Here is a 72089-nt window from a genome sequence, read left to right as displayed (position 1 = left end):
TTAATTTTAAAAATATTATCATACCTGCAAAAAAAATAATTTAAATTTTTGTTTAAAATATTCACTAGAATGGATAACATGTTTATATATTTCTACACACGTAATAAGCAGAATGCTTACACATCAATTTATAAATAGCATAATTATCAAACTACACTTGTTTTTATTGTACCTAGACGCAAGCTTTAAACCATATAACCCATTTTTCTCTATAATTTGAGGATCAATTTACAGTTTTGACTAAAGTCGCCCCTACATCTGAATCCCTATTTTAAGAAAAAGTTTAGAGCATGAACAATGGTTTTCCAAATATAAGGAATTACTATTCATCCTCTAAATCATCTTTTATCAATATTTTATTTTAATAAATAAAATAAATTATTCTTCCTATCATCTACACTCTCTCTCATACTCATATTTATTATAGTTTTAAATAATAATTTTTAAAAAATTTAAATTATTTACTAAAATATAAAAAAATTAATTTTAAAAATATTATCATACCCGTAAAAAAATAATTTAAATTTTTGTTTAAAATATTCACTAGAGTAATAGTTCGAAATATAATAAAAAAATATTGAGTAGTTAAGTTTGCAAATGGAAATGAGAGAAAAAAGTAACAAAGAAAGAATAGAGAAATATTATTTTAATAAAATAGAGAAATAATAGGGAATGAGCGAGATGTAAGATATTTTTGAAAGATGAGTAAAATTTAGGAAACAATTTTAGAGAATGTGGTTTTTAACTAAATTATAGGAAATTTTATAGGGAATGAGATGAAAATGCTCTAATTAAATATTTTCCTACTCTTTTACATGATAATCCTTTCAAAATATTCATGTTTATTTTTTAATGCCACTGTGTTAATCCATACACAATGTTGAGCATCCAATGCAAGCGAGCTATGTTTTGATGTCATGCTAAGCCATTTATTACTTCGGAAAATTAAAATAATAAAGTATTTAAATTTAATAATTTATTTAATACTCCAACCTTTTATGTTTCAAGTTAGAGAAACTATATTTATCAGTTTTTTTTTATACATTAAACACATTAATTGTTACACTTCAGTACTTAATAAAAAAAAAAATTATTTTTTTAAGATTTTTTTGAACTTATAATTCTCAAATTATACTTGTCTTTATTATACTTGGACACAAGCTTTAAACCATATGTGCATAATCTGTAGCTGTTGATCTTTTTCCTTCCACCTCTTCTATCATGATTAATAGTTTTTCCATCTCCTTTCTAGTCTATAATTTTCAGTAGCTTCGGTTAGGACACAAAGCTACCATTAGTGAAAGAATTTGAGAGGCAATAAAAATTGGAAGGGAAATGGGAAGATTAGGACACAAAGTTATGCATTATCTTCAAGTCATCATTTTTCATCTCTTAGGCATTCTATTATTATCATGTTATATTGATGTGATTTTATCAATCAATTAATTAATTTTTTTAAGAATTAATTTAATCATTGATCGATACCGTCACATGATGAACAGAATATGCTCAAAGTGAGATAAGTGTGTAATATATTATATGAGTGATCAAATCAAATCATAACATATGACATATTTGAAATTGGACAGATGTTTTGGAGTTATTCATTATTAGCAACATTTGGCCAAAATAATTATACATCCTCTCACTTTAAATAAAGTAAAAACGCATGTATGCCTACTTTGACCCACATGCCAAAGAATTTCTTTGGATTTGCATTCTATGTCCATCTTCACAGTTAAATTTAAAAGAATCACAAAAAATAGTTCGAATGAATGGTCTAAAAGGATGGTAGGTTTTTTTTTTATTATTATATAAAAGGATATTTTTATTGCTACAAAAGTCTTTCAACATCTCAAGAGATACAGTCGATTGAATACATGTGGGAATGTCTTCCATTCCTAAAATATCCTCTTGTAGAGATAAAGCTTCCCGAGCAGGAATGTGTGTAGGTTGATTTGCTTCTCTTCTTATATGGATAACTGGCCATGAGGCATAAGAATTGAGCAATGTCTTTGTATCCTCTATTAACTAACTAGCCTAGCTCCAATCTAAGCTCTCTTCTGAAAAATTATTCACCATCTGGAGAGCATCACCTTCCAATATGAGTGATCAAATACCCATCTCTTTGCAAAATTTTGCTGCAACCATCACAACATAAGATTTTGCAATAGGTGGGCTAAATTTAGATTTCTGACAGCTCTAAGAGATCCTATGATTAGGCCTTTTCCGTCTCAAATAATAACACCTATGCCAATTTTCCCCCTCTCCTTATCAAGGGAAGCATCCTATTTGGCCTTGTAAGACTAGTCAGGAGGTTTATTCCTTATTGAATATGTCCAAAATTATTCTTTTGAGGTCTGTTGTGCACTATAACATTTTTATAAACCTGTCATTCTTTCCTTGCTTTGTTGATAATAGAGTTAGGGTGTTTGAATTCTTTGTCATGAATAAATTCATTTCTCCCCTTCCAAATCATCCTTGCTACTATTGCACATTCCTCGAGTTCCTCTTGCTGAAGTTTATTGCATAGCCTGCTCCAAATGTCCAAGAAAGAGTTACTGTGAAAGGCCTTTATTTGAGTTTTCTTGCTTCCTTGGCACCAAGCATCTCTAGAAGCAGTACAATTAGGGTTGAGCAAAAATCTAAAAATCCGACTCTGAATTCAACTCCGCTCTGACAAATCAGAAGAATTTGAGAGGCAATAAAAAATGGAAGTGTAAATGATGTGTTTCACACCACCAACTACTCGGATGAGCTAAAACAGATGAGAAGGCGGCACTGGTCACCCAAGAAAGCTCCAATGCCTAAGTCAGAGGAACGTGATCTCAATATATGTATATAAGCAAAAGTTGGGATTTAGTATTACATTTATGTGTTATTTATAGGGGTGTCGAACACATAGATAAGGACTAGTAATTCTGTAATAAGTGAATGAGATAACTAATCCTGACCTACCGGAGTTATCATATCACACGGTTAAGCCTGTGGGTCACATGGGCTCTTGAACAATGCATCCCCCAGTCTTGGGCCCATGGGCTAAACCCGTCCACTAGTCGTGAGCTTATCACCAAGGGACCTAAATATCCATTCTAGTTATCCCGTTAATTTCCTATGTGCTAGCTCAAAGAGAATTAATTAATTTCATATTTTCTTGTTTCGCGTGAAGGCACCTTACCCCGTTAGCTTGGGGTAAGTGGACGGCGAATAGGTAAGTGGCCCATCAAACTTCCTTTCATTCTACCCCGCTAAGAACCCACATAACTAAGGTGTGGGTTCGGACTTATTGTCGTAACCCAAAAAATGTGGTTCGTGTGCTTCTTCCCTTTGAAAAGAATGGTAACTGTCGGTGTTGTCACCCGTTTGGCTTCCCAAATAACATCTGTAGTTTCCCGTCAATTCACAGCATTTGGCGGCATTTGAGCCCCGCCACTCTAATGACAAACAATGGCAAAGAAAATTTTTCTTTGTCTCTAGTGGAGGCTGGGAATTTCCCGCCTCCGAAAGGCACATTCAAGATTTTCTTGTTCATGCGAATTGGGGTAAAGTCCCTGACGACAATAGCCTGTTGTTAGAGCTGATTGATAAAGAGTGCTTTTGTGTTGATATAGTCCTTAATTGGGCTAAAGAAAACGATGGTGGTCTAGGGATTGAGCAACTCCTGACCGTAGCTTCCTAGTGGTGCTTGATCGCGCCCACGTCAGGGGGCGTAAACTTAAGGCCGTGACACGTTTGGCAAAAAGGCATGCTCTTTCGTTTAGTGAGCATCCCCAAAAAGAGCCTCATCGTAGTGAAGGCGGCGAGGGTGAAACTACGGATCCCGCCTTGGAGGTGGAAGTGGAATCAGAAGAGGCTGCGGCTTTTGGTTCCAACGTTGCAGCTGGGAGCGAGGCACCCAAAGCCTCCCTTGTGAGGGTGTCGCCGCCCACATCATCGGGTCTTCATGACCTCAATGGGCTCATGGGGAAAGCCTTTGTTGACTTGGCAACAACCTTCGATTTTGACTTGCCTTCGAATGAGTCAGGTTCAGTAGGTACTCCCCCCTTCGAGTTCCCTTCCCTTCTCTCCCCAGCTTAAATTTCTAGTGTCAGCAAGATTTCTGCAGATATTTTTGATGTCTTCTCCATGGGCGTGTCTGGGGTGGCCACGCCTGAAGCTATTGAAGCCTACAGTGGGCAAGATTCCATGCCCAGTTCCCTCCCAACAAACATCTCGGGGGGCGAGACCCCGCCCAAGGATATCGAGATGGTCTCTATTATCTCCCCTTCCCCTTCCTCTTTTGGCGGTGATGGGGACTCTTCAACTCCCTGGAGGGGGGTGACTCATCCTTGGAAGAGGAGAAATGAGGGGACGATGGTGTCGGTCCAATTGGAGTTAGAGTGGGACCAAAGTGAAGGTTAGAGTGTGTTTGTGTCTAAGCCAGAAATTCCAACCGCCCCTCTCGCACCTTTAGTGTATTCCTTCTTGGAGGGAACTCAAGCCGCGACTGGAGCAAGTGGGGCCAAGGGGGTGGAGCCCAGTTGTCCCCTCTTCCTCCGGGCCCGTGGCGGAGATGTCTCAACATTTGAAGGGTTTCTTGTCCCCGGTATTATCTCTATTTGTAAATGTTCTTCTTCTTTGGTTGTTGTATTTGGTTGTGTTTGGCCTTTGTATTTGGTTGTTGGATGTTCTAGTTTGTAATGGCTACCTTGTTTGGCCTTCATATTTGGTTGCTGGATGTAATGGCTACCTTGGTTGGCCTTTGTATTTGGTTTCTGGATTGTAGAGGCTACCTTGTTTGGCCTTTGTATTTGGTTGCTGGATTGTAATGGCTACCTTGTTTGGCCTTTGTATTGTGCAAGGAGTGGATGACTTAGCGGCTTGGATTGTGAATGTAACGACCTGATCCAATATTTAGGGATAACTTATGGATAATTTTATTGGATCTAAATTAGGCTAATGGGCTAAGTGAGAATTGGCGCGAAAAAAATTTATAAGACAGGTTGTATTATTTTTAGAGGTTGAGTCGAGGTCTATAACCCGAGACCCACACCCATTTACTTTAAACCGTGAAAACTAACTCAGTTTATGATTAGTTTCTCCACCCCGCACGTCTCCCCTCCCACGCACATGCACGTCTCTATTCCTCAAGGTTTCCTTTTGATTCACAATCACCTATATATATATATATATATATATATTACGCTTATCCCTTCTGCATGGAAAGGAAACTCCAAGCCGCAAACCTCCCTTGAAGCCTTTCCTGCCATGTATGATGCTCCCCGTTTAGAGCACCATGTGCTGACTTGCATGCCGAGAACCACCGTAGGAGGACCCATACACGTAAAAACCGATACCCCCACAACCTATTGTGCCGCAAACCACCATCACCCACATTCCCTCGTAGCGACTCCACACTACCCAGACTTGTGTGAGCCCAGTTGTTGAAAAATCACCAATGAAATACTCTATTTTACTGAACAGAAATAGAGGAAGTATTCTTCCCCACCGTGAGCCACAAGCCAGCCACCCATGTTGCCAGCTCGTCCACGCCATTGCCACCTGCACAAAGATCACCGTCGGACCACCTCCTGGCCACCAAAGAAAGCGTTGACCAGCCTACGACAATGCAATTCAATTTCAGGGTGGATGTGCAAGCCACAGACTCAAGCGTGGTCCACCATAGTATGCCAGAATACTATCAGTGGCTCCCCTCCCAGCCGCGGGACGTGGGGCCTGTGCACAACCTCGCACACAGGGTTAAGTATGTTGGCCAGTCAGTTAAGTCAGATTAGTCAATTAATGCAGATAAATCAGTCATGCATAACATAAATATCTGTATGAACAGTCAAGATTTTTAAGCTTTCAGCATTAAACTTTTATGAAAACCTTATGTTTATTATGTTTACGTTGTGATGGATTTGTTGCTGAGTTTTCGACTCATTTTAGTTTGTTTTCATGTTTTTAACCACCCAGGTGAGGATGATGAAAACGAGTAGGCAGGCCAGAATTAGAAGGAGCAGTTGATTTAGTTTCAGACTTTCTAGAATAAAATTGATTTTATGTCATAAATTTATTCAGTTTATTCTTTTAATGTTTTTGGAAGACATTTTATTAGACAAATCTTTTTCATGAAATAAATTCTAATTTCATTTATTAAATATGAGATCTCTTGCCAAGTTTATTTTATGAAAAACATGTGACTTTTCTAACCTATAGGAAGGAGGTGTTACAGTGAATGATCGTGCCCACTTGGAAAACGAAAGGCAGATTCAAGGGTTCTTCACCAAAAAAGAGAGGGAGCATCTTTTGGCTAAGAAGATTGAGGTTGAGTGCTATTTGGATCAAGCTGATGGGCACATTCGTGCCTTAGAAGTCGACCTCGAGTCTCTCCATGAAGAGTTGTATGAACTGAGGGGAGAATTGCTTCGTGCACAGTCCCTCCAAGCCCGTGATCGTTTTGCTCTATAGTTGGCTGAGTCAAAATGGGCGACAGCCAGAGCCGAAGTATCCCACCTGAGTGAGGCACTAACCACTCTCGAAAGTCGTAGGCAGAGGCTGAGCAGCACTCCTGGGAATCTGCCTAAGTATTGTCTTCCTCTGAGGAGGACCACAAAAAGTTCGCCCACAAGCTGTCAGAGGTGAAAGTATCACATTTAGAGGAGCGTAGGCAGCTCAACCTCCAATTGTCTAAGGCACAAAGGAACTACAAAACGTTGGAGGTATGGTTTGCCGCCTATAAGAAAACCCGAGTTGGAGAAGACGAACACAACCATTATGTGCTTGGACTCCACAAACAAGGAGTAGAAGGCAAAGATAAAGGAGTTGGAGTCTCAATTGGCTTCTACCAATTGCGGGCTGGTTCGCCTACATCCTAAGGTGGCCACCACTAGGATTGTTAGAAACCGGGCCTTCAAGTTTGACTACAGGGCTGGGTTGGCTCGTTTACCCGCCCATTTGTTGGTAAACCCTCGGGCCAACCTGGGGAGGCTGGATTTGAATGCTTTCCAACCTAATGTGGTGTTGCACCAATTTGGGATGCCTTAAGGTGCAATACCATGCCCAACGCCTTTCCTGGCTCTGCCTCTTCTTCCAAACAGAATAGGACTCCACCATCGTAGAAGTAGCATCTGGCTACTTACATCATGGTTGATAATGTTGGCCCTTGGGTTGGCCCTTTCTGTAACTGATAACTTTGTCCTTTGGTTTTGTAAATAGAACATTTGATGTGTTGACCTTTTCGCCCGTTGATTGCACCACGAGCCTTTAAACTTGAAACTTCTAACCAGAGTCGTGGGGTCTGGTGACCTCCACGCTTGTTGGTTTGCACCGCAACTATTGACTCGATGCTGGTGGCTAACTATTGGGGTCGAGGGGTCTTATGACCTCCACGCCCTTTGATTTGCACTGCGAGTACTGACTTGACACTGGTGGCTAATTTTTTATTTGCACCGCGAGTATTGACTCAACACTGGTGGCTAATTTTTGGGGTCGTGGAGTCTTTTGACCTTCATGCCCTTTGATTTGCATTGCGATTTTTGACTTAACACTAATGGCTAACTTTTGGGATCGTAGGGTGGTGTGACATCTACACCCGTTGATTTGCTTCGCAAGTACTGACTTGCCACTGGGGGCTAATTATTGGTCGGTCGTAGTGTCTTTTAACCTCCATGCCCGTTTACTTGCACCACGAGTTAGACTCGATACTGGTGGCTAACTGTTGGTGGGTCATGAGGTCTTTTGACCTCCATGCCTATTTGCTTGCACCGCGATTTAGACTCGACATTGGTGGCTAACTGTTGGTCAATCGTGGGGTCTTTTGACCTTTATGCCTGTTTACTTGCACCACGAGTTAGACTCGACACTGGTGGCTAATTGTTGGTGGGTCTCAACACTGGGCTCTTTTAACCTCCACGCCCGTTTGCTTGCGTCGTGAGATAGACTCGACATTGGTGGCTAACTTGAACCTCAATCTGCTTTATTGATTGGTCTCTTATTGAAAACGTACATCCAGGAAAGAAAAATAAATGCTTAGAAGTAACTTCTTAGGGATCAAACATCTTAAGTGCTTAGCGTTCTATGGGTGCTACAACTCCTTTCCCTAATTGTCCTTGAGATGGTAGGAACCTGGCTGGTTGCTGGCTACGACTATGTAAGGGCCTTCCCATCGTGGGTCGAGCTTTTCTTCACCTTGGGTTGTCACGCCTGTCTCCCTAAGCACTAAGTTGCCAACCATGAAAGACATGGGCTTGACTCGTTGGTTGAAATAGCATTTGGCCTTCCTTTTGTTGAGGAAGTTCTGGACTTCCACTTCTTCCATCATCTCTTTTAATAGGTCGAGATGCTCTTCAAGCGTTTCCTTGTTGTCGGTTGGGTTGAAATGGCTAGTTCGGTATGTGGGCAAGCCAACTTCTACAGGGGCGACTACTTCACTCTCAAATGCCAAAGTGAATGGCGTTTTGCCCGTTGGGGTCTTCATTGTCGTTTTGTAGGCCCATAAGACCCTTATGAGTTCTTCTGCCCACTCTCATTTCTTGTTGCCGAGTTTCTTCTTTAATATCCCCAGCAAGGATTTGTTTGTTGATTCTGCTTGTTCGGTTGATTGTGGGTGCCCTGGTGATAAGTACTTTACTTGGATGCCCAACTCTCGGCACCATTCTCTATAATGGTCTAATTCGAATTGATTCCCGTTGTCGGAGAATATGCTATTAGGGATGTCGAATCTACACATGATATTCTTCCATAGAAACCTAGTCACAACCATTGTTGTGATGGGCGTGAGGGGCTTTGTTTCTGCCCATTTTGTGAAATAATCCACTACCACGATTATGTGTTTTACCCTGCCTTTCCCAAACGGAAAGGGGCCAACCAAGTCGACTTCCCATTGGGCGAACGACCATGGGGTAGTGATAGAGAGTAGTTTCTTTGGCGAACAATGTGGGATCGAGGTGTAGACCTGGCATTAAGTACACTTATTTGCAAAAATTTTAGCATCCCTTAAAGCGTTGGGCCAATAGTATCCTGCCCTGAGAGCTTTTCTTGCTAAGGCCTTCCTGCCAGAGTGGTTGCGGCAGATGCCCTCGTGTATCCTTGCCAAGACATATTGTGCTTCCGTAGGTGAGATGCACCTTAGCAAGGGAGCCACGAAACCCTTCTTATACAAAACTCCATCAATTCTGATGAACTGCATCGTATTCATTCTCACTTTCCTTGCTGCCTCTTTCCCTTGCAGAAGCATGCCGCCTTCTATGTACTCAAATATCTCTTTGGCCCACTTTGGCCCTAAGGGACCTACATGATTCACCTAGTTCCCAATTGCTGGAATTTCAATCACCTTCTTCTATACTTCCCAAGGCAACTCCATGTGATCCCTTGTGGAGGCGACCTGTAACACCCTGCCTAAAAAGCTTCTTAGGCCATGACCTTAGTAGCCTTAATCCTAGTTAATTAGGAGTTGAGCTATTCTAGAATAAGAACAATTTTGGATACTTGAGTTAGTAAAAACGTCGTATACTTTAGGTTTAGAATAATTATTAGAAGATTCTAATGCAATATTTATTTTTGAGGAAAAATGAAATTTTTTGAGCTTGATTGGTTAGTATATTATTTTGGAAAATTTTTAGTGCTTTATTTTGAGGAAAAGTGCCAAGAGGCCAATGTTAGAATGACAAGTGCCATATTGGAGATTTTGCCACCTTAATGGACTAATTAATTTGGGTGAAGTATTTGATGAATTTGGAGAAGGCCGAAACAGTGGTTTATTAAGGGCTCAAGTTTTTTGAATATAAAGGCTTAGGAGAGTCACTAAGGCATTAGGCCCAACTTGATGGACACTAGGCTTTACTTAATGAACATAAGACTTTAGGCCTCTAATTCTCTAAGGATGTGATGATGGGCTAAGAATAAGATGTTAAAAAGCCTTAGGCCCAACTTGGAAGATATAAAGTTTTAGGCCTTTCATGTAGAACCTTAGAAGTTAAGCCAAGGCATAGAAGGCTTGAAGCCTTTGGGGGGCTAACTTGGTGAGAGTGAAGGCCTTTAGCCCAACCTTAGAAAGACTTGTATTTTGGACCCAAACTTGGTAGGCCTTTGACGCCTTAGATGGGCTCTCAAATCTGGACATAAGGTCCATTCAATAACTCACAACCAAGCCCACCTACAAGCCTCATAGGAGTGCAAGACTTGGTAGGCTAGCTTTGGCCCAAGTTTGAGGAAAGCATAAGGCGTTTGGGCCAAGCTTGGTATAGATTTGACCTATGGCCCAATTATGTCAAGGTAATCTTTTCAAACCCCATCTTTGTGGATTTTGAGACCACTTTCAATCCCTCAAAATCTGGAAACAAGGACCCCATTCACTCAAACCCAAAAGCCCTTGGACCATTAACCCACACACTCATGGCCCTTTTAAGCCCACAAGGCCCAAAGTCTTGTTTTGTTCTATTTCACTCTTCGAATTAGAAGCCCAATATACCATTCCATGGGTTTTCTCAAGCCCATGTCATGCTCTAAGTACCCAAATTATGTTTTAAAATTAGGTTAAGACCATTAATCAACTTACCCATGATTAGTGATCTTTAAGCCATGTTTTAGAGTTTAATATTCTTTATTAATCTTTTTAGCCTTTTTGAAATGAAATTTTCTTGTTTCATTATTCAATTATATAATTTATAGATCATATTAGGACCCTAAATAAACCTCTGCACATGTCATTAGAATAAATGACATATCAAACCCCAAACTACACCAATCGGCACACATGTGTGCACTTTGTATGCAATGGACAGTTTTGCCCTTAAACCCAATCTTTTGGTGCCTTTTTCTCAAGGGCACTATGGTCCTTAAATACCTCATGTAATCCCTTTAAATCCAGACCAAACCTTGGATGAAATTTGGTTTAAAAAACAAAGCCAAAAACAAAAACTGATTGCACCCAAAAGACTAGTTGAGTTGGAACTGAATTGGTAGAGTTTCAACCACCCATCTGCCCATGGCTGAGACACCAGCCCACACAACCTCCAGCACCACCCCATCCCCAAGAGTCCCTCATGGACATCATGAGTCTTTGACCAGGTTTTTCCACCCAAAGAAGGCACTAAAATCGGCTTTTGTGCACAACTCCATTTCAGCAACCACCCTCATTTGCATCATTTTCTCTGTGCTGCACCTTCATGATCACATGGAAGCCAGCCCTCCACCTTCTATCACCTGAAAAAGTCTTCAAGAAGTGACCTTGTACCTGCACAAATAAGCCATGATGATGAGTCAGGAAGATGAGTAAAGAGAATGATCAAATCTGCCCAAAGAAAACCACTTTGAATCCGTCAGCCCTATGGTTGGTTTTTGTTGGTGTTTCTTCTATTTCTTTTGTACCACAACTTGACCAGCACCCTTAGGTTCAATGTAGCACCTGTATTGATTAAATCATGGTCATTTAGGGCACTATTTTGTTCTACACAAGTGACACAAGGTAATGTAATGCAATCTGAAAATTCAACCCCTTACACCACCAACCATCTCATCCAATCACCATGGACTTAGGCCAACGTCTCCACCCCCTTGGCCACCTATAAAAAGCTCTTCCACCCCTTATTTCCTCCACAACTCATCTCCAATTCCCACTTGAGTATTGAGAGCCATCTTCCTCCTTAGTTTTGAGAGAAACCGAAAGGTATGTCTGCTTGAGTGTTCTTGGAGTTATTGTGAGTTCTTGTGCTAGGAGTTTGAGTGGGCTACGAAATTTGTAAGTATTCATGCCCTAGATCTTAGTTTAGATTCCAAGTTGTGACTTTAAGTGTTGGAGTGATTTTTTGATGAATTTAGAAAAATGTTACCATGCTTGATTCAAAATCGGGTTCATTAAGAATGATTTAAGTGTTTAAATTGTTTTCAGTGGAAATTTTAGTTATGGCATATCTTAGCATATTTTTATATGATTTATTGATGTCTTAGAATGATCATGAAAGGTTTGATTTTTTATTAGAAGCATGCCATGATAGGTTTTAATTCTATCTTATTTTGATCATCAAAGCATGCATGGTTTTAAGTTTGAGATTAAGGCATAAAGTTTTATTATTCCACCTAGGCTTGATGATTAAGCATTTAGAAACCTTCTGATTGGGATAAGAACGAAAATACATATTTTGGGTGAATTTTGAAAGCATGCCTTTGTGATTTCACTAGGAACACTAAGCTTGATAATGAAGGACTAATGAAGATTTAAGGTTTTTAGTCATGATTAAGTGTTGGGATGAACTTGCTCACTAAAGAATTTGCCTTTACCATATATTTAAGGATTATAGTGATTGTTTGTGATTAAAGAAAATTGTGTAAGCATGCATTCATAGAGATCAATAGTTGAAATCATACTTAAGCATCGACTAGAGTGCATGCCATGGGTTGGAATTATTTGACCTAGTTCCACTTTGAGTTTTACAATTCTAAGTGTATAGATGGTTTTAGAATATCAAAAATATGAGGTTCGTGATGTTTGGTTAAATTTGAGGACTGTTTACAAATAGTGAAGACTTAGAGCGTTGGTGGCGATTTTTGTAAGTTTAGAGGTATTTTTGTAAATACCCATTTTTGAACCCTTTGATTATGAACATCTTCCTTAGAGGTTTAAATCCTAGCTTAGTATGAATTTGATTTCAGAAGCTACGATTTTTTCAAACTTAGAAAGTTTATAAGTTGGACTCTGACATACACATTGATAAGTTATTTATGATTTATTGATAAATGTCACATTCATGTTTCAATTGTCATTTTGACCATAAAAATATCATGCTATATGACACATTGAATGCATACTTACATGATATGTAATATTTTTACCATTTTAGCATATTGCATCTATAAATATAAACTTCATTTTCACATGGAAAGCTTGCTACATATGCACATGTCATGAAATACATTTTTCAACATAGCATGAAAAATAATTTTCTCACGACCCCAAAGGCTAGGATGGGGAATTATCCTAGTGGAACTTCTTTTTTCACTCTGAAGTGGTAACCCCTGGGTTGACGAAGAACAGTCAACGGGTTTAGAATGGGATCTTTTTAAAAGACGCCGGAGCAAAGTTAAATGTTATGACACCTAATACTGGTGCGTGCACATGTTATATAATGTTATGATGTATGTAGGGGTGTAACCGGTCCAGTTCGGTCCGGTTTTGGATAAAATTTAGGACTGAACCGGTATGTACCGATTTTGTATTTTTCAAAACCGATTACGCACCGGTTACCCTCCTAAACCAGTACTTCCAATTTTACCGATTTCCAGTCCGGTCCGGTTTTCCTGTTTTTTTTAAATGTAAGTTTCACAAATTGTCATTAAAATTTTGTTTATAAAAAAAAAATTGATTTAAAAAAAAACTGTTTTATAGTTTTATTAATATATTAGACTATATAATAGTATTAATATTATACTATTGGTATAGTTATAAGTTATATATTAGTATTAGTTATAAACTTTTAGTGATTTAGTATTAATATTTTATGTAATAATTTATAAATTATAATAAGAAATTATTTCATATATGAATATATATTATATATAAAATTTCAGATAAAAATTTATAATTATACATTATATATAAAACTTATATATATTAATATTTAATATATATAAAATATTTTGTAAAAAACTTATATATAAAAATATTATTTTTTATTTTTTTTAATCGACCGGTCCGGTCCGGGCCAAAAAAATCCCGAAACCGGAACTCCGGACTGGAACCGGCCGGTTTTTACATTTTAAAAACCGGTTCCGGACCGAACCGGTTCAAAACTGGTAAAATCGGTCCGGTCTGGATCGGTTTTTCGGTTTGAGTTTACACCCCTAGATGTATGTTATATTACCAATGCATTGAGAACGAGTCTGTAGACAACGTAGTTTCAATGTGAGTTGTACTACGGTCACCAACAGGTACTCGCAGTACACATGGAGAACTGTGACGATACCACACGTTATGATGTTACAATTAAATATGAATTGCTAATAATGATGAAATGTTATGATGAAATTATGTTTTTGCCAGTAAAGTGAAAATGTTCTCTGAAAGAAAAAATGTGTCTCAATTTTTCTGAAAATGTTAAGGAATCAAGATGAAAGACACACAGATTTTTCTGCAATTCATATTTATCATTCTTCATGCATAATTTATCTTTGTGCATGTTGGTTATTTAACTTACTAAGATTTCAAATAAATCTTACCCCTTGTGGACCCACTATCATTCCACTCGGAATGATAGAAGCTATGTCAGGATTGGAGGATGACGGACTAGATGGAGGGCTGGATCTGACTGATTGAAGAGGAGCCAGACCTCAAGAAAAGACTGGACTTGATCCTTATGTTTATAGCACTAGTCCTTCATGCTCTAGAACGCATGAAGCGATTGATTTAACTTTGGAGACTTTTATGTTTAGCTTATGCTATTACTTAGTTTTGAACCTATGATGGTCATTAATGCATTGGGATGTTTTTAGTTATTCTAGCATAACTCATATTTTCACCATTAATCCGCTGCGAATATTGCATTTTGTTAGTTGCACTTATAGGATGCATTGCATACTAACTGTCATATACGGGGGTATGTAACCTTGTGTTACATGTCCTGATGCTCTAAGTCTATGGTCCATCCCAAGCGGAGGTTGGGGGGAACACAGGGTGGTATCAGAGTAATTACGTCTCTAGGTAAACCCACATGTCCTTAAGAATACTATGCCAGAGTATAAGATTTAATCTATAGACTTGATAGGCTTGAAATCTTGCAACAGGAACTGGATCAGATACACATGCCTCATAGGATTTGGAGAACTAAAGCAGCATGGCATGTGAAAGAAGGGAAAGAAACCCTGAAGGATCCAATACCCGACAGGATCAAGATTGATGTTTGGTTGGAGGACGTGTCTTGGCGAATGCAATTTGTCAAATGACGGAAACCATTAAACAACAACAAGAGATAATCCTGAGGCAAAACCAAGAACGCCCATAGGTTGAAAGGCAAGGGAATCGAGGGTGTTCGTATGAGAAATTTTTGATATACAAATACCCTAATTTCATGGAAACTAAAGGACCCATTGAGACTAACAAGTGGCTACTAGATCTGGGCAAGACCTTCGAGATCAGCCGGTACCTGGTGGGATACCAAGAGGCAGCTTTTAATAAGGAAATTGGGCAATATCACTACTTTGAGCTGGGATAGGTTCAAAGAAGAATTCAATAATTAATTCTTCCCTAATCGATGAAGACCCAAAAGGCTCAAGAATTTGCCACTTTGGTGGAAGGCAATCACTTAGTTGAACAATATGCTACGAAATTCATGGAGTTGAGAATCCTTGCTCCACATCTGATCGCCACTGAAAGAATGCAGACTTAGAAGTTCCAAGGAGGACTGCAAGTCCGAATCCACAGTTACGTAGCTGGGTTTCACATCAATAATTTCTAGGAATTGGTTAACATGGCTGCAATAACAAAAGCAAAACAATGATGTGTATCAACCCAGATTAACCTTGAGCGAAATAGGACTTCTTCCTTCTCTGTAGATGTTCTCTATAGAAGGGAATAATGCTAAAAGAAGGATTATACACGGAGCCAGTAAGAGTAAAGCCATTATGATGGCTCCACCTGCTACCTGTAAGAAGTGTGGAAAGAATCATGGTGGAGAATGTCAAATAGGTTTAGGAGTTTGTTTCTGATGTGGTCAGTCAGGACACATGATCTGGGAGTGCCCTTAGAATGCACAAGGTGGAAGGAACACTCCAAACAAATAGCCTAATCAGAGGCCACCTGTTCAAGCTCGTGTGTACGCCATCACCCCTGGAGAGATGAATGAGGAGTTTCCCGAAGATAAAGAGGCGGGGGTCATCACTAGTATTTTCCCTTAGTACCACTCTTTTTTATAGAAACTATCCCTTTTAATTTAGCTGCTAGGTAAATGGTAGTTCATCATTACGTTCTAGGTAATATCACGCTATATGGATATACGACAACGAGGTCTTTTGTGTTAGTGACGTTTGCATGAATGTATAACTTGCCGACATAATCATTTCCTCAGCCGATAGTAGTTATGATTCCCAGTGGAAGTATACTCAAGTGTACACGAGTCCTTAGAGTTTTCCCTTTAAGTTTAGATGGAAGGATTATGGAGGAGATCTGATTATCTTCAGTCAATTGGGGTTTGATTTGATATTAGGATTTGGCAGGTTATCCAAATTATATGCCAAGTTAGACTGTCGGAGGAAAGAGATTGTGTTTGACTCACTTGAAGTTGGTAGGAGAAGAGGAACTACAAAGGCTATTCTCTCTTTAGTTAGAAACTGCATCGCTAACGTTGTTGTAACCTATCTAGATTTGATAATTGAAGACTCTAGTAGGGATAAGGAGATGCATGGAATGCCTGTAGTTGAGAGTTTTTTGAGGTTTTCACAAATGACTTACCAGGATTATCCCCCAACAGGAAAATAGAGTCTGTTATAGATTTAGAACCTGCTACAAATAGAACACCATACCGTATGCCCCGTTAGAATTAAAGAAGTTGAAGGTTCAAATAGAGGAACATAGGCAACATCTTAGCTTAGCGTTGGAGAGATTGAAGGAGCATAGGTTGTATGCCAAGTTCAGCAAGTGTGGATTTTTGGAAGTGAAGTTTTTAGGGCATGTGATTTCGAGTAATAGAGTAGTGGTTGATCCTAGTAACTTCGAAGAGGTAGTATTTGCAGCATCCTACCAATGTATGCGAGGTCTGAAGTTTCTTAGGATTAGCCATTATTACCAAAGGTTCGTAGGGAGTTTCTCTAGACTATCCAGACTTGGATGCGTGCCGAACGTGTCGTCGCTTACGCTTCTCGACAGCTTAGGAGCCAAGAGCAGAATTATCCCACCCATGACTTAGAGTTGGCCATCGTAATTTCTGCCCTGAAGATCTGGAGTACATTTTGTTACAACTCAATCTGGCAAACGAGGAAGTTTCTATTTAGATTATGGATTGGAAAGCAAAGGAACTTGGGAATTGGAAAATTCTTTTGATGAAAGTTCTTTGGCGAAATCAAAACGTTAAAGAAACCACATGGAGAAAGAGGATGAAGCAAAAACCAATAATCGTTGTATCTAGTTATCTCTTTCATGGATACCTCAGAGTCACTGACCCCTCTTTTCGTTGCATATGATACCGTGAAGAGGGATCACCATAGATCAAAGATGCATCAACTAAACAATAGAGGAAAATGGAAGAACGAGTTAACGTGTACTATGACTCGAAGGAAGATAGATTCTTCTACCACACTTAAGAGGAGATATCAGATGATGATGATGATAATGATGATGTTGCTGAGGATTCCTCATCTAGTTCGGGACTTTAAAATCTTAGGTAAGTATATAGTATATGTGTGTTGCATGCTTTATTCATCCACATCCATACCCCGATTTCGAGGACGAAATCTTCTTTTAAGGGGGGGAGGATGTAACACCCCACCTAAAAAGCTCCTTAGGCCTTGACCTTAGTAGCCTTAATCATAATTAATTAGGAGTTGAGCTATTCTAGAATAAGAACAATTCTGGATACTTGAGTTAGCAAAAAGGCAGTATACTTTGGGTTTAGAAGAATTATTAGAAGATTTAATTGCAATATTGATTTTTGAGGAAAAATGAAATTTTTGAAGCTTGATTAGTTAGTAATATTATTTTAAAGAATTTTTAGTGCCTTATTTTGAAGAAAAGTGCCAAGAGGCCAATGTTAGAATGACAAGTGCCATATTGGAGATTTTGCCACCTTAATGGGCTAAGTAATTTGGGTTAAGTATTTGATAAATTTGGAGAAGGCCCAAAGAGTGGTTTATTAAGGTCCTAGCTTTTTGGGTATAAAGGCTTGGGAGAGTCACTAAGGCCTTAGGCCCAACTTGATGGACACTAGGCTTTACTTGATGAACATAAGACTTTAGGCCTCTAATTCTCTAAGGATGTGATGGGCAAATAATAAGATGTTATAAAGCCTTAGACCCAACTTGGAAGATATAAAGTTTTAGGCCTTTCTTGTAGAACCTTAGAAGTTAAGCCCTAGGTGTAGAAGGCTTGAAGCATTTGGGGCTAACTTGGTGAGAGTGAAGGCCTTTGGGTTAAGCTTAGAAAGACTTGTATTTTGGATCCAAACTTAGTAGGCCTTTGACGCCTTGGATGAGCCATCAAATATGGACATAAGGACCATTCAATAACCCACAACCAAGCCCACCTCCAAGCCTTGTAGGAGTGCAAGACTTGGTAGGATAGTTTTGGCCCAAGTTTGAGGAATGCATAAGACCTTTGGGCCAACCTTGGTATAAATTTGACCCATGGCCCAATTATGTCAAGGTAAGCCTTTCAAGACCCATCTTTGTGGATTTTGAGGCCTCTTTTAGAGCTTAATTTTCTTTCTTAATCTTTTTAGCCTTTTTTATATGAAATTTTCTTATTTCATTATTCAATTACATCATTTTTAGATCATATCAGGACCTTAGAAAAACCTCCACATATGTCATTAGAAGAAATGACGTATCAAACCCTAAACTACACCAATCGGCACACTTGTGTGCCCTTTGTGTGCAATGGACGGTTTTGCCCTTAAGCCCAATCTTTTTGTGCCTTTTTCTCAAGGGTACTATGGTACTTAAACACCTCATGTGATCCCTTTAAATCCAGACCAAGCCTTGGATGAAATTTGGTTTCAAAAACCAAACCAAAACCGATTGCACCCAAAAGACTAGTTGAGTAGCAACCGAATTGGTTGAGTTTCAACCACCCATCTGCCCATGGTTGAGCCACCACCCAACACCACCTCCAACACCACCCAATCCCCAAGAGGCTTTCATGGACATCATGAGCCTTTGGCCAAGTTTTTCTACCCAAAAAAAGGCACCAAAACTTAATGGCTTTTGTGCACAACTCCATTTTAGCAACCACCCTCCCTTGCATCATCTTCATTGTATTGTGCTGCACCTTCATGATCACGTGACAGCCAACTCTCTACCTTCTACCAATTGAAAAAGTACCAATTGAAAAAGCCTTCAAGAAGTGACCTTCCACTTGCACAAATCAACCATGATAATGAGTCAAGAAGATAAGTCAAGACAATGAACAAATCTGTCCAAAGAAAGCCACTTTGAACCGTTAACCCTTAGGTTCAATGTAGCACTTGTAGTGATGAAGTCATGGTGGTTTAGGGCATTATTTCATTCTGCACAAGTGACACAAGGTAATGGAATGTAATATGAAAATTCAGCCCCTTACACCACCACCCATCTTATCCAATCACCATGGACTTAGGCCAACGTCTCCACCCCCTTGGCCACCTATAAAAGGCCCCTCCACCCCGTCATTTCCTCCACACCTCATATCCAGCTCTCCCTAGAGCATTGAGAGCCATCTTCCTCCTTAGTTTTTAGAGAAACCAAAAAGTGTTTATGCTTGAGTGTTCTTGGAGTTATTGTGAGTTCTTGTGCTAGGAGCATGTGTGGGCTACGAAATTTGTAAGTATTCTTATCCTAGAACTTAGTTTACATTCCAAGTTATGATTTTAAGTGTTGGAGTGATTTTTGGATGAATTTAGAAAAAGGTTACTATTAGCATAGAACCTTCTATTCCAAAATAGCCCTTGTACATTCTAGAATGTAGGTTTACCTTTTGGTTATTTTTATTCTTTATTCTCTTGTAACAGAATGATTCTCTTTGTAAAGTGTATAAATATACAGTGACTCTCACTATCAATAAAAACTTGGAAATTCAGAAAAACTGTGGCTCTAACATGGAATCAGAGCTGCTCGACTAGCAGTCTCGTGATCCATGGCTATGCCTCATTCCTCCATGCTTTCTTCATTTTCTCATGTTGTCACTACCAAACTTACCATAGAAAATTACCTACTCTGGAGTGTCCAAATCTCTGCATATCTTCGAGATCAAGACTTCTATGGATACATTGATGGGACTTCTCAGTGTCCTGTGCAACTTCTATCTGCTAGTGACAATGCCATACCTAAAATCAATCCAGAATATCTTGCTTGGATGAAGACAGATCAGCTGGTTCTCAGTGTTCTATTTTCATCCCTCTTTGACTCTGTTCTTGGACAGGTCCTCTCCTCTGGAACATCACGAGAGCTTTAGCTCTCTTTGAAATCCATGCTTGTCTCTCATTCACAGGCAAAGGAATTCCAAGTAAGATTTCAACTTACAAACCTTTCCCGTGATGATCTATCGATCTCAGACTACTTTGGAAAGGTTAGAAAACTTGCTTATATGCTAGCTGCGACTGGCAATCCTCTTCCAGACAAGGAATTTTTCACTTATCTTCTCACTGGTCTTGGACCAGTCTATGAGTCATTTGTGACCTCTGTTACTACAAGATCTGATCCTTTCTCCTCTTTTGAACTTTATCAAATGCTTCTGATTCATGAAAGCAGACTTTCTCATGCTGCTAACACTACTAAATCTGTTATTGAGCCTTCTGTCAATTACAGCAGTCGTGATCAAAGAGGACGAGGTCATTTCCGTGGTGGTCGACAAGGTAGAGGACGTGGTGGTGGAAGATCTCAGAATCGTGGTGGTAGCTCATTCAGTCCCTCAGGAACCTTTACACAAACACCTAATGGCCAAAGACCCACTTGCCAAGTTTGCAACAAACAAAGGCATATCGCCCTTCAGTGCCGATACAGATTTGACCATTCTTACCAAATGGATCCACCTCAATCCTTCTCGGCAAACCACACTTCATCTACCTCCTTCTCTGATCAAAATTGGTACCCTGATTCAGGAGCCACTCACCACATTACCCATGACCTCACTAACCTGAATCTTCACAGTGTACCATACTCTGGTGCAGATGCAATCCGCGTAGGTGATGGATCGTGCCTCCCCATCCAACACACTGGTGACAACTCTTTTACTTCAAACTCCGTCTCTTTTTCTCTTAAAAATCTTTTGCATGTTCCGAACATTTCAAAAAATCTCATTTCTGTCTTACAATTTTGCATTCATAATTCTTGCTTTTTTGAGTTTCATGCAACTCACTTCTCTGTGAAGGATTCTCGGATGGGGATAACCCTCCTCACAGGACCCACCCATAATGGTCTCTACCAATTTCCTTCAATAAAAACTGTCGCCTCCACTCAGCTTGGTGAACGGACCACTCTTCCAACTTGGCACCAAAGATTGGGTCATCCATCTCTCCAACTTGTCTCCAAGATTGTGCACACCAACTGCTTGCCTCTTTCTCCCAGTAGCTCGTCTTTCAAATGCCCTCTTGCAAAGAGTTGCCAGCTTCCTTATGGGCCAAGTCAGTCCACTTACACAAGGCCCTTGCAACTACTCAGCGCAGATCTCTGGGGCCCATCTCCAGTTACTTCAAAATGTGGCTTCCGCTATTATGTTTCTTTCATAGATCAATTTACTCGCTATACTTGGATTTTTCCTTTAAAAATGAAATTTGATGTTCAGACCATCTTCTCTCAATTCTTACCTTACATTGAAAGACTTTTTAATTGTAAATTGATTACTCTACAAACTGATGGTGGAACGGAATTTAAACCAATTACATCTCTATGTTCCCGACTTGGTATTTCTCATCGACTCTCTTGTCCATATGCCCATCAACAAAATGGGCTAGTAGAGCGTAAGCATCGTCACATTGTCGAAACTGGGCTTGCTCTTCTAGCCCATTCCTCTCTACCCACCACTTATTGGGTTGAGGCTTTTGAAACTTCAGTCCACTTGATTAATATGCTTCCGTCCAAAATACTCAAAAATAAATCCCCTCATTTCATGGTTTATAAAAAGGATCCTAATTATCCTTCCTTAGAAGTGTTTGGGTGTGAATGTTATCCCAATTTAAGGCCCTATAATAAACATAAACTTAACTTCCGTTCTGTTTCCTGTGTATTTTTGGGCTACTGCACTTCCTATAAAGGCTATAAATGTCTTGAGCCCAACACAAATAGGATTTACATCTCTTGGGATGTAACCTTTGATGAAGGCTCTTTTCCCTTTTCAAAACAAAAGCCCAGTTCTATTCTACCCACTCCATCTTCCCTGACACAAACACAAGTTTCTCTTCCACTCTTTACAAAAGTCTATTCTCGGTCTAGGCCCATCTCATGTCTCTACCTCTTCCCCTTTGAATATCCCGATCTCTGCTATTCCCAATCAAAGTAACCCTAACCCTCTTTCTTCTTCTAATTTCTCATCCTCTGATATGTACTCCTCGAATCACTCCTCTCCTGCTTTTAATCCGTGCAACTCTTCATCTGTCCCAAACAGATCTTCTTCGTCTCTTCTTATCCCTCCTCGATCACTCATCATCACACGAAGTCAAACCAATTCATCTCGTCCACGGACTCTCATGGATGGCACGATCCAGTACCGCAACGGACTTGTCTCCACACCACGGTGGCCGTTCCAGATGAACCACTCAGTTTCTCTGCTGCCTTTAAGTTTCCTGAATATAATGCTTTGATTCAAACTAATACTTGGACATTGGTACCCTCCCTTCCCACTATGAATATTCTAGGTTGTCGTTGGGTTTATAGAACCAAATTAAACTCTGATGGTTCTTTTGCTTGTAGAAAGGCTCGGTTGGTAGCCAAGGGCTACCACCAACAGTCGGGTCTGGACTATAACGAAACGTTTAGTCCTGTTGTTAAATCCACCACCATCCGTCTGATTTTATCTCTAGCTGTCAATCAAGGATGGCCTCTGCATCAAATTGATATTTAGAATGCTTTTTTACATGGATCATTGACTGACACAGTTTATATGTAGCAACCTCAGGGATTTATCAACTCTGTTTATCTTAACTATGTCTGTAAATTGAATAAGGCTATCTATGGCCTTAAGCAGACCCCTCGTGCCTGGTTTGCTCAGCTCAGTAATTGGTTGATTGAATATGGCTTTTCTGCTTCTAAAGCAGACCCATCATTATTTATTCTCAAGAATGGTGATCTGAGTATTTACTTGTTTATCTACGTTGATGATATGGTTATCACCTCTTCACAACCACATGCTATTGCTCCACTTATTTCTGCCTTGGCCACTGTTTTTCCTGTCAAGGATCTGGGAAAACTTTCTTATTTCCTTGGACTTGAGATTGATTACTATGATGTTGGTTTATTCTTGTCACAACGGAAATATATCAAGGATCTGTTGGCTAGAAGTAATATGCTTTCTGCCAAACCAATAACTTCACCTATGGCAGCCTCTCTTAAGTTGTCTCAATATGATTCACCTGAATTTGATGATTGCACTATGTTCAGAAGTATTGTAGGAGGGTTACAGTACCTATCCTTGACTAGACCTGACATAGCTTTTGCTGTAAACAAAGTATGTCAATTTATGCACTGTCCTAAGCTCTCTCACTGGGTCGCTATCAAAAGAATTCTACGCTACTTAAAGGGCACCATTAATCTTGGTCTGTTCTTCAAGAAAGCTTCAACACTTACTCTTCAAGCCTATACCGACACTGACTGGGCTGGATGCCCAGACGACAGACGCTCAACATGTGGTTTCTGTGTTTTCCTTGGTCAACACTTGATTTCTTGGAGCTCTAAGAAGCAGAAGACAGTTGCTAGATCTAGCACTGAAGCAGAGTATAAATCCCTGTCACAACTACTGAATTGATTTGGCTGCAAACACTGCTCTGAGAACTTGGCATCTCTCTGTCACAACCACCCATTCTCTGGTGTGACAACATTGGAGCAACCTTCCTCTCTGCAAATCCACTCTACCACTCACGAACAAAACACATGGAAGTTGACTACCATTTTGTTCGAGATCGAGTTGCTGCAAACTCTCAAAGTATCCTACTGCAGCTCAAAGGACCAGCTGGTTGATGTTTTCACCAAACCCTTGGTTTCAGATAAATTTAATCTCTTCCGTACGAGTCTCAATGTTGTTGATACCCCACTAGACTCGAGGGGGCGTATTAGCATAGAACCTTCTATTCCAAAATAGCCCTTGTACATTCTAGAATGTAGGTTTACCTTTTGGTTATTTTTATTCTTTATTCTCTTGTAATAGAATGATTCTCTTTGTAAAGTGTATAAATGTACACTGACTCTCACTATCAATAAAAACTTGGAAATTCATAAAAACTGTGGCTCTAACAGTTACCATGCTTGATTCAAAACCGGGTTCATTAAGAATGATTTAAGTGTTTAAATTATTTTAAGTAGAAATTTTAGTTATAGCATGTCTTAGCATATTTTGATATGATTTATTGATTTCTTAGAATATTCATGGAATGTTTTATTTTTTATTAGAAGTAGGACATGATAGGTTTTAATTCTAACTTGTTTTGATCATCAAAACATGCATGGGTTTTAAGTAAGTTTGTGATTAAAGCTTGAAGTTTAATTATTCCACCTAGGCTTGATGATTAAACATTTAGAAACCCTCTGATTGGGATAAGAATGAAAATACATATTTATGGTGAATTTTGAAAGCATGCCATTATGATTTACACTAGGAACACTAAGCTTGATTAATGAAGTATTAATGAAGATTAAGGTTTTTAGTCATTATTAAGTATTGGGATGAACTTGCTTACCAAATAATTAGCCTTTACCATGTCATTAAGGACTATAGTAATTGTTTATGATTAAGAAAAATTGCATAAGCATGCATTCATAGGGATCAATAGTTGAAACCACAGTTAGGCATCACCTAGAGTGCATGCCACGGGTTGGGATTGTTTGAACTAGTTTCACTTTGAATTTTAAAATTCTAAGTGTATTGATGGTTTTAGAAGATAAAAAAAAAGAGGTTCATGAAGTTTGGTTAAATTTGATATGTGTTTGCAAATAGTAAAAATTTAGGGCTTTAATGGCAATTTTTGTAAGTTTAGGTGTATTTTTGTAAATACTCATTTTTGAATCCTTTGATTATGAACATCTTCCTTAGAGGTTCAAATCCTAACTTGGTATGAATTTGATTTTAGACGCTATGACTTTTTCAAACTCAAGAAATTTGTAAGGTGGCCTCTAACTTACACATAGATAAGTTATTTATGATTTATTGATAAATATCACATTCATGTTTCAATTGTCATTTTGAGGATAAAAATATTATGTTGTATGATACATTGAGTGCATACTTACATGACATGTTATATTTTCACCATTTTAGCATATTGTATATATAAACTTCATTTTCATATGAAAATCTTGCTACATATGCACAGGTTATGAAATACATTTTTTAACATAGCATGAAAAATAATTTTTTCATGACCCAAAGGGTAGGATGTGGAATTATTTTATTGGAACTTCTCTGTCCACTCTGGAGTATTTAAGAATGGAATGGTAATCCCTGGGTTGACGAAGAACAGTCAACGGCTTCAAATGAATTTTTTAAATGAAATGGGTCCTTTTTAAAGACACCGGAGCAAAGTCAATTGTTATGACACCTAATGTTGGTGGGTGTATATGTTATGATGTTATGTTATATTATCAATGCATTGAGAATGAGTCTGCAGACAATGTAGTTTCAACGTGAGTTGTACTACGGCCATTGGCAGATACTCATAGAGCACATGGAGAACTATGACGTTACCACACATTATGATGTTACGATTAAATATGAATTGCTAATAATGTTGAAATATTATGATGAAATTATGTTTTTGCCAGTAAAGTGGAAAATATTCTCTGAAAGAAAATATGTGTTTCAGTTTTTCTGAAAATATTAAGGAATCTGGATTGGAGACACACATTGATTTTTCTGCATTTCATGCATTTCATATTTATCATTCTTCATGCATAATTTATCTTTGTGCACGTTGGTTGTTTAACTTACTGAGATTTCAAGTAAATCTTACCCCTTTTGGACCCACTATCATTCCACGGAATGATAGAAGCTGTGTCAGTACTCGAGGAGGACGGGCTAGATGGAGCGCTAGATCCGACTGATTGAGGAGGAGTCAGACCTCGAGAAAAGACTGGATTTGATTCTTATGTTTATAGCACTAGTCATTCATGCTCTAAAATATATGAAGCAGTTGATTTAACTTTGGAGACTTTTATGTTTAGCTTATGCTATTACTTGGTTTTGAGCCTATGACGGTCATTAATGCATTGAGATGTTTTTAGTTATTCTGGCATAAGTCATATTTTCATTCTTAATCTGCTGTGAATATTGCATTCTGTTAGTTGCACTTATAGGATGTATTGCATACTAACTGTCATGTACGAGGGTATGTAACCCTATATTACATGTTCCGATGCTCTAAGTCTTTGTTCCATCCCATGCAAAGGTTGGGGCATCACACGGCCTTGGCCAGCCTATCAACTATTGCTTTGTTCACCCTTGGGACCTATTCCAATTTGAAATAAGTAAACTTGCCATGGATCTCTATTACCCAGTTTAAGTATTTTTTAATTTTTTCGCTTTTGGGGCGTAGGCCCCAGTCACTTGGTTTACAACTATCTGGGAGTCGGCTTTTGCTTCGATCTCATTGGTGCCAAGAGTTTTGGCGATTAAGAGTCCTACTATTAGGACCTCGTACTCTACTTCATTGTTAGTGATCATAAAAGCGAGTGTGGCCAGGTAGTAGTATTCATGTCCTGTCTCTCCAATGATGTAGATCTTGATACCTCCCCCCTTTTGGCAGGTTGACCCGTCGACAAACACTGTCCAGGGCTGGGTGGGAGGTGCCATTTCAATATTTGTTGGGAAATCGGTGAGCTCGGCGACAAAGTCCGCTAATGCTTGCCCTTTTATTGCACTCATGGGTATGTAGTCAATATCGAACTCGCTGAGCTCTATCGACCGCGCGACTAGTCTTCCTAAGCTGTCCAGCTTCTGTAGTATTGTCCCAAGGGAGTGCTCTGTCCATCCGCGAATACTTGGTTTCGGTGCCTTTTAGTGCTCGACTCGTGTAATAGATCGGAGCCTGTGCTGCTCCTTCTTCTTTGCATATCACTGCTGAGAAGGTGTGGCGGGACACTGCTAAGTATACGTGTAGGATGTCCCCTAGGTTGGGCTGTTTTAGCAAGGGATTGGCTAGGTACTATTTCATTCCATGGATGTGCCTTCCTCAAGACCCTAAAGTAAGGGATACACTCGTGGACCTCGATACCAACCTGTTTAAGGCGGCTACCCTTCCCGCCATTCGTTGGGCATCATTAATGTTTCGTGGCAGTGCCATGTTTAAGATGGGGTCAATCTTCTTGGTGTTTGCCTCAATGCCCCTCTCTGACATTATGAATTCTAAAAACTTGCCCGAGTTGACCCCGAAAGCGCACTTAGCAGGGTTCAACTTCATCTTGCACTTGTGTAGCACTACTAAGGACTCTTTGAGGTCCGCTAAGTGTTGCACAGGTTCTTTACTCTTCACCAGTAATTCGTCAACGTATACCTCCATGGTTTTGCCAATTTGGCGCTTGAACATCTAATTTACCATCCTTTGATATGTCACCCTAGAGTTTTTCAACCCAAAGGGCATCACTCGGTAATAGTAAAGACTTATGTCAGTGATGAATGCCATCTTTTTCTCATCCAGATCTGATTGTACTCTGAATATGCATCCATGAAACTTAAAACGTTGTGCCCCACGGTGGCGTCTGCAATGACATCAATTTGTGGAAGAGGGAAACTGTCCTTTGAGCAGGCTTTGTTTAAGTCAATGAAGTCCATGCACATTCTCTACTTTCCATTTGTCTTCTTGACCAGCACCACGCTGGAGGGCCACTCTAGATATTACGCCTCTCTTATAAATCTCGCAGCCAGTAAACGGTCTATTTCCGTAGCTATGGCTGTGCATTTCTCTATACTAAAAGACCTTCTTTTTTGGTGTACCTTTTTTGCCTCTTGGTTGACACACAAGTTGTGTTCTATGATCGTGTTGTCAATCCCCAGCCCTTTGAGCAGGCTTTGTTTAAGTCAGTGAAGTCCATGCACATTCTCTACTTTCCATTTGTCTTCTTGACCAGCACCACGCTGGAGAGCCACTCTAGATATTACGCCTCTCTTATAAATCTCGCAGCCAATAGACGGTCTATTTCCGTAGCTATGGCTGTGCATTTCTCTATACTAAAAGACCTTCTTTTTTGGTGTACCTTTTTTGCCTCTTGGTTGACACACAAGTTGTGTTCTATGATCGTGTTGTCAATCCCCAGCATATCTACATGGCTTCATGCGAACGCATCTCTATGTTCAACTAGCAAACGTTTTAGCACCTCTCTGCATTCTTGCAAGAGTTTCATCCCGACCCTTGTAGTGGCGTTTGGGTGTTTTGGGTATAAAGCCACAATCTATAGAGGCTCGTTTGTTTCAGCCTGTATTAGGTTGTCTTTGCCCCTCGCTTCTATGTTCTAGCTATCTTCAACTAAGGGCAAGGTGGAGGCAGTTTGCTCCCACTGTCCATTGTGCACACAGTAGGCGCCCCACCTTGAGCTCCTGAACTAAATTTAGCACTCCCATGCCAGGATCTACTCACCACGGACCTCGCTGACACCTATTTCAATTGGGAATTTCATCTTCATATGGTAAGTGGAGGTGACTATCTTCATGTCGTTGAGGGTTGGCCTTCCCAATATAGCGTTATAGGATGATGGAGCTTTAACCACTAGGAAATATGTCATTGTGGTGACCATGTGGGCACCTTGGCCAACTGTAACTGGCAACGCAATGGCACCCATGGTTTGAACAACTTTTCTCGAGATCCCCTTCATTGGAGATGGTGATGGACGCAGCTTGTCAGGGCTAATGCCCGTCCTGGTGAAAGCATCCCAAATTAAGATGTCGGCTGAGCTTCCATTGTCTAACCAAATTTGTCGGGTCGTGTAGTTGGCTATCAACAAGGTGACAACTAGGGCATCATCGTGGGGGTACAGAACCCCTTGGTAGTCTTCATCTCCAAATGAGATAGTAGGGGTTGCATTTAACCTAGGGTGCCTGGGGGGGTTCATCTGCCATGTATACTTCGTGATATCTTGCTCTACGGGTGTGAGCCTTTTCTGCTAGACACTGTTACACCCCCATCGGCGAACCCTCCTGCTATGGTATGGATCTCTCTGAGGGGTGCCTGGTAGGGGTGTGCAAAATTTTGAAAATTCTGACTCCGTCCGACTTCCGCTCGGACACCGACTCCGACGGAGTCGGAGTTGTCGGAATTCAGAGTAGCTCCGAATAACTATTCAGACTCGGACTCGGAGTCGGAGCTCCTGGTAGCTCTGATTCCGACTCTGAAATTTTTTTTAAAAACCCAGCTGTAAAACGACGTCGTTTTACAGCTGGGTTTTTTTAAAAAAAAAAATTGAACGACATCGTTCCACTTACGTCATTTTACAGCTGGGTTTTTAAAAAAAAATTTGAACGACACCATTCCACTTAACATGGAACGGCATCGTTTCATATTAATAAGGCCCTCCAAAATGCCCGACTCGCCCAGGTCCCCCCCTCTTCTTCCTTCTTCTTCCTTCTTCTGCTTCCTTCTTCCTTCTTCCTTCTTCCTTCTCCCTTCTCTCTCGCGTCTCACAGAACCAGTGAAGCCGTCTCGCTCTTCACGTCTCGTGTCTTTCGTGCCAGCGTGCCAGCGTGCCGCCGTTCGTCGTTGCTCCTCCGTGCCGCCGTTCCTCGTTGCTCCGAACGTTCAGCTTCCACCTACAGTGAGAGTAAGGTTATGAGCCCTAAATTTAATTCAAGCACGTCTCTTATGAATTGGAGCCAGTAGTTGTGATTCTTGTGTATTGGTTGTATTGAATATAGTCCCAACAAATCACGGCGCTCAAAACCCTCAATTTTACATTGTATTGAACACTTGCGCTCGAGCGAAGTGTCGAGCGCAAGTCGAGCGCACGTTGTATTGAACATTGGCTCGAGCGATATGTCGAGCGAAAGTCGAGCGAACCTCTCTGGAAGAGTTCTGCTCAAGCGCCACGTCGAGCGCACATCGAGCGAACCTCTCTGGATGGGTTCTGCTCAAGTGCTACGTTGAGCGCACGTCGAGCGAACCTCTCTAGATGGGTTCTGCTCGAGCGCCACTTCGAGTGCACGTCGAGCGAACCTCTCTGGATGGGTTCTGCTCGAGCGCCATTTCGAGCACTTGTCGAGCGAACCTCTCTGGATGGGTTCTACTTGAGCGCCACTTCGAGCGCACGTCGAGCGAACCTCTCTGGATGGGTTCTGCTCGAGCGCCACGTCAAGCACACATCAAGCGAACCTCTCTGGATGGGTTCTACTCGAGCGCCACTTCGAGCGCACGTTGAGCGAACCTCTCTGGATGCCTGGATGAGTTCCACTGAGTCGAGTGCACGTCAACCGAAGCTCGATGTAATAATACATCGATACAATAATACATTATGATACAATAATACATGTCCTATACAATAATACAATAGCCTAGTTTATTTTTAAACTAATTTTTTGCTTCTAATTTAATTTTTTTAGCTTCATTGATTGTGATATGGATCCTAGACATAGTGGAAATGTTCGTCCACAAGGGGATGTGGCGGATGCCAATGCTACAACTCCTACACCGGTGGGTACTTCCACCCCTAGAGCCACTCCCAGTTGATATAGAGGATGAGGATATGTTTAACGAAGAGGAGGAGATGCCCATTGAGCAAGATCAACCACCACAGCCTTCTAAAAAGAGGTCATGGACATGGAAGAATTTCACCAAAATTCCTGGTGATATTACGAACCCAGTAGCAAGATATCATTATTGTGGATCACTTTGTGGATGCCAATCGAAGAAGCAAGGTACCAGTGTGTTAATAGCACATCTAAATGGTTGCCAACCATATAAGATAGCGAAGGGATTGCAAGCCACTGATCAGACCAACCTCAGTTACCAAACTTCTACAGCCACTGGTGGTACACAGATTAAGAAATTACTCATCCCTCAATACAGTGAGAAGATGTTGAGGGACATGCTTGCAAAGATGATAATTACTGATGAGATGTCATTTACCACAGTCGAGAAAAGTGTTTTTCGAAAGTTTCTAAATTTTGTTAAGCCACGATTTCACATTCCATCACGGTATACAGTGATGCGAGATTGTATGAAGAGGCATGCGAAGGACAAGGAGGAGATGAGGAAGATGTTTATTGCCACTGGCCAAAGAGTGTCGTTTACGACTGACACATGTACTTCCATACAGAACATCTGCTACATGTGTATCACAGTACACTACATTAACAGTGAGTGGATTTTGCATAAAAAAATTATTGGTTTTAAAGAAATTGTGGATCATAAAGGTGCATCCATTGGGGCGAAGATGGATGATTGTTTAAAGGACTGGGAATTCAAAAAGTGCTATGTATTACAGTTGACAATGCCAGTGCAAATGAAACAGCAATTGATTGGTTTAAGCGGAACACGACGGTGAGAGATGATGTCATTCGTGCCCACGAGTTTATTCACGTTCGATGCTGTGCTCATATCATTAACCTCATAGTTGTTGAGGGATTAAAAGAGGTTGATGATTCCATAACCCGAGTCCGCAATATTGTACGATATGTGAGGGTTCCCCTCAAAGTCTTGCCATGTTTAAGGCAATAGCAGAAGATCTGAAGATTGAATGTTCTAGTATGATGTGCTTGGACGTTCCGACTTGATGGAATTCTTCATACATGATGTTGGATGTGGCACAGAAGTACCAAAAAGCATTCGAGCGGATAGAGGTCAAGGATGGGGCCTGAGGTATGCTTTGTTGGAGCCAGCAGGATAGGGGCTCGGTGCGCCGAACGCATATGATTGGACCAGTGTTAGTTATTTTGTTGAATTTTTAAGAACTTTTTATGAGATAACCATGCGGCTATCTGGATCCAAATATACGACTGCGAACTCATTTTTCAGCGAGCTCTCGAAGCTTCACTTCCAGTTGGAAAATAGTTGTACTAACTCTGCTGGATTGTTATCTGCTATGGCTACGAGGATGAAGATGAAAATTGATAAATATTGGGGGAATATTGAGAAGATAAATAGATTTCTATTTGTGGCTGTGATCCTTGACCCCCGAGTTAAGTTGGCTGTTCTAGAATTTTGGGTAAATTTCGTCCTCGGGGCAGTGAAGGCTGCAGAGTTTATTAGATTGCTAAGAAGTGATGTTGATGACTTATATAATCACTACAGTACTAGGGCTCAGCCTTCATCCGCAGCTGGTAGCTCCTCACATTCGAGGCCGACAGGATCGACAGTTTCCTCAGGTGATACTGACCCATCTGTAGGGGTTAAAGGCCATCGTATTATACGGCAGTATCATCAACTCATGTCAACAAGGAATATTATGCATTGTACATCTGAGGTTGAACGATATTTTATGGAAGTTGTCGAGGCACCTAGTGATGTATTTCAGTTATTAACTTGGTGGAAAGTTAATTCCACCAAGTATCTAGTCCTTTCCCGTGTGGCCCGAGATGTGCTAGTCATTCCTGTCACTACAGTTGCCTCAGAGTCGGCATTTAGCACTGGAGGTCGCGTGTTAGATGCTTATCGGAGTTCATTGTCACGGTCAACCATGGAGGCCCTCGTTTGCACACATAATTGAATAAGTGAAACACCCATTGGACTAGATACCGTTGGCGTTGATGCCGAGAGCTATAGGCTTGAATCGGATAAGTTTATATGCTTTTAAATGATGATTTAATTATTTTTAATATTTCTAACTTCTACTTTTTATGATTTTATAGATCTAATTGTGAACCCTAACATAATTACCGATGATTGAGAGTCAGGAACGGACGCTACTTAAGAGTTGGGATGGAGTTAAGAGAACCCCCTTTCTTGGTAAGAATCAAATTATTCTTCTACCGTGTTCAATTTTTTATTATCAATTTTTTTCATCTATTGATTGCAACTTTCTATCTTCATTTCAGGCATGACCAATAGAACAAAAAGCATTTGAGTGAAATTCGTGTTTAATATTTATGTAGTTATATTTCAAGGCTGAGTCATATTATTATTACGTTATAAATGGGACTGTTATAACTTATGGCTATATCATACATGTTATTTACTTTTTAAACTATTTATATAGTTATATTTATGTAGTTATATCCCCAGCAAAGACGTGGGATAAGTACTCTTTATTCTATAATTTCTATTAGTACCTATCCATCCTCTCTCAAACGTTTATAATTTATTATCCAACTGAAATTAATCGAATTATACAAATTCGTACCATCATTCTTCTCTATAAAATTTTAAATTTGTGTAATTTTCGACTCATGAGTCATGAGCACTTCTAATGCTAAATTAGTAAATTTCAGGCGGACATAAAACAAATTAAAAATATAATCAAAATTCAGTAATAAAATCAGAATGAATATTTAAATTATTGAAAACTCTTGAATAAACCAAATATTTGTAGATGGTTCACTTTTAAAAAAATATATATGTTGCTCACTATCTGAAACGAAATTGAACAACAAAATTTAAATAATAATAAAAAAAAAAGAACAGAAAACAACAACTAGAAATTTATTTCTGAACGGAGTTCGGAAATTTAATTCGAAGTCGGAGCTCCGACATCCGTTCGGAACTCCCTCCGACCACCGTTCGGAGTTCTGATCGGATGTCGGAGCTCCGACCTCCGTTCGGAGTTCCGATCGGAGGTCGGAGCTCCATTCGGAGTTCCGATCGGAGGTCGGAGCGATGAGTTCCGATCAGAGGTCGGAGCTCTGAACTCCGATCGGAATCAGACTCCAACTCAGTTTGGAGTCAGAGTCGGAGGGGCAATTCGGCTCCAACTTTTGTCGGAGTCGGAGGTCGGAAACTACAACTCCGACTCCGTCGGAGTCGGAGTCGGAGCCCACCCCTAGTGCCTGGTCCTGACCTCATCAGGGGGTGTTATGTCTTCGTTCCTCCTCTGGCGTTTGGGGCTTCTGCTTCGGCTACTTTCACGCTAATGACCTTTTTCCTTCTTTGGCTTGAGATAGTCGATCAGCATTCTTTCGAGCTCCCCACTTCCTGCGAGGTTGGCGACCCTCTTCTTTATTGGAGAGCAATCCTCAATCCAATGAGTGTCTGACTGGTGGTACTTGCTGTAACAGTGTCCCTTTACCAGCAAATGTTCTTCCTCTCTTACTGTCTTATTATTTTCCTATACACTCAGGTTATTGTGAACTAGGTGGCGCCCCTAGTCTCAACCCTACCCGATCTTCTTGTCTTTGGAACTATTCTAGTTCTTGCCTTCTGACTTGATCTCCTGCTTCCTTGGCCGTAAAGATCCCACAGACGGCGCAACTATAAATGACGTGTTACACACCACCAACTACTCAGATGATCTACAACAGATGAGAAGGCGGCACTTATCACCTAGGAAAGCTTCAATGCCTAAGTTAGAGGATCATGATCTCAATATATGTATATAAGCAAAAGTTGGGAGTTAGTGTTACCTTTAGGTGTTATTTATAGGGGTATCGAAGACATAGATGAGGACTAGTAATTCCGTAATAAGCGAATGAGATAACCAATCCTGACCTACCGGCGTTATCATATCACACGATTAAATAGTGTGTCCCTCAGTCTCAGGCCCTTGGTCTAAACTCGTCCACTAGTTGTGGGCTTATCACCAAGGGACATGATGAACATAATATGCTGAAAGTGACACGAGTGTGCAATATATTACACGAGTGATCAAATCAAATCATAACATATGGCATATTTGAAATTGGACTGATGTTTTGGAGATATTCATTATGAGCAACATTTGACCAAAATAATTAGACATCCTTTCACTTGAAATAAAGTAAAAAGGCATATATGCGTACTTTGACCCACATGCCATGGAATTTCTTTGGATTTGTATTCTATGTCCATCTACACAGTTAAATTTAAAAGAATCATAAAAAAAAAGTTTGAATTAATTTTCGAATGAATGGTCTAAAAGGATGGTAATTCTTTTTATAAAAGGATTTTTTATTGCTAAAATAGTCTTACAACATCTCAAGAAGTCGATTGAATACATGTGGGAATGTCTTCCATTCCTAAAATATCCTCTTGTAGAGATAAAGCTTCTCGAGCAAGAATGTGTGAAGCTTGATTTGCTTATCTTCTTATATGGATAACTGACCATGAGGCAGAAGAATTGAGCAATGTCTTTGTATCCTCTATTAACTAACGAGCCTGGCTCCAGTTTGAGTTCTCCTCTAAAAAATTATTCACCATCTGGAGAGCATCACCTTCCATTATGAGTGATCAAATACCCATATCTTTGCAAAATTTTGCTGCAACCATAACAACATAAGATTTTGCAATAACTGGGCTAGCATTTAGATCTTTGGTAGCTCTAAAAGATCCTATGATCTGGCCTTTTCCATCTCAAATGATAACACCAAGCATCTCTAGAAGCAGTACAACTAGGGTTAAGTAAAAATTCATAAATCTGACTCCGAATCCGACAATGCTCTGACTCCACTCCGACTTCGACAATTCAAAGTCGGATTCTGAGTTTTTTCCCCCAAAAAGTTGGAGTCGAAGTCATGAGCGAAGCAATCTTCTAACCAGGGGTCCGGGCCTGGAAATTGCATATGCTCCCTGACTAGCAATTGATACGGTACACTGACAAGAACTCCCGAGCCGTCAAGTCAAGATACTCCTAAGTAGTGCCACTAAGAGCCATCTGAAAGATGATGCAGCTGGACACCAGGAGTTGCCAGGTGTTGGGATGGAGTTGTGCCGGGGCCAGCCCAAGGTAATTGAGAACCTCGCAAACGGGACGGCAGAACTGGAGGCGAAGACTATTGGCAATCATCAAAGGGAAAAAGGCCACTCGTGACGACGTGCCGTCAGGATTCACCGCATGCTCACCCCCCAGGGAATCTCTAAGACGATGGAGGGGTGAACGTTGTATTTAGCACAAAACACCCTGAGGTCTGCGCCAGAGACTGACAAAATTCAGTGTTTCCCTGTGAAATATGGCACAACGGTGTCAGCCTTGGGTGCCATAATGGTGGTGAGAAGTAAGGGGAAGAAAACAACGAATGCAGTACGCGCAAAAGAGAGGGAGAAAGTGGCAAAGGAGGAGTAAAAGGCCTGGGAAGGAGAGTAAGGCGCAGCAGCAGGAGAAGAAGCTGGGAGAAATGGCAAAAACTCGAAGAAATGAAATGAAAGAAGTCTGGGAGAGATGGAAGGGAGAAATGGAGGGAGAGGAAGGAGAAGTGGGCTTTATATAGCAGAGAAAGGTTGGAGGGTGTACGGGAAATGAAAGACCTTGATAGTGATGATGCCGGTGAACGCCACGTGGATCCTAGCAGCCAAAGCAATGGCACAAATGGCAGCCGTTGTGTCAAACGTGTGGGAGGCTCGAACCAATGAGGTCCCAGGACATGGAGAGAAAGGCAGCCGGCACGTCCAATTAGTCGTCAAGAGATGAAACGGCCGTGGGAAACAATGAGAGGCATTCATTGAACGGACAGGTGGCCTCGGGAACTCAAATCTGCGGGAGCTGAATGGGTGACCTCGAGAATTCAACTAACGGATGGCTCATTAAAGACAAAAGACAGAATGGTAACGGGGGCCGACGAGACGCACTCATCAAATGGACAAGTGGCCTCGGAACTCGAATCAACTGGAGCTGAACGGGCGACATCGAAGAGACTGATGAGCAGCACCATTACTGAGAGGTGTTTTGAGTTCCCACCACATTTCTGTTATAGGAATTCACGGGGTACTGTGAGGGGGGGCCCTCGGAGAAAAGGGCCTAGGCACAAAGAAATCAAGCTACGGAAACCCCAGGCCCCTCAGCCGAAAACCCAAAGCAGGCTAGAAGCCCAGTCTGGGAGACCATGTACCAGTCCCACAACCATAAGCGTATCTGGAAAGGCTTTGGCACCGAGCTCGGCTACGCCAAGAACCCCATCTTAGGATTCGGTAACCTATCGAGCCCTGCCATAAGGTACAATGCGAACTACCGCTGCTGGAAGCAGGCGGCTGGGCATGTCTGATCGTGGGCACATCAAACCTGAGACACATCGTATTCAATGCGAGTCAGGGAACTCAGCACGCAACGACGTGCTGCCAGAGGGATGTAGGACGGCTCGACCACGACCTGACACCCTGCCACGACAGGATGGTGGCAACAGGTCTGACCGAGCATGACCTGACACACCACGATCTCCCTCGACCTGACACACTATCACGGCAAGGGGGAGTGGTAGGAGGTCTGACCCAGGTACGACCGACACACCACGATCTCCCTCAGTAGTCGGGTCCAAACCAGGTATAAATAACAGTTATCCCTCCCATGGGAAGGCTCTCTGAACCTTTCACCATTTTTCTAGTTCTCTAAGTTTTTCCCATCACTCGATTATTATTCACTAACTTTGGTATCGGAGTGACCCCAGAAGTCACCGGAGCCCCCATTTCTTCCTCTTAGTTGCAGGTGGTGTGAGCTTGGTTGCGACAGTACTGCTCGAGCTGCGAAACACAACATCAACGTAAACAATTAAGACTGATCAACTAGACAGGTTGTGCTTGCGATGCTATTCAAATAATTTGCTTTCTGTTCTTGTGCCTTGTAAACTTTGCTTTCTTTCTATCTTGAGTTTTGTTTTTTTTTTTGTTTTTCGTTCATTTTGGACCATTATCATTGCATATATACCATTATTATTGTTTGCTTTGTTGATACTATTATTGAGAAGCATTTTTATATTATCACGATTCGCAATGTACTCTTTTGAACAAAACAAGCTCAAGAATTAGATTTTGAAGATTAATTTATTACTTTCTTATACACATTGTTGTACTTGGAATGGACCTTTTGCGGTTTTTCATGAAATGCTTGGTATCTATATATATAAAAGAATCCCATCAGAGTCTGTCAGCTTGTTGATTAAAACTGTACTTAATTCATAAAACAAGCTCACGCGTGACATTGCAGCAATCTGTATGAGCTTTCAATGCCTAGCACATTATAAGGCAAGAAGTTGCATCGAATGAATGCTATGAAACAGAACATCAATTATGTCAAAAAGATGCCTGTTACTTGTTACAACCCTGCAAACATAAATATTTGCTACTTATCAAATAATATGCTTCATCATGAAAGGAGAAGCATATTCTTTAAGGATCGAGGTTTTTGACCTGATCATTAGGTATATGCATCGACTATTACTTTTCAGAAAAATTAATGGATAATGCTTCCCTACCTTGTCCTGCATGCAAAACTTCCATGTTTAATTTATGGTCTCATCTGACCGGTGAGCTGTATCTCAAAGGACATTTTCTAGTATTTCTACCACAAAAAGGGTTTAGAGTGAGGTACTTGGGAATTCAAAAGCCGCTAAGTGCATTTGTGTGGTGTCACTCGTTTGATAATTGGTAGGGCTCGGGCTGATAGTAGCCGTGGTAGTAATTTCCCGGAGCCCAGCTATCAACCAATCGCGGGTCCCATGGAGTGCCTGTCAAGGGCGCTAGCACATACCCCGGGGTGATCATCACCACCTCATGCACCTCACATCTCGGCAAAGTGGAACATGCAACCCGCCTGTTGTCTCAGCGAAATACGCATGCATGTGTACGTTGCAAGTAATTAAGCAGAAATGCAAACAATAGTAAAGATTCTCCATAATTTGCATCAGAAAACCAAGTATGATCTGTGGTAAGCAGACTACCACAGACGATGGCTCAACTCTGATCCATCATATGCATGCATGCTCATACTTATCAACTCAATTAAAGAGGTTAGAACCCGGCCAATACTATGTTTGACATTACCCCCAGATGGGTTCCCCCCAAAAAAAGTCACAGATTGCAAAAGGTAAAGCATTTTCTTGAAATGGGATGAGATGTTTAATCCAGCAAGAAAGGATTCTCACGGTTTCCTTGGCAACACAATGGATAAGGATTCATACAAATTAGATTCATGATGCTTTTAATTCAATTCATTACCTGCAATGATATACAGATCGAGAGGTGGATCTAGCAGTGTCAGGGTTTTAAGATTAATATGCTTTGAAGATAGTATGCTCAAAATAGAAACAAAACATATAATACATATAGATTATGCACGTTGGTTGTTCGCATGAAACATGACAAACATGCACCTTATATATGGAGCTTGCACAATATGTAATATATTCATGAACTTGGTGGGGCTGAATGGACCGCCCTATCTAAGAAACTCCCCATAGAGGTAGATGGGGAGATTTAACTGTTCACTCTCTTTACCTTTTTTGACTCCTACACTAACGTCCCTCCAAGGACCATATATCATTGAGATAATTTCTTCAATTTGTTATGGCTTTTGTTTTTCATGCATGTTTAAGCTTTTAATCCCGCTTGATCGTGGAATGTTCAAGAGCTTTTGGTCATGAAAGAGATAGAGTACATATAGATTATTTCATGACATAAATATTTAATTATGCGGCTATTTCTTTCGTACTTTTTATCTTAAAATTTGTATAGAAAACTAATGAATCAAAATCTAAAATCCACCTTTACAAGCTTTACAAGTTCGAGACATCTTTCTTTATTCTTCCAAATCACGTTGTATTTTTTAATTAATTGAAAGTCATGTGATAACATTTTTTTTAACTCCCAATATTCTATTTATCATTAATGTAAACGCGGCTGGCTTACAATTTAAGGGTCATCTTCTCGTTTTCTCTCTCCAGAGGAGATTTTTTTCTCTCTACCAAAGGAGCCAACCATCCCAGCTTCTCCACCCAAAGGGGGCTGGAGCTTCAGCTCCTCCCTCTGTCCGGCCAACGCTAGACTTGTACATCAGTTTTTTTTTCTCGATTTTTCTTTAGTTTTCCGTTCATAGCACCAAGATACGTCGATCTGCTGTCTACTAGTCACCTATGACCTCCACGCGCCCCAACCAACAAATTCTCCAGCCATCGATCTATCAGATGGTAGAAGAAAACCGACCAAAAGAGCGGCGAGCACATCTCACGCACGATTCATACTACACGAGAGCCTCACACGCCGTCACGCCATGGGGAGTCTGTTGCCGCCACACACAACACCATCAGGGTCAGCGGTTTTGGATCTCTTAGATCCAACTTTTATCTTCTTTCCAAGAGTGGCACATGAGCTACACGCGCCTCCACAGCCAGTGATAGTCGTTTGCTTGCGAATCGACCCATCTTCCTATTGCTACTTTCCTATGTTCCCACTTTTCATAACCAATGATCAAGATAAAGTGATCATGAAAGTCTCCTTCAGCCAGTCCAGATCATCAAAATGCAGCACACAACAATCCACTACGACTTGTAGTCGTAGTTTTATAGTTTGTTAATTATCAGATTATTCAAAAACCTTTTCAAGCGGCTTTGAATTTAATATCTTGTAACCACTTAATTTATCTATAAAATACTTGTTTAAAAAAAAAAAAAGGTGCTATGGCTTTATGCATAAAAGTTTATCAAATTGTGTTTTATTTTTTATTTTTTATTTTTTATTTTTTATTTTGTAGTCTTCCTTTGTACGTATATATGTTTGGAGGACAACTTTTACAAACTTGTTTGGTATTTACGTAAAAGATAGCAAAGAAACCAACTCTTTCCCGAGTCTTCTTCCCTTCTTTTTTCTCCCTTCTCGTACCATTTTCATGTCATTGGGACACTAGACGAAGATAATGCTTATCATAACACGTGGCATTCAAAGAGTGGTGTTTCTTAGATGGTCCCATTCCGATACAGATCATTGATAATAATGTAGGATGGAGCCCACAAGTTTTGGATTTCAGAAGCCCAAGTGATGAACAAAGCACACCGAGTCACTGGTACCCACTACCCAATAACCAATGGTCGGTGGACAGGACGAAGCCTTATTAAGATCCGGTGACAGCCAGCCACGCTCTGAAATTCAGATTCTTTCACAATAGTTTTTTACAACTTCACGTGAGATTAATCTATAATAAATAAAATTTATAATCTAAATATTTTACTAATTCACATTAATATATATATAATTCTTTTTTTTATAATTCTTTTTTCTGTAGATTAAATATTTTATACTAAAAAAAATTGCAATATTTTCAACAGAAAATTATATTGTTGGAAAGAATCAGACTAATTACCCCCATGTGACATAACTGAGAATTTTAAAAAAAATAATATTAGGACTTGTTTGGACACTTCAAATATTTCATAATATTTATAAATAGTAATAAAATAATTTATGAATAGTAATAAAATTATTTGAATTAAGATATTTTATTGAGTTTTGAAAAATAAGAGAGAAAATATTGAATAAAAATATTATAAAATTAAAATATTGTTAGAATATTATTTTTTAATATTATTTTTATTTTGAAATTTGAAAAAATTGTATTATTTATTATATTTTATTTGAAAGTTTGAGAAAGTTATAATGATTAGATGAAAAGGTTGAAGATTTAAAATTAAAAAGTGTTCATGTTTGAGTGATGTTTGGAAAAGAAATTATGAGAAGTTTTGAGATGAGATGAGATAGTTTGTATTCCCAAATAACATCTAATGGCTCATTTGAACACTTTAGAATATTTCAAAATATCTGTGAATAATAGTGAAATAATAATTTGTTAATATATAGTACTAGTGAAATTATTTAAGTTAATATGTTTTCTTGGAATTTAAGAAATGAGATAGAAAAAGTTGAATAAAGATATTATAAAGTCAAAATGTTATTTGAATATAATTTTTATTTTAAAATTTGAATTTTTTTTTTTTTTTTTTTTTATATAGAAGTTTGGGAAAGTTGTGATGTTTAAAAAATAATTAGATGAAAATTTTAAAAATTAAAAATTAAAAAATATTTTATATTTTAGTGATATTTGATAATGAAATATTTAAAAATATTTAAAAACATCTGAAAATACACATTAACAAGGACCTGCAACACTGCTCAGGCCTACAAACGTTGGTCATACATATATTTCGTGTCCTATTCCTTTAACGTAAGCAGTAATTTTGGGTACAGCATTTCATTCGAGTCATATACATATATAGAGAAAGATGGATATAGATTGCAGGAAATGAAGGGTATCTGATGAGGTGCTGAGTCAGTCAGAGGACCTACTTCTCGCCTGCATTAAATTATTGCACGTCGGCTCTGCAGAATCCCGATGTTACTTCTTTTCTTCCTTGTTTTTACCCCCACTGATCATGATCTTTCTTGTTTTCTTACTTCAATGTTCTTCCTCTCCTTCCAAACACTTCAATTCCCCATATATATGCAGAGGCCGGGAGACACACTAGAAAGCTAGAGATCAGGCTGAGCTCTTGAAGTCGAGTACGCCATTGCTTGCATATCATTTCTGCTACCAGCTTGTACTTTGATAATAAGCATCGATCGTCGTTACAGAAATGGGCGAAGTAAGTTAATTAGTTTCTTTCTTTCATGGATCCTAATGCTGCTAGAAATGAGTGGTTTTAAGTAATATGTTGCGATTATGCTGTTTGTTTTTATAACTGATGAACAGTTCTGGGTGATAATAGGAAAACAAAGAACAGGAGAAGAAAGAAGAAATAAGCAGCACAGAAGAGAAGCAGGTCGCCGGGGAAGAGAAAATGATAGAGGATCAGCCACAGGAGATTGTGCTCAAGGTTGATATGCATTGTGTGGCCTGTGCGAGGAAAGTGGCAAGAGCCTTGAAAGGATTTGCAGGTCATGATTTTGTTTTACCAGTTCAATATCTTACCCTTTTTTTGATTCTCCACTCTTTAAAACTGTAGACTGCATGCATGAAGATTGGAAAACGAGAACAGTACTGAAAATGGTCAAATTTTTTTATTTTTTTTTCAAAAAAATGTTGAAGATTCAGATATATATGTGTGACTGAAAAATTGAAGTGTCAAGCCAGCTAATGGATCTTTGAGGCTGATGAGATGACAAGATGGAATCATTTCATCCCTACAATTTTTTTTAAAAAAAAAAAAAGAGTCTAAGCCCGAAAAATTATGAGTTTCTGTTTCATTTGGTGTAAAATATGAGTTGTTTTTACTTATTAATCTATATCATTTTTAGAAGTACAATAATTAAAGTATTACATGTTTCATATTAAATAGATGCTATCTATTTATGCAAAAGATGTGATGAATATTCGTGATTAATGTAATGATTTAAATCTACTAATTTAGGGCATGTATGGATGCTATTAGAATTCTCAAAACTTCTCGTAATCGTATTTTCAAATATCACTCAAATATAAAATACTTTTAAATTTTAAATATTCAACTTTTTTATCTAATTATTACCTAATATTTATTCAAACACAAAAATCAATATAACTTTTACAAACTTCAAAGCAAAAGTTATATTAAAAAATTATATTTTAATTCAATTTTTTCTCTCTTATTTTTCAAAACTCTAAAACATCTTCACTCAAATTATTTCACTACTATTTACAAAATTCTAAGATACCAAAGATGTCTTTAGCCTTTGTATTATGGTCTTCTTCAGATCAAGTGCTCTTGATAATTGATATGTTTCTTTAGTGTTGAACACAGCGTACGTGCGCCCATGTATTAATGGCACAGCCTACCTAATTTGGTGCATGGACACCGATATCTTTGATAATTTGTTTTGGTCCATGCATGGCTTCCATGAATATTATAATATAAGTGACAATCCAATATTAATTATATATAGTTTTCCTAAGATCGGGACTTCCAAGGAGTTCTGTAATTCCCATCCCCAAAAAAAAAAAAAAAAAAAAATAAGAAAGAAAGAAAAAGAAAAAGAAAAAGAAGAAGAAGATTTTCATATATTCATACCTAAAATTTTGAAATTAGTAGAGTTATTTTTGCAGGAGTTGAGGAGGTAACCACGGATAGCAAGGCCGGCAAAGTGGTGGTGAAAGGAAAAGCAGCAGACCCCATAAAGGTTTGCGAAAGACTACAAAAGAAAAGTGGCAAAAAGCTGGTTGAGATAATTTCACCTTTGCCAAAACCCTCTGAAGAGACAAAAGAAGAAAAAATAGAAGAGATCAAAAAAGAAGAACAGGTAAAACTATTAATCTTGCGTACCTATATGTACATAAAATGAGTACTACACTAACATTATGCTTAATTGTTAGGTAAAAATAAATGAAAAGCAAAAGAGAAATTAAGAGAGTCGAAGGAAATTAAAAAAAGTTTTAAAACTAGTGCGAGTGCGAAAAATAGAAAAAAAATTTATTCTTAAGTCAATGTTTAGAGCACGTTTAAAAAATTGTTTATATCACATAATTTAATTTAAAATATAAATTTTAAAATTTAAATCTTACAAATCAGATCTTTAAATGATATAAATAATATACTTTATAGACTAGTTTAAAAATAGAATAATTAATAAAATAATTAATAAAAATTTATTTATTATTTTTGGTTGGATGAAGTTTGGTGGGTATGTAGGGTTTTTACTTTTACTACTTTTCTCTCACTCCCTCTTCAATTCCCTTGTTCACCATTATCACATGGAAGTACGTCTGTGGCATCTCTCCCGGCCCACATGTACTTTTTTTTTATCTTATCCCTCTCTGTTCTTTAGAACTTGCCCGTCCTAACGGTCTCAAAGTATGACCCTTTGCCTATATAAATCTTTAAGAGGTTACCTCTACAAACATCCCTACACGTAGAGGAAAAAGAAAGAAGAAATCAGGAGTTGCATTGCACTATGTAGCTACTTTTGATGCCCACGGCACAAACTTATATGAGTAGGGTCAGACTGCATGGAGAGGAGACAGTTAGCAATGGCTGCCGTATTCATCATGCTGACATGAAAGTAACCCAACCGCAATTAACCCACCCGAGTACGTACGTAGGCACATTTTACAATATGGCACTTATCATCACTGTGATATATACTGTGAGGCTATTGCGAGCTTTGACCCCACGGCTGCCCGCCTGCTCCTGGAAGGGCAAAAGTTGCTGTACTGCAACTGCAACAATGGGGTCGTCCTTCAGCCTTAAGCCTAGGTTAGTGAGAAATTTTAAGGGCCATACACTTAAATTTGCTTGTCCTTATTTACAGCGCAGCAAATATTTTCAAGGCTGCTTCTGGTAGCTTTTGCTGCTGTTCTCACTGTTCTTCAGTGCTGCTGGCTTGTCCTGTTGGGATGATCTTGAGGCAGTAGGCCGCTTGCCTTAATTACCAAATAAGCATAACTAAATCAGAGATAGACCAACATTTTTCTTCTTGTTTGTCTAACCCAAGTACTACTTGTCCCTTGTTTATATCCATTTCATTATTTTGAAGTTAAATGTTTACGAGGAATTCTATTTTCTTTGTTATGATTATCATGGGATTATGGAGATTCTTAAATCATATGTACTTTCTGATGAACAATTGGATCTTTTGCCAGCCTCCTGCTGTTATTACTGTTGTTCTAAAAGTTCGAATGCATTGCGAAGCTTGTGCTCAAGTTTTACAGAAGCAAATCCGAAAAATACAAGGTACGAAGTTGCTAGAAGATTTCACTGTCTAATTTGGCGAGATTTGACGGTTTGTAACAGTGTTTAAAATTAAATTCTATATCAAGCTGCTGTATGCTTGATGGTGTGTGTCGTCGATATATAACCACAACCATTCCCAATAGTTCTTTACAGACATCGATCGAGCAATTAACCACAAAAAATGAAAAATGAAACGTATATCTGCAGCAATGTGAGATGTTGGAGTGTATTGCAGGTGTTGAATCAGTGGAAACAGACCTAGCCAATGACCAAGTAATAGTTAAAGGAGTAGTGGAACCAACAAGGCTGGTTGACTATGTGTACAAGAGAACCAAAAAGCAAGCTTCCATAGTGAAGGATGAAGAGAAGAAAGAAGAGGAAAAGAAGGAAGATAAAAAAGAAGAGAAGAAAGATGCTGAGGAAGAAGGCAAGGGAGAGGATGATATGAAGATCAGTACTGATATCAAGCGAAGCGAATATTGGCCAACATCCAAGTACTTGTCGGAGTATTATGCATATCCTGCTCAGATATTCAGCGATGACAACCCCAATGCTTGCTCAATCATGTAAATTTAACACATGGTGTGCCTATTGTTGTAGTTCCTGAACAGCTGTCTATGCAATGTTCTACCTGTACTTAGATAAAATAATAAGAGAGAACTTTTCCTGTTTTTAGATAAAATAATTGTGTCCTGTTTTTTGCTCTTGAGGTATGAAATATGTGCCTAATTGACTGTAATGAGCAACGGTGATCTGAGTTTTTGTATCAACTAATTTAGCAGATAAAGTTGTGAGTATTGCATTCCAAGTAGCTTTAGAAAGTACATATATTCTATCTTAAGAACTTTCAGTTTATATTCTCCAAATGTAAAGCTGTCGCCTCACTCCACCTGTCAAATAGAATACACATGTTCTACCTATATCTTTCCGAATTGTAGAAACCGTTTTCGGGTCTGGTTACCACGGACTTGGGGTTGGGGTCTTAGTTTTTGATTGGCAGCTCACTTGTGACACCCTGGTCGTCCATTCTCAAGGTTGGGATTGGGTTTAACATGCCCATCTACATAATTGTCCCTTTGTGTTACTAGTAGTTTAGCACCTTTGATGCTCGAAACTTTCCTAATTAGCTATTTACTCCCACCGGGCACAAATATGACACCAATAAGATCTCAAGCGCTGCAGTTTGATCAAAGTTGCTGCTTATGATAGTTATGGGAAGCCTCTGGCTTAGTTCTCTGGTTTCCCTATTTATTAGATCAGGATTTGGGAGATTTACAATAACACTTAACTCATGTGGCACCATTTCATGGCAGGTTGGGGTACTCCTAACTATAAACCTGTCACTGTTGCTTATTTGGAGCTGGGTGAAGAGCAAATTGAATAAGCAATTGCTTGCATTTTGTACATACAAGCGTGACTGTAGGAAGTGATATTCACTTGGAATATATGACTCTGTAATGTGATAGATTACATAAATAATTAAGATATGTGCATTTGCAATATTTTCCAACTCGTTATTCTAACCCTCTTATTGGAATCCTATAATACTTTATGGAAAATTAGCATATTAAATATTCAATGTTTCATCAAACAGGGAAAGCACAGCAGAAAATTGCAAAGAGGAAGAACAAACAATAAATTGTAGGATCAAAATGGTAAATAAGCAATTGCTTTACTTGAAGTAAAATAGTTGAATTTGATTTTATGCTCCTTCCTAGCTGCTGGGATAACAACCTCTTAAAATATATTAACTACATAAAAGAGTTTAAGATTACAAATGTTGACATAGATGTATGTGTTTACCTCTGCAATGACTTATAGAGCACCACTGTCACGTACTTAGCTCTAAACCTATGAGTTGTCCCAAGTGCTACCACCGATGGGCCACTCTTCCCTTTTTGCATGTAAAGATGATTAAGCACAACGTGTTGAGGTCTTGACAAAGGAGGTGAGATCTCCATGTTGGATGCAGGCATGTTGAGCAAAGTCATCTGCAAATGTGGAGGCACCAATGGTGGCTCCTTGGCAAAATCTTCAGATCCAAGTTGCATATTGTTATAACTTGAGTCTGGGGACTGAGGAGGTTCAAAACTAGAAATGCTTTCAATGTCTTCAGGAACATAATCCTGCATATTACATTAATAAACAATGACTTTCAGTCTAAATTAGAAAATTGCAGCCCCAAAGCTCCCCCAATCATTATTTTCCAACATATTTTGACTAATGTAAAGTTAGCCCGTTTTGTTCTGATAAAAAATTAATAATAGTATAAAGTTAGCCTGTATGGTAGGATCGTAAATGAAAGGCATGCACTGCTCTAAATGACCAAAACAAAAGATTGCGTGATGAGTGGATGCATGTATACACTATTTCCAAAATGCCATACTATAATGATAACAACACCACATGCATGGAATAAGAACTAAAAACATTAATACAGTAAGTGAATAAATAACACCAAAATTACAGAGACATCAAGAATGTGAATCTGAGACTGAATCAGAAGCTGCCACAAAGTTCATGAAGACAAACAGCCAGGATACCAACTATCCTAACCAGCTACCACAGGTGACAAGAAAAAGATACTGAGTTGCTTCAACCAGTATCAGGTGAACCACTGGTCGAGAGAAGCTCATTTATGTGCAAATAACTTCACCAGGCCCCCACCACAATGTTAACTCAGTGCCTTGAATATTGATAGTCCAAGCTCATGTTGCATCCATTCATCCCACACATGTTTTGTATGCATGTGTGGGATGAATATTGATAGTCCGAGCTCATCTTGAATATTGATAGTTGGTATGCATCCATTCATACCAACTATCCTAATCATTCATCACATGCTTTGTATTTTAATCCATAGTTTATATTTTCATATGGATCACCACGGGTTAAAAGATTGTATTCAGCAGCAGAAAATAAGTTCTCTGTTCAAATCTCAGAAAGAAATATAGAAAGAGCTGGGAAAAGGAAAGGGAATAAATACAACATAGAGCTTTGTTTGGTCGTGAAATATTGGGCAAGATGGAGGCAAAAAGAAAATGGGTTGAAATAGTAGGAAATTTCTGGGAAAGTTACATATTTTACAACCCAAAACAATGTTGAATTGCTAAAAAGAATTAGTCAGTATATCCAAATCCTATTTGTAGAAACAAAGGCTCTAGAAGACTGAGATCCAATAGGCGTAGTTTATACAAAAACCACTGGTTATATATCTCCGAAAAATCTTAAATTCACAAATATGGCTTTAGTGTTTCATCGAGACAAACTACACAAGTTCTCAATACTATGATCGTCGCATTCATCACATATGCAGGCATGAACTAGAAAAGTGAAGATATTAACCTGCAAGTCCACAACATTGTAAGCGTTTCCTGCCTCATCTTGGGCCCAGGGCAAGTCAGGGGCATACCTCCAACGTCCATCGACAATAAACCTGTACTGGTAAACACCAGACGGCAGAACTTTCATTATAGTGAAGTCTTTTCCTGATCTCTGCAGATGCAATCTGATCAACAAGGTAAAAGGGATATTAGGTGTTTACATAGCAGTTTATGAAGCACAACTAAAATTTAGAAAAAGAAAGAAGAGGGCAGTAAGTTTATGGAACCGTGTCCTCCAATTATCCCATGATCCCTCTACCGCCACTTCCTTGCCATCATAGCTCCATGTAATCATTGTTGGAATTCCTTGCTCACTGTACATATCTTCATACCCTGAAGCAGTTTGCATCCATGAATGGCTTGAATTGTAAATCTCATCAGGTCTTTGTAGTGGAACTACAGGGACCTGCAAAGAGAGAAACAAATAAATTACAGGGAAAGACATGCTTTGATAGAACAATGCACAGGAATAACAAACACAATGCCAGAATGTACAACAGGCGCATACATGTGCGGTTAACGACAAAATATTTTAGGCTAACGCACGTTGTATATAAAAACTGGAAGGGATTTAACAAATAGTGATTCAATGGTAATTGAGATGCTTCTAAGGGACCAAGCCCGACAAAGTATTAGCAGGATGCAGAAGGTATTATGCGCTGATATGTCTGTAAGAATTGCCTCCGTAGCAAAGCCCCCATAATAAGCCCAGCCAAAAAAAAACAAAAGGAAGAATCATGCTTCTATCCAGAGTCACTTACCATATACAGCAAGATCTAAATTCAGCACTCAAGTGCTATTGTGGCATCTAAGGATGCATGCATCTTGACAAGTGATTATGCTTTAACACTCCTCACTAATTTCAAAGACCTAAAGTACAAGCTCATCGCAGAAACCATACTCTTAATGCAAGAGGTAACAGCAATTCAATTTTCGTCTGTTAAATGAAGAAGCTAATATGGGAAAAAAAATCTATATATACTACTAAAAGCCATTAAAACACCAGTATTCTTTTTGATCTTGCATCGAACGAGTGGTGAGTGGCCAACGGAAGCACTAGACTATTGAGGAGGCAAAATCTGTTTGAAGTTCATCTCCAAAGATCTTCAGCAAAGAACTTTCACCTCAATTCTGCTGAAGTACACACCAACACCCATGAAACATTTTCAACAGCATTTTAACCAATTAATCAAATTCCCCTCTACCGAATCCCAAACATCAATCGCTGAGCCATAGAATTACAACCCCATACGTAAAAAACTGACCTTGGCAATAACTGATATCAAATTGGAATCTCCTAACCAAATTTAGAGCAAGTAAACACATGCAACATAAAAAATAATTTCTTAAAAAAAAAAAGTCGGAGACGGAGGGAAAGAGAAAATGAACTCACTTGAGGAGTAAACATCAGAGGCGACTGGGTCGCTCTTGGGCTATGAGGAGGGGATTGACCCATCATGTCAGGAGAAGAAGCAGAGGCACCATGAGCTCCGCCAGGTGCAGCCATGCCTTCCTCCGAACCACCACCACCTCCTTCTACACCACCTTCCTCAGCCCCAGATGAGCTACCACCCCCATCTTCTCTTGCATTCACATTACCCATTTTTATTATCGCCAACAAAAAAACAAAACAAAAAAAATTGAAAGAAAAGAAAAAGAAACCCACTTGCAGAATCTCAAATGGGAGTCCCCCACAACAACACAATTATACTTATACCCACAATGAATTGAAGAAAACCGAGGGCAACTCAACAGAGAGAAGCCCTTCTAGATGCCCCATTTTGGAGAATTTTGTTACCAAAACAAAAACTTGATAGCAACAACAACAAAATAAATAAATAAATAATGGTAATAATAATAATAAGAAGAAGAAGAAGAAGGCCTTTGACAAGCACTGGAGAGCACAGAGAAGAAAATGAGAGGGGGAAGGTTTAATTAAAGAAAAATGGTTCCATTAAGTTAATATAATCTCCGACGAGTTTGGAAGATCCAATGGTGGCCCAATGAATTTGATGTTTTATGTAGCGGGGATGGTCGTCACGTCATCTTTTTGACATAGTCCTTTCCCCTCCTTTTCTTCTAAACTATTTATTCATTCATTCCCTCCTAATTATTTTTCCACCTCAAAAAAATTGGTTACCCTATTTTCATCCACCCAAGTCATTAAGATTTAAGATGATTATATAAACAATATTAATGATATTATATTTTGCGATTCTACGACATGTTATGTTGATAAATATTGATATTCGTCTTAAATTTTTTCATTCTTAATTACTTTGACTAAAATGATATACTTTAAATAAAATTTTACTCAAAATATGTTAAATATAATAGTGGAATGCGTAAACACTGCATAATTTTTTTTAAAAAGAATCGAATCTACTATTAAAAAATTGAGTTATGTTACGTACAGTCATTTTTATATACTCTTTACTTACTTCATTGATGTGATTGATCAAAATAATTATTTTATATTAAAAAAATAATACAATCAATTCACATTAGTAGCGTGTGCAAAAAATACGTAAAAGTAACTGCACATAAACTTTTTATAAATAATTAGTTTTTCTCATATGTGTTCTATATATATCTATTTGTTTTCAAAAAAATTACGTAGCGCTTATACATTTTACCGCAAATATGATTTCTCTTTATTCAATATTTGTACAAAATCGATAGTGCCTTACTCATTGAACGAAAGAACCATACCATTCTGCATAACCCTTGAAACCCAATCGATATCGATTCATGCAATGTGATGGCGTCGGGTGCACCATTTTTATCTTCAAATTTGTTTGGGCATACTCACATAAACAGTGAAATTACTGTTCATATCTTAGTAAAGAGGAAAGGGTGGGCCTACTTGCGCGCCGCCTGTATATGACTCTCTCCTGCAGCGGATTGGACGACGGGGAAAGCACCCTAGCTTTACTTTATAGCAAACACATAAAAATAGCAATGCCATTGCCGACCATAACCGACCATAAGAAAGAGCCAAGCACAGCCCCATCTATGTTTGTTCCTTTGTGGTTTCTAGAGTCCAACACCCATCTCTCAGACTGATTTTCATCCCACGTTTGTGTAGCCTTATATCAATTCGCTCGCTTACTTTTAGGCTTTGTGTCACATCACATATGGCAGCCTGGACTGTTTGTATCGAGTTCTACAGTTTCTTTTTGAGGTTCCTGAATCTGAAGATGGTGCAGACCATACAGGGGAATTAACCATCATGAGTTGGATGGAATATTAAGTTGTTTAACTGCTTATGTCAGATGTGTTTGGGAGATGAACATTTTGCAGAGTCTTTAAAGTGAAATCTTGATATGATATAGTGGGACTTGGGACTGTTGTCCAAAGGAGTTACTTGATCACTATTTTGTTAAAAGAGTTAAAAAGGGTATACATCAATAGACCAGGCATGTCAGGGGTGGGGAAGCTTGTTCATGGTTTTGATTAGCACTTTAGCAGTGCCAGTTTTGATGGGAAGCTGATCTGTTTGACAAAATAGACCTAAAAATCTGTTTCTTTTCTTGGTTCCTGCATTGCATTTGTTTGAATAAAGACCTGTGCAATTGGTTTCAATAAAGTTTGCCTATGTCGTGCTTGATATTTCAAATGCTTGTTTTGTTTTTGAGTTTTTCCTTTTGCCGGAAGTTTCCCTTGTGGCATATGATACAGTTTGAGCCTCCAATCACCAACAGGCTTGCAATGCTTGAAAAAAACAATGTGAGGTTACATATTTAGGCGAAGTTAGTCTTTGAAGCCAGAATGTTGCAGTCTTTGTACACGTCCCAGCTAAGTAAAGCTATCATAACCGCAGACACATTTCCTTACAGATAATACAAGTGTTTAGAGGTTGAGAACATTCCTAACTGGTTCCAAGTTTCTTGAGTTCCTTTCTACCTCAGCCTTGCTCTTAACCAGTTCTTGTTCAGGTACCTATATCCTTTCTGTAAGTTAGTCTGTGTGCATCAAATTGGAACTGAGTTTTAATGATTTTTTAGCTTTCTCAGCTTTTCTGAACATGTAAGTATAAGAAATTCCATCTTGAAGCCTAATGTGAGGGTGGAAGGAGTCAGCTGAAAGGTGATTACTAGCTGAGAATTGGAATGTTCTCAAGCAAATGAGCTGCAGATGTGCTACTGCTCATCGATAGCAAACAGCCAAGAAACTGATGTTATTTTCACTTGACACTTGAACACGTTATCGATTTCAAAAAGACTTTGAACGGGTAATTGGTTTATTTTTCTTGACGTTTGTCTGTAAAAGTTGAATTCACGGGACGAATTGGAGTGTTACACAAGATAATAATAATCAATCATAATGAAAGTTATGATCAAAATATTATTACATAACAATGATGTCTTAATTCATGAAAATTTTTTATTGTTTTTTATCACTCGTGTGTTGGTCTTCGGGTTGGTCCACACGTCCCTTCAATGCCACGTGGCAAAATGCTATTAGAAATTTCAACTAGAGTAGAATTAAAAGAACTTAATTGTAGATTTGTTTTCGTGGAAACTCAACAATTGAAGGGGTATTTCTACAATCGAAAGTTGAGAGAGATTAATTTTACCGTTTAACCCTTCTATTATTATTATTATTATTATTTTATCATAACCCCCCTTATTATGTATTGGTTAGTCGTGGGCAGTTAAAAGATATATAGAAGGTGGAGCTCTCCACGCTTCCAACAAAGGAACATGACCAATAATTATAAAATAATGTCACGTAAAATTGTGAAGTGTGTAAATATTATGTAATCGTTTTGAAAAAGAATGAATTTCACTATTAAAAAATTAGTTTTTTTATGTGAGTATGATATTTACTTACTTTTTTCAAAAAAATTATACGGCACTTACGCACTCCATGATTGTAAATATCATTTCTCATAATTATAATTAACGATAAAATTTATCTTCTTGATTTTGATGTGAAGGTACCCCACTAAAACATAATAGAAGGAGAGAGGAAGAAGAGACAAGAAATAGATAAAGGGCTGAGAAAAGAAAATGTGTTAGGAGGGAAAATATGAGATGTGACATAAATAAGAGGGGAAGTGATGTAAAGAAGGCAAAGGGCAAAGGATAAAGAGAGTGAGCCAAACGACTTTGGGGGGACGGTTACTTCAACGTCTTCTCCAGCTTCTTCAACCTTGCAACCGAAGCTCCAACGACAGATTCTCCACCAAAAGATAAATCTACGATTTTCATTGTACATTGAGGATGAGAGATTATAAAAGACTGTAAAACAAGTATATTATAGTGAATTCATCTTCCTAAACAACCCGTAGACGTAGGTCCAGTGCTGAACCACGTAAATCTGTGTATCTCCCTCTCTTTCATTTTTCTTGCATTTAGTTTCCGTTCACCGCCATGAATATACGCATCGACGTCATACTACTGCACCGAACTACCGCCAAGGGCTCTAGACCACACTGATTGAGGCCCGAATTGCCATAGCGGGTTAGGAATGATTTTTTCTCCCCTGCTGGCTTGTTGTGCCATTTTTAGGCCTTAATAGTTGGCGTCGTCTGTGAGATCTCGAGTTATTTTCTACACCGAAAGCTTGAGAATGGTGATTTTCTAGTGCACTAAGTAATCACCGAATGAGCAAATAAAGGTTTCCCATATAAGGATTCTCGGTCCTCCAATTTTTATTTTTATGAACAATATTGTTCCAAGAAAAATGGGCGGGATACAATTTGTTGCCCATGCTATCAGATTCACTGCCCGTTCAATCACATTGTGCACTTAGATACAGTGTGCATGCGGGATGGGCGCCCACTACGCACGAAGGATGCAATAGATTGAGGATTATGAAAGTGCATTGTGCACGTACAATGCATGATTGTGCATGGCATGCACAGCGACATGGGGGTGCACATTACGTGCACCCAAGGGACACACGGCTGCTGGGGACCGCGTCGTTGGATGGCCGGGCTGGACTGGCGGAAAATGCCCCACCAACTCCACTCTGCGCTAGAACCACGGGCTAGCAGGACCCATCCCACCATCCATAAGAAGAGCCCAGGACAACCACCGGTGGCCACCTGTTAGGGACCCCGGTCTTGTTCCTAACACTAAGGACCACAAGCTTGCCTTGGTGTGAATGATGACTGAGTGACCTTGCCAACTTGTTTGGTCTTTGGACAATAATGGCACGTATGATGGCAATAATGGGTTCCTAGGTTAATGAAAGTTTAATGTTTGAGTGATGGAATGATGATGATGATGAGTTCGAGTGATCTAAGGGATGAATATGAGTGTTTGATGCAATGTGGAACGGATAGAAGGTTGCCCTTGATGTTGGGGCCAATTGGATGATGATTAGGGTAGAGTTTTGTGTGGTGGTTAAGGAGGATTTCGAGATTGGAAGAGTTGGCTTAGAGTTGGAGTCTAAGATGAGTTACTAGGGTTTGGGAATGACGTGGAAGAATGAGGCTAGGATTTGGTGGTTGACTGAGTCTAGGGTTGCTCCTTGACTTTAGGAATTGATTAAAGGTAAGATGAGGAAGATAGAATTTGGATAAGGTAAGTGGATGAAGATGGATGGTGTTTGAATGAGTCTATGGTTGTTCCTAGAGTTTAGGGATTTGGAGTTGGATGATAGGATTTGAATATGGAAATATAGGATTTGGATATGGTAGATGGAATTTGAATATGGTAAGAGGATAGAGTCTTTAGTTGACTTGGTATATTGAAGGAGTTGAGAGATTTAAGAGATTGATGGAGTGATTGGAGGGATTGAGTGATTCTAGGGAAGTTCCTAGGATTAAGGGACTGGATAAGATAAGATAAGGGAGATATGATTTGAATATAACAAGAGGATTTGGATATGGCAAGATTTTAGGAGTTGTTAGGAATTAGAAGTTTAACTAAGGCAATGGATGTATTTCGAATTTGGAGGATTTGGAAGATGGAAGATGGAAGATGAACTCCTAACTTGTAAGAGATGATTTAGGGATTGGTAGGATTTTGAAAATATAGAGATGATTGAGGGAAGATTCCTAAGTGGTAGGAATCTATCAAGGAAAGATAGGGTGTCAGTTTTGGTAAGTGAAGAAGGTCTTAGTTGACTAGAGTAATTCTAGCGAATGAGTGATTGGTGGGATTGATTGAGTGATTAGAGGGATTGAGAGATTTAAGGGATAAGAGATGGAATAGAATTTGAATGAGTCAACTTCCCTAAGATTAAGGAAGTTGCCAAGTGGGACTCGTGAGGGATGGCTAGGGTTTATGGAAAACAAGTGTTTTGGCTAGGGTTTATGGATTGAATGAATGGTGGCTAGGGTTAGGATTCCTAGAGTTTAGGAAATCCTTATGGAAGGCTAGGGTTACCAAATAAGGCAAGATTTGTGTATGGCAAGATGAAGGCTTAGTGGGTTTCGACTAGGGCTAATGGCTATGATGGATGAAGGGTAAATACGGGATTTGGACAACTAGGGCAAACACTATAGTGGTCGAATTATAGTATATAGATGGATTGAATGGGGCAATGGAAATATATGGTTGAACAAAATGGATGACAATATGGAAGAGCAAGATGGATGAACAAGATGGAATAGTATGATCAAAGGATGAATAGACTAGGGGTGGGCAGCGGGGGAGGGGCCCCCGCTGCCCCGCCCCGCCTCCGTATGGGCTGGGGGGCTACCCCGCTCCACCCATGCAGGGGCGGGGTCCCCTGCCCCGCATAGAGAGGGCCTAGCGGGGGCGGGGGGCAGGATGACTACAGCGAGGCCCCGCCTCGCCCCCACTCCACATATTTTCCCCTGCTGCCCCGCCCCGCCTCCGTATGGGCAGGCGGGCTACCCCGCTCCGCCCATGAGGGGGCGAGGGGGGGGGGATGACCCCAGCGGGGCCCCGCCCCGCCCCCGCTCCACATATAAAAAAATTTTTTATTTATATATATAAATAAATATATTGTATATAGATATATACAATTTATTAAAGACTTAAAATTATATTCAAGTCATTAGATTGTTTTGGCCTCCTAGACCAACCTTTATACTACTAAGTCTCACATTACTTAAGGATGACTATTGTATTGCCTTGGTCTCCTATATAAAGGTTGGTCTAGGAGGCCAAATCAATCCAAAATCTAACTCTAATGAGTTTAAGGTTTTTTTATATTTATAAATTTTAATTTATTATTTAAATTATATTATAATTTGGGTCTAAAAAAATTTTTTTTAAACACAAATGGTGCCTAGGCGGGGGGCGGGGCGGATTAAATTTTCTCCCCCGCCCCCTAGCACTGGGGCGGGGGGAAAATCCCCAACTCCCGCATTGTGCGGGGCGGGGTGCGGGGGAGGGCACCCCCCGCCCCGCACCATGTGGGTATCAACCCTAGAATAGACTCAACAAATGAATATGAAGATTCTTTTTTATTTATATGGATATTTTGATATGCAAGACAAAATATGAACATAAAGGAAAATGGATGAACACGTATGAACATTCAAGAACACAATGACGAACAACTTCAACACCAATTCGAGAATGCACAAAAATAAAGGGACTCAACAAAGGAATATGAAGACTCTTTTTTGTTTATATGGATATTTTGATATGCAAGAAAGTGTAGATGAACAAGATGAAAAATAAATAAAGGAACACAAAGATAACAAAAGATAAACCAATCATCTTTGATTCATGAATTGTACAAAGATGAAAGGAAACCTCATATATTAATAGATAAATGATTCAACACCTATTCACGAATTGCAAGGTGATGAATAAAAGATAGATAGATGGACAACACCTATCACGAATTGCAAGGTGATGATCCTCTACTAGGGATTCATGAATTTCATCCAAGTATCCCAAGTGCAAAAGCACCGAAGTGTTCACAAGAACAAGTCAAACCGTTCCACATAGGGAAAAATGTCAAATGATCAAATATTCTAAACTAAGGTGCTAAGGGTCCTATTTATAGAAAATACAAAGTGAAAACCCTAATAGGTCCCCTGATTAATAAAATAAATAAATAAGTGATAGTGGTGTGGGACCCACGGGGGCCCACAACATTGGCCCTCTTGGCTACACATGCATGCCTAGGACCTTGTCCTAGGACGGTTTTTGATGGGGTCTTGACTCCACCACCGGGCTCACCGTTGGTTTCTGTCTCTGGTGAAGCTTCCCCCTTCCCGAAGCAATGACAATCACCAGAGCGAGAGCACCCACATCCAGGACACGCATTGCGCAGAGGCTCACAGTGGCTAGCAGACAACAACTCACCAGCTGCCAACGAGCTATTAAGGTCGTCGGTGTAACACCCAAGCCCAATATCAAGCCCGCACTCTAAAAATATTTTGGGTTTATATGTATGAAAAGACACTTGAGATTAACGAGTAATTTTGGAATAAACTATGGGCTCAAATTCTATTTTGGCTAATATCAGAATTTTTATTGGGCTTGCTTATTAAGTTAAAATCATTAAATATTTTTGGATTAGATGGAATCTTTTTATGAGCCGACAAATTTGTTGGAAAATTTGGATTATTGTAGAAGTTGAGTCAAGACCCATTAGTATCGATAAAATAGTCGACCCATGAGAAAATTACAGACAAGCCAAAGAGATTTTTGAACTGCTCTAACCGGACAGCCCAGTCCTTTCATTAATTCCATACACTACCAAGTTGTGGGCTTAATTACTCTCAAATGGGCATAAAAATCCAAGCCCATAAGAATCAAAGATCAGAACCCACTCCATGCCGTCTCCACTCCATGCACGTCTCCACCCCACTAGGGTTCACGACAGGGCGTGTATAAATATGTATATATATATATATATATATATATATATACATAACCTGCATGTTTATATTTTTCCAAGTTAGGGTTGTCGTGACCTTGAGTTTCCATAAAAACCCTTCTCCCGTAGCTGCCCTCTCCTTCCCTCAATCTCTATCGCACAGAACAACAGCCTTGCAAGGGACAAATAGCTGCCTCGCAAGACAACCTCTCCACGACGAAGTCACAACTTTTCATGGCCACCACCACTCAATCTGCACATTTGTTTTCTTTTTCTTCTTTTCTCACATCCCAACATCAACCACGGGACCACTGTGGAATAGCCACACAGCCCCCCCAGCCACTGCCACAACCGAGCCTAACCCGACACGCAACCCTGTGTCATGTCTTGTGGCATCGCTTCACCAGATCACCCACTGCACAACAGTGCCACAAGAAGACTGAGAGCCACGCTGCCATAGGAATCGCCCTAAGCTACCATTGATTCTCCACGTCTCTGCCACTAGGGTTGCATCGAATGGAAAGCCCTGTTTTTCACACCCAAAAACAGAACAACCTACGTCCACGCCAACAACCTTAGTTCTTCCACACTCCACACATCAACCGCACGGGCCCCTGTTTGTGCTCCTCAAAACAAAGCCAACTGCTACTAACAACGGAAGCTGTCACCCACTGCCCTGATTGCTCACCATTGCGCCGTAAGCCTTTGTTTCTTTCTCTTGTGTTCTCACACTCTCTCCATCTCTCTCTCTCTCTCTCTCTCTCTCTCTGATGTCTTTGTCTCACCATCCAGATTCGCTACGTCTCCCTCCTCTCTTGGTAAGCTTCTGTTGCGCAACCCCTGCTACACAAAAGAAGCCCACTTTGGTTTGAAAAATAAGAAGTGATTGTTGTGTCCCTTATAAAACTTGTTAAGCATAAAGAGGAGTAACATATTTGAGATGATATTACATTTATGCCCTTTGAGTTATAAGCCTGAGCAAATGTGTTATTAACTTATATTTTGTTGGACTTGATTGTACAATGGGCTATTTTAAGTTGGGTTCTCACTTTATGTTATTTAAAAAAAAGAAAAAAAGTTCTTTCAACAAGAATAAGTTAGAGATTAACCTATCAGTTGACATTATTAATTAGATATAGATTAATGTGGAAAGTTATGTTATTTTAGAGTTACGAGAATTTTATATTTTTCTGGAAAAATAGGTTATTTATTCTTTTAGGCTTAAATATCAGAATACGTACTTAATTAGATATTTAAGTAAGTTACGTTTCTATTTGATAGGTGACGATTGATATTTGTTCGAAACTGTTGTGGAAAAATTCTAAAAATCTAAAAAGTTTACGTAAACGGGGTTCCTATGCTAGATTTTACATAAAACGATTAGACTGAGGTTGAATTTATGAAAAATATGCATGCTTTGTTATGAAAAGAAAAACTTGAAAACAACCTCGGCCATTTTATCTGTATTTGCATGGAATTTCGTTTAAGAAGAGAAAGTATTTATGTCATGGCTGATGTAAACATGAGCTATTTTTTGTATTCTATTTCTGAATTGTGTAAAAATGAGCGAATATGAAAATTTATGCATAATTATATGACTATGATATGACTATGTTGTGTTTTGAATATGTTATGTACTCTGATATGATATGATGTGACCTCTAAAAACCTCTGGCATGACATTCCGAAAATAATGATATTTTATTCTACATTCTGAACTTTGTAAATGCTTGTGTTTACATACTAGTATATGTTCTCTGTTTACTGAGTTGTTGATAATTCACCATTTATCTCAATAATATTTTTCAGATAATTTTGAAGGTTCAGCCTGAAATTAAAAGTAGGAAGTATTAGCAAGATTTGATGATTACAGAAAAATAAGTGCTAAAGGGCAAAAATAATTATTAGAGAGTCTTATTTAGTAGATTTATTTATCTTCTGTTATTTTGGGTACCATGAGACATGGATATTTATGAGTCTTTAAGGAGATTTGAAGTTGTTATGTTGATGTATTTCTTTGGTGTCCTTGTAGAGGAACATATATATTCTTGTTGAACTGATAAATTTATATTTTATGGAGTCTTTGAAATATATATAATTGTATTATGGGAGATGATTTTAGGTTATTGGAGCTAACTCTCCGGATCTCTGGGACTGAAGCATTAAAGCCTGCTTGCTGCCTCTCGGTGACATAAAACGCCGGCGAGACCTTCCCAACAGGCCATGGACTCCTCGACCACGAGTTTCCGTGTGTTGCTCGGCCACGAACTTCTATGCCAACTCCAAACCGCTTACTCCTGACGAGCTACAACTAGGGACGTCGGCGGTGGTTGCCACCGGCATGCTGCCATCGATGATAGAGAACGCTAGTGGGGCCTTTCCCACTGGTCCTGCCACTTCCTCAACCATCCATCAACATAATCGCAAGAAACTATCTCTCCCATCCGCATCCCATCCCGGCCACCTGCATCATCTCATCCCGACCACCTACGTCATCCCGACTCGGCCATGCCAACGCCATCCCAACTCTGCCATGCATAGCCAACGCCATCTCAACTCGACCACATGCATGCAGCAGACAGCCACCATCTCGGTCATGTGAAAGCAGGTAGCCCACACAGTGCTCGACCAACCCAACGCAGCCACATTACTGCTTGGAGTCATGTATCATGATACCTGCCACCTCTCACTACGGGTAGAATATTGCCCTCTACGGAGCGCCTTATGTCTCAGCAAGCAAACCTCACGACATGAGCATGTAAGCCTTGGCCAGATTCGAGGAGACACAGGAACCTCCCCGTGCAAGCCTTTCCCACGAGCAACCCCCAAGTTATGTTCTATAGCCCATGCGACATACCCCACCGATCACCACCCCTCCCGGTCAATGGCCACACAGAATTCATAGGACACAACTACCCAGCGACAGTGCTTCATATAACCACAATAGATTCTACTCGGAGATGCAGTTCCAAATAAATAAAAGTATTGAAGAAAAAGAAGGAGAAAATAAGAGCAAGGAATAAAAGAAACAACAACTAGTAGCAAGCAATTTTCAGTCAAGCAAAAATTAGTTGTTACAGCTAAAACACCTCGGTTTGTCTATCTTTAAATTTACGTAAATTCCATTTTTACTAACAAAATTGGTTCCTGTGGCGCGAAACATTAGCTGCACAACCCCACTCGGGCACCGCTTGGACGTCCCAACATGTCTCCATCGGAATCAATTTCCTGGCATTAACAAGCATGCAGGCATCTGGACCTCAATCATCACGGAAACGTGACTGCTCATGGGCCTTGCCGACATGCCTCAAACCTTCGTCACACTTCAACAGGAAGATTCAAGTGCGCAAATCTCACACTTGTGATTGAAAATTATATACGCTAACCGGTTTGGCTTCTGTAGCATGGTCAAGCGCCTAAACTACTTACCTCCCTCACTCCTACAAGGGTAAACGAGGCAAGTCCAGTCTTACAAGCAACTCGACCTCTGCTCAACATTCCCTCACTTCTACGAGGGTCAATGAGGCGAGTCTAGTCTTACGAACTGCTCGACCTCCTCGACATTTCCTCACTTTTACGAGGGTCAACAAGGCGAGTTCAGTCTTACGAACTGCTCGACCTCCGCTCGACATTCCCCCACTTCTACGTGTGTCGACGAGGCGAGTGCCTACTTACAAACTGCTTGACCTCCTCGACAATCGCTCACTTCTATGAGGGTCAGCAAGGCGAATCTAGTCTTACGAACTGCTTAACCTCCTCGACATTCCCCCACTTCTACGAGGGTCAACATGGCGAGTCCAGTCTTACACACTACTCGACCTCTGCCAAGACAACAAGGCCGGTTTAGCTTATACACTGCTCAATGTTACTCCCGGGACGACATCTCCACCAGCAAATGCCTGGTGTCCACACTCATACCATAACCACTGCCAGCGGGTTACCATCAAGAACGACCACTCAGAGTTCACGTGCCTCCGAGCTCCACAATCGACTTGTGCGGGTTACCTTCAGGATCAAGTCAACGGGCTGGCGACCGCTTAAGTTGGATCCATGGGGTCAACAGGCTCCCTGACCACTTGCATGGGTTACTTCAAACAAACTCTAACGTTAACAGTAACTCACATTGGAAGAAAAAGAATTTACCAACACCGTTGAAAACAAAAACGTCTGATGAATGCGCCCTTCCGACAACGACAGACATTCATAAAGATGGACTGATCGACTACTACCTTTCCCATGAGCGCCAACAGGCGAGTTCAGTCTTACGAACTACTCGACTTCCCTCACAACAACGAGACAAGTTCAATCTTACAAACTGCTCGACCACACTCACGGCAACAAGGTGAGTCCAGTCTTACAAACTACTTGGTCTCCCTCTCGTCTACCAGAGTTCTATGAGGATCAAAGAGGCGAGTCCAATCTTATGAACTACTCAACTTCCATCATGCCAAAGAGGCAGGTCCAGTCTTTTGGCTGCCCGACTTATCACCACATTCATAACGAGTCAACATGCGGGAAAGTTTAGGGACCGCCAGGCTTCCCAGGAGCCCATACAGGCAAGCAAGTCACTCGATTGCTCGACTATCCTCGCACGTATAAAGGCCAAGTTTCGTGCTTGCACCTTACACGGTCGAATACATCTCCCGCCAAAGCTAAGCTTTGCGCTCGAATCGTACGCAGTCAAGTACATCTCTCGCCAAAGCCGAGCTCCGCGCTCACACCTTATGCAGTCGAGCCCACCTCCTGCCAAATTCGAGCTTCACGCTCGCACCTTATGCAGTCGAGCCCATCTCCCGCCAAAGCCAAGCTTTCCGCTCGCACCTTACGCGGTCGAATACATCTCCCGCCAAAGCTGAACTTCGTGCTCGCACCTTATGTGGTCGAGCTCATCTCCTGCGAAAGTCAAGCTCCACGCTTGCACCTTATGCGGTCGAATACATCTCCCGCCAAAGTTGAGTTCCGCTCTTGCACCTTATGCATTCGAGCCCATCTTCCACAAAAGCCAAACTCCACGCCCGCACCTTATGCAGTCAAGCCTATCTCCCACCTAGTCTCGCACTTGGAAGTCTCTCTCACTTAACGCAAGCAAAATAGAAAACCAGGGAGCACTCTCGAAATTTATTTTTCTACATATTTCTCCAGACTATCTATCTATGTCGTATATTTTATCTTGAAGATTCTCAAGACCTTTTTTTGCAGCAAATTTACCTTAAGAATCGCGGGCAACTGGAGGGGATAAAATATCCCAAGCCCCCAATGGGTTTCTAAGCCCAGCACAAGATGAATGGCCCACACTAGAAGACAAAAGAAGTATTTAGGAAGAAGAGACAAGGAAGAGACAAAGGGCTATAGAAAGAAAATGTGTCAGGAGGGAAAATATAAAATGTGACATAAAGAAGAGGGAATGTGACATAAAGAAGGTAAGGGACAGAGGATAAAGTGAGGGGCAGACGACTTTGGGGGGACGATTACTTCAACATCTTCTTCTCCATCTTCTTCAACCTCGCAACCAGAGCTCCAGCGATGGCTTCTCCACCAAAAGATAGATCATTAATTTTCATTGTACAGCAATAATGAGAGACTATGAGAAACTGTAAAATAAGCCACATTAGCGTGTAAAGAAATTTACAAACTGAAGTAGTTTAATGGGATACGTTAGATTGTAATATTTTTTTTTATTGTATAGTAAATTTGACACATTATATATATTAAGCCACATGGCGTGTAAAGTTTCTTACTGGAGTGGATTTAGAACCCTTTAATTGCAAGATGATGCTTATTAGATAGTTTGTGACAACCAGCGTAAGGAAGGCATTCCAAAGTTAAAATGTGTAGCTTGGTATATGGGAATTTAGGCTATGTTTTTGTTGTTAAAGTGAGTTCAATTCATCACAAATCAATCATTGGTGAGATCCACTATGTTTTTAACTTTTCATAAAAAATCTAAATTCATCTCAACATATTTCATACATTCAAAAACATATCCCAACTTATTTATATATCTATATATATTAAAAGAGGATGGCACTCTAATTTTATTGATATACACTCACTTGTGGTAGAGGAAAATCGTGATTACAACAAGACACCTAGGAGATATATATATATATAAGCAAAAAAACCAAACCTATTTATATTTAAATTCATCTCAATAAGATTTATAAAATATAACTATTCACATATCAATTCAAATTGTTTGAGATCAGCTCAGTATCAAAATGCAGCCTTAGACATACTTACATGAGCTTAGGTAATAACAAAAGCTTTAATAAATTGAAAAACAAATGGACTTTAGGAGGAGAGAAGAAACTACCAAAGAAGAAAATAAGGCTCTAGAGTCTAGAGACCCAAATTAGAACTTTGAAAATCCTGACTAATAATTCAATTCGGACTTAGTTAACTAAACACCTGATTGCAAATTGCGATGAAATTTGTCTGCAAAAAAAATAAAAAATAAAATAAAACCGCTACAAAAGACCGCATTCGTTGTAGTGTATGTTATTCAAGAAAATCTGCAAAATTTTTTCACAAGGGAAAATTCTTAATTATGGTTCATAAAGTTTAACAGTTCTTCTAGGTACAAGCGGGTTGGTGCACCAACCCGCATACCAATTATTATTTTAATACTACGTCAGATGCTATTTTTTTTATATAAAAGAAAAATCCGATAGAAGAAATTCTCTATCAAACCTTTCTTCTTTCTTCTCAAACCTTTATGACAGTCAACAATTCAAACCAATGGTCATACTCAAATGTTAAACTCCCTCATATTTTTTCTTCTTCCAGATATCTGAGATTCTCTTTCTTCTTCTATATATCTGAGATTCTGAGCTACATGCATCGCCAACTTCACCCTCTCTGAGCTCCTCCTCCGATCCTCTGCATCCAACTCTACTACCACCGTCCTCGTAGAATCCTCCACTAGCGTCCATGAATCATACTCCCTGTTCCTGTCCCAAATCTATTCCCTTACAACCTCTCTCTGAAGCTCAACCTCTGTGTCCAAAGAGCACGTTGCGTTCATTCTCGTCCCTCCCTCTCTCCACATTCTAGTTCTCTATTTCATTTTTTTTTTAAGATTCAGCAAAATGAAATACTAAATCATGGAATACAACATTATTGAAAGTTACAATAAAGATACTACCAATAATATGAAAAAAGGGAAATTTATGATACCATGTTTACTAGTAGACATTAAGACAATGAAAGATTAATGAATCAACCAAGAACACCCACAAACACGGTTTAGTGAAGGCAACCGCATCTGCTAATCCTGTGCTCTGCTCCTTTTGAAAGATGGCTCTGGGGATGATGATGCCACAACCCATGAGTCATTAGAGCTATCACTGCTGAAAGATGCATCAATAACGTCATTTGGGCTGTCCGGTGCTAACAGATGCTTTCGTTGTTGACCTTTTTCTCACGGGTTTCTCACGGAGGCCATTCATGAGAACAAGTCTCTAGCTTCCTTAAGTTAAGGAGCTTGAAGTGGTCCACTCTGACTTATTCATCACGTAGAAACTGGTCCCATGATAAACTGAGCACGTGGGACACGTAACACCGAAACTTGATGGAAGCTTCGGCTATAAATACTGTGTTTGGTCTCCAGACTCACTCACTCAATTCCCTTCAGTCTTACACCATCTAAATAGAGTGGAGTAGAGTTTGGAAGTGTCAAACACCAGTGAGAAACCGCAGCAAACCAGTGAGGAGCATCAATTGCTGGAGGTACAGTTCTTGGCATTAAAACATGTCGATTCTTGTTTCTAAAGTATTATTCCGTATTATAGAATCGTCTTTAAGCTTAGAGATCATACATACTGATATATGTAGTCCAGACATGGATTCACATGGTCAGAAATACTTCATTTCTTTTATAGATGATTACTCACGATATATGTATCTCTACATGATTCATAACAAGAATGAAGTATTAGATACCTTTAAAATCTTTAAGGCTGAAGTAGAAAAATAATGCGGAAAGCATATTAAGATCGTGAGATCAGATAGAAGTAGAGCATATTATGGTAGATACACAGAGAATGGACAAGCACCTGGACCATTTGCAAAGTTTCTTCAAGAGCATGGGATTGTTGCCCAATACACCATGTCTGGTTCATCGGACTGGAATAGTGTAGCAGAAAGAAGAAATCGAACATTATTGGACATGGTGCGGAGTATGCTTAGCAGCTCTAATCTTCCTAAATCTTTGTGAGTTGAAACACTTAATACGGCAATGTATATATTAAACCGAGTTCCAACTAAGACTGTTCCTAAAACTCCATTTGAATTATGGAAATGTTGGAAATCGAGTTTGCGACATATGCGCTTTTGGGGATACCCGTTTGAGGTGAGAATTTATAATCCACAAGAGAAAAAACTAGACCCAATGACCATTAGCGAGTATTTCATTGGATACGTTGAAAGGTCTAAGGGTTACAGATTTTATTATCCATCTCACAGTACTAGAATTGTGGAATCAAGAAATGTAAAATTTCTTGAAAATGACTTGATCAGTGTGAGCGATCAAACCAGGAACATAGTTTCTAAGAATGATCATTCATAATCTCAACCTTCCACCTCAAGTGATAGATTGGTTATTGTTTACAGCACCCCTCAAGTACAAACTGATGTTGAACGACCAATCATTGAAGTTCCACAAGCTACTGACAACATTCCAATAGATCAGGTAGTTCAAGAGTTGCCAACAACTTTTGAACAAGAGGTTGAACCACATATTTCTCAGGAAGATGATGGTACAACATTAAGAAAATCTATTAGAGTAAGGAGATTAGCAATTCCTAATGATTATGTTGTGTATCTGCAAGAATCTGACTATAACATTGGAGCCGAAAATGATCCCGAATTCTTTTCACAAGTCATGAGTTGTAAAGAATCAGAATTATGGTACAATGCCATGAAGTAAAAGATGAATTTTGTGAAGAGTAACGAAGTCTATGATCTTGTTGAGTTACCTAATGGTGTAAAAGTCATTGGATGTAAAATGGGTCTTTAAAACTAAGAAAGACTCATTGGGAAACATTGGGCAACATTGAGAGATACAAGGCAAGACTCGTTGCTAAGGGATTCACTCAGAAAAAAGGAATCGATTACACAGAAACTTTCTCACCTGTATCTAAGAAAGATTCCTTGCGTGTTATTTTGGTATTAGTAGCCCATTTTGACTTAGAGTTGCAACAAATGGATGTGAAAATAGTATTTCTCAATAGAGATCTAGAGGAGGAAGTTTACATGAAACAGCCTGAAAGATTCCCCTCTAGTGATGGTGAGAAATTGATTTGCAAGCTCAAGAAATCCATATACGGTTTAAAGCAAGCATTCCGCCAATGGTATTTGAAATTCCATAATATAATTTCTTCATTCGGTTTTGTAAAAAAAAGTTATGGATCAATGTATATACCAGAAGGTCAGTGGGAGTAAAATTTGTTTTCTTGTTTTAGATGTGGATGACATTTTGCTAGTAACCAATTATAAGGGTTTGTTGCATGAGGTGAAACAATTCTTCTCTAAAATTTTGATATGAAGGATATGGGTGAGGCATCTTATGTCATTAGCATTAAGATCCATAGAGACAGATTTCGAGGTATCTTGGGTCTATCTCAGGAAACCTATATTAATAAAGTTTTAGAGAGATTCTGGATGAAGAATTGTTCACCAAGTGTAACTCCCATTGTGAAGGGTGATAGGTTCAATTTGAACCAATGCCCAAAGAACGACATTGAAAGGGAACAAATGAATAACATTCCATATGTTTCTGCTGTCGGAAGCCTAATGTATGCTCAGGTCTGTACAAGACCTGACATTGCATTTGTTGTATGAATGTTGGGACGATATCAGAGTGATCCAAGTTTAGACTACTGAAGAGCTGTAAAGAAAGTAATGAGGTACATTCAAGAAAGCAAAGAATACATGCTTATGTATAGATGGACGGACAATCTGGAAGTAATTAGCTACTCAAATTCTGAGTTTGCTGGCTGTATTGATTCATGTAAATCAACATCAGGATACATATTTTTGATGGTCAGTGGAGTTGTATCATGGAGGAGTGCCAAGCAGACTTTGTCTGCCACTTCCATTATGGAAGCTAAATTCGTCTCTTGTTTTGATGCTACTTCACATGGTGTATGACTTAAGAGTTTCATTTCTGGACTTAGAATTATGGATTCTATCTCTAGGCCATTGAGAATGTATTGCGATAATTCCGCTGCTGTTATTATGGCTAAGAACAACAAAAGTGGGAGTCAAAGTAAACACATCGACATTAAATATTTAGCCATAAGAGAACGTGTTAAAGAAAAGAAAGTGGTCATTGAGCACGTCAGCACTGAACTAATGATCGTTGATCCTTTGACTAAGGGCATGCCATCCTTGAAATTCAAGGATCATGTAGTGAATATGGGACTTGGTTCCATTATGTAATTTTTCATTGTATGAACAATATTATTTTTAATGAAATTCTTAAATATTTTGATGTTTTTCTCATATTGATGTGTACCTTAATTTAATTTTGAGTAAATTTATCTGTGTTGGACCAAGAATAAACATAGGATTTATTCATTAAGAAATTGTTGCCACATAAATTACAATGTTTAAGAAATAAATACATGGTAATACATGGAAGGTAAAATACTCGTCATTAGAGGACCTATCGCCATATTCATGTATTTATTACTTAAATGCAGATTATTGATTGGTTTAAGATGAAATATTAGATTAGAAGTGTGGACCAAGTGGGAGAATATTGACCGTTTCTCACAGGTTTCTCACGGAGGCCATTCGTGATAACGAGTCTCTAGCTTCCTTAAGTTAAGGAGCCTTGAAGTGGTCCACTCATACTTATTCATCATGTAGAAACTGATCTCATGATAAACTGAGCACGTGGGACACGTAACACCGAAGCTTGATGGAGGCTTCGGCTATAAATACTGTGTTTGGTCCCCAGACTCACCCACTCAATTCCCTTCAGTCTTACACCATCTAAATAGAGTGGAGTAGAGTTTGGAAGTGCCAAACACCAGTGAGAAACTGTAGCAAACCAGTGAGGAGCATCAATGGCTGGAGTTACTGTTATTGGCATTAAAACCTAGTGATTCTTGTTTCTAAAGTGTTATTCCGCATTATAGAATCGTCTTTAAGTTTACATTCGCTTGTTACTTCAATTATGATTGTGGCCTTGGCTCTAATATATTTCCTGGATAAGCTTGTAGCACTCATTTAATTTTTCCTCACTGATTTTAAGAACATTAGTAAGCTGGTTCTGATATTCTAGGGGATTATATGGCTCAACATCTTCAATAACTTGAAGCATTGTTAGCTAATACAGAAGGAAGATAGCTCATAACAATCAACAATGATAGAAACAATAAGGCGAGATGGTTCATCCAGGGCTTGTCCCGCTGGAACATCAGGCCAGAAGCAAAACTATCAAAGTAATTCACAGCAAGAAAAGCGGTCAAAGCAGAGAACCCATAGTCTGCCTTAACCCTCATAGTCTGCCTTAACCCTCAAAATCCAATCCACAGCCTCTTTCCGAGCCACCATTGAAGGTCCATCTCAGATCAGACTACTCAGACAAACATGGGTTTCTCCTTCTTTAATAATTAGGGACACAAGCTCATCTTTATCCCAAACCATGTCATTCTCTACCAAAACTGAAAGGAAAAGTGAGTGATTTTTCTCATTCTCATCAGCTTTCTTCCTCCCTTCTTCCTCGATACCATCTTCTTCCTCAAAACTCTCCTCCTCACAAAAGAGACCATCAAGGACCATTTGAGGTCTTGTAGCTGTTGGGTTTCTTCTTCCTGCAGAGCCATCTTCTTTTGATAAGAAGAGGTTAAAACCTAATGAAAGTTTCAAAACTTGAATGTAACCCCGTACCAAAATTCTTCTTCAGCAAATTGTCTAAGAGTGAGAGGGAGAGTGGGAAATCTCTAATTCGCTCTCTTGGCCATAGCGTCAAAATGAGTCCCAACCTCGCGACGCACCGTTTTATTAAATTTAAGTCCACCTCAGCCATTGGTGCGCTTCGATGCACAAAAGCGCATGAGAGAATCATTTTTCAAAGTCTAAACACGAGTGAAATAGTCAAGTTCCGAATTTAATTAAATATAAAAATTATATGTTTTCCAAAAATTATATCTTAAATCGATAATTCTGAGAGAAAAATAGCTTATGTAGGTGTCAAATTAATTAATGATGCACGCGCGCAAGGTGTAACTTGTTACCACATATAACTGTAAATTAAAAAGATATTTTTGAATTGGAGTATTACACGCGATAGTAATAAGCAAAGTTATGTTTAAAATATTATTACGTAACAATGATGTCTCTAATTCATGAAAATTTATATTGTTTTTTATCGTGTTGGTCTTCGGGTGGTCCACACGTCTCCTCAATGCCACGTGGCAAACAAACTTTTAGAAATTTCAACAAGGGTATAATTAAAAAAACTTAATTGTAGATTTGTTTTCGTGAAAACTCAACAATTGACTGGGAATTTCTACAATCGAAAGTTGAGAGAGATTAATTTTACCTTTTAACCCCTTATAATATGATAAATGTATAAATATTACACAATTATTTTTAAAAATAAATAAATAAATATAAAATTTATATAAAAAATTAATTTGTTAATTATAAATTATACAATCGTCACGTAATTATTTTAAAAAAAATAAATAAAATATAAAATTTACATGAAAAAAATTAATGTTTTAATAGTAAATTTTACTCTATTTTAAAATGTTTTAATAGTAAAATCATTAAAAGATATACAGAAGGTGGAGCCCTCCATGCTTCCAACCAAAAAACATGACCAATAATTATAATTAACGATAAAAAATTATCAACTAATAGAATGACGTGTCCAACAGGCACACCTAACCTTAGACAAAGTACTGATATTATATAATATATATACGTGGGGACCAACCCTAATTTGTCATGTCCACCTTGCATATATGTCTTTACATAATGTCGGACCCCACGAGTTCCACTACTGAAAATTAAGGTAAAAAATAGGTGAAATAAAATTTTTATAAATAATAATAAGATGATTTAAAAATAATAATAAGATAATTTAAGTTAAATATTTATTAAGTTTTAAAAATGAAAAAAAAATTAAATAAAAATATTATGAAGTTAAAATACAGTTAAAATATAGTTTTTTAATATTATTTTTATTTTGAGATTTGAAAATACTTAATTATTTTTTATTTTTGTTTAAAAATTTAAAAAAGTTTTAATGATTAATTTGAAAGTATTTATATTTAAATGATATCTAAAAAAGAAATAAGATGAGATGAGATGAGAAGTAAATTATTTCCAAATATTCCTTAGGAGTTCTTCTATATTCTAAGAAAAATGCTTGGTTGTCTTTTAAAAGTGCCTCTAGTGAGTTTCATTTATTTTCTTAAATGTTTAAAAAAGTTATTACTAATAAATTTATGTATATTTTTTAATATTTATTAAAAATAAAATAAAATAAAATGTACTAAGTACACATTTGGAGGGCAATTTAGCAATTAATATTGAGTATGTCGAGCACTTTATCCATATGACTTAAAGGGTATAATTTAATTTGTACGATTTAAATTTTAAATTAAAATTTTAAATTAAAT

General features: G+C 39.1%; 2 protein-coding genes and 1 pseudogene across 3 annotated transcripts; 1 reads left to right on the top strand and 2 right to left on the bottom strand.

The window, feature by feature from the left end:
* Positions 1-41828: 41828 nt before the first annotated feature.
* On the top strand, positions 41829-46112 carry LOC109018701 (heavy metal-associated isoprenylated plant protein 7-like). Its single transcript, XM_019000850.2, has 5 exons — positions 41829-42244; positions 42368-42536; positions 43681-43874; positions 45214-45304; positions 45540-46112. The coding sequence occupies exons 1-5, from the start codon at positions 42236-42238 to the stop codon at positions 45872-45874; spliced, it is 798 nt and encodes a 265-aa protein (XP_018856395.1). The 5' UTR covers positions 41829-42235; the 3' UTR covers positions 45875-46112.
* Positions 46113-46943: 831 nt separating this feature from the next.
* LOC109018711 (SNF1-related protein kinase regulatory subunit beta-2-like) lies at positions 46944-50669 on the bottom strand. 2 transcript variants are annotated; one of them, XM_019000863.2, is made up of 5 exons: positions 50081-50594; positions 48915-49093; positions 48650-48812; positions 47108-47430; positions 46944-47022 (listed from the first exon to the last, which is right to left on the bottom strand). In XM_019000863.2, exons 1-5 carry the CDS (start codon positions 50288-50290, stop codon positions 47019-47021), a joined length of 879 nt encoding a protein of 292 aa, XP_018856408.1. In that variant the 5' UTR covers positions 50291-50594; the 3' UTR covers positions 46944-47018. The 2 variants fall into 2 exon arrangements, with proteins under 2 accessions (XP_018856408.1, XP_018856407.1); XM_019000862.2 differs by having other exon boundaries at positions 46944-47430; positions 50081-50669.
* Positions 50670-69761: 19092 nt separating this feature from the next.
* On the bottom strand, positions 69762-70283 carry LOC109018706 (annotated as a pseudogene).
* Between the last annotated feature and the right edge of the window lie 1806 nt (positions 70284-72089).

Source organism: Juglans regia, chromosome 4 (genome assembly GCF_001411555.2).
Source record: "Juglans regia cultivar Chandler chromosome 4, Walnut 2.0, whole genome shotgun sequence".
NCBI classification, from domain to species: Eukaryota; Viridiplantae; Streptophyta; class Magnoliopsida; order Fagales; family Juglandaceae; genus Juglans; species Juglans regia.
This window is presented reverse-complemented; position numbering and strand designations above follow the sequence as displayed.

What these genes read in the sequence shown, in the direction of transcription:
- LOC109018701 (XM_019000850.2), top strand. An exon ending in AGCCTTGAAAGGATTTGCAG is followed by an intron (nt 42,537 to 43,680) that starts GTCATGATTTTG and finishes TTATTTTTGCAG; the next exon opens with GAGTTGAGGAGGTAACCACG. An exon ending in GCAAATCCGAAAAATACAAG is followed by an intron (nt 45,305 to 45,539) that starts GTACGAAGTTGC and finishes AGTGTATTGCAG; the next exon opens with GTGTTGAATCAGTGGAAACA.
- LOC109018711 (XM_019000862.2), bottom strand. Translation starts at nt 50,290, where the DNA reads ATGGGTAATGTGAATGCAAGAGAAGATGGGGGTGGTAGCTCATCTGGG. An exon ending in TGGGATAATTGGAGGACACG is followed by an intron (nt 48,813 to 48,914) that starts GTTCCATAAACT and finishes CTTGTTGATCAG; the next exon opens with ATTGCATCTGCAGAGATCAG. An exon ending in ACAATGTTGTGGACTTGCAG is followed by an intron (nt 47,431 to 48,649) that starts GTTAATATCTTC and finishes TGTAATATGCAG; the next exon opens with GATTATGTTCCTGAAGACAT.